General features: G+C 49.6%; 2 protein-coding genes across 2 annotated transcripts in view; both read right to left on the reverse strand.

Moving 5' to 3' along the window:
* Window positions 1-7,996, reverse strand: part of PTGER2 (prostaglandin E receptor 2) — a 12,300-nt gene extending 4,304 nt beyond the window's left edge. The window contains exon 1 of the mRNA XM_048852176.2: window positions 6,706-7,996. Within this exon, the coding sequence (XP_048708133.1) occupies window positions 6,706-7,521 (816 nt within the window). The 5' untranslated portion in view covers window positions 7,522-7,996. The remainder of the gene's footprint in view (window positions 1-6,705) is intronic.
* Window positions 7,997-34,681: 26,685 nt separating this feature from the next.
* Window positions 34,682-46,043, reverse strand: LOC125637564 (prostaglandin D2 receptor). Its single transcript, XM_048852177.2, has 2 exons — window positions 44,764-46,043; window positions 34,682-36,246 (listed from the first exon to the last, which is right to left on the reverse strand). Exons 1-2 carry the CDS (start codon window positions 45,592-45,594, stop codon window positions 36,049-36,051), a joined length of 1,029 nt encoding a protein of 342 aa, XP_048708134.1. The 5' UTR covers window positions 45,595-46,043; the 3' UTR covers window positions 34,682-36,048.
* Window positions 46,044-60,948: the final 14,905 nt, after the last annotated feature.

Genomic DNA, 60,948 nt, shown 5'->3' on the forward strand with positions numbered 1-60,948 from the left:
AAATGCTTGAGCACGCAGACACTTTGCACATGTGTGGGAGCTGCAAGGATCCAAATGGCAGGGTGGCCTGATCAGGTGCTACAGCCCGCTCTGTCACACAACTTCCAGATGGAGAAAAAAGTCTAAAGAGAAACCTGTTTCCCCATTTCTATGCATTTACATGGAAAGAACTCACATACACGTCAATGAATCCTCTTCAGACTAACTCCACCAAGCAGGAAATTAAATGAAGAGGGAATAAACACCCCCCCGATTTTAGATACCATTAACATTGTACGTGGCACATGCAGAGTCCCTTCTGCAAAAGTCCTTGTTTTAGTAACGAAACTTTGCAACTAGGTATCGCTTTCACCCCAAGGTTTCAAAGGGTTTTACAAAGCTCGGTAGCTGTTATCCTGATTGCGCTTTGCCTCCCCAGCTGTACAGAGAGAGGATGAAATTTGCTCTGGGTCACAGAGTGACTCAGCGGACCACAGAACCCCAGCTGTCCTGACACACAGGCTTCTACTCGAGAGCCCATGGCTTCTTTTTCTGTTGATCTCTGATACATATGGCATAAAAGGGTTATTTAAAGACATAACTTCAGACCTTCATCTTTGCGTGTCTCCATTTTGATGGTCTTAATGTCTTTTGGCTTTAGGTCCATTCACGGGAGATTTCAGCTTGGGTTAAGGGGAGTTCGAACAGTTCAGTCATGTTTCACTTGTGGGTTTTGAAATGCATATTTCTTGGGCGACCGCTCACACTAGGTGCAGTGTTCCGAACGACAACATGAACAATGTGATGTTAAATCTGGGATTACACGCTCCAGGAGAGGCCGCCAGTCTGTCCCACGACAGTGACGTCTAATCCCTCACAGCGGTGCTAAATTTTCCAGCGGGCTACTTTCTCACCACAACCCAGTAGCGAGAGTTTAGGCCAAAATGGGATAGTCCCCACAGCTTATTCCCCCCCAGAATGTCAAGTCGCTAAAAGAAAAATGAGGAAGGGATGCCAAAGGGAGGCCCAAAGAAGAGGCTTGGCTTGCCCCCAAAGTCCCAGAAGCTTTTTCAATACCAGGTTGAGACAAGGGCAATTTACGATTCCCCAGGGAGCCTATTTTCCTCCACACACCCCTAAGGAACCAATCAGCTGGCTTTGGTATTTAAAGAAGCTGTGACAAGTATGACTAGTCCCATCCAAAACATCCCTGCCGCTGCCCCCGCCGCTGCCCCCGCCCCCGGAAGATGTGCGGCATGTGAAACCACAAGAATGAATCCATCACTGAGCGTCGTAGCTAGCCCTGAGCTAAGCATGACAAGAGACTTCATTTATCCAAACCTGCAATGAAGTCAATAGATGCTTAAGGGATCATTTATTAGCGTATCCAGTCTATTGTCAGGTTGCCTATCGTGGCCTTCACCAGCGTGTGTAGGTGCAATCAATGAGCGTGGAAGAAAAACAGCTCTAGCCAGGTTTCTGACCTACTCTATGAATTTATTATGTCTGACAGCCAAAATCAGTTACTTCCTTACATATGCTTGTTTGCTACTTCATGGAAGAGCTGACAATCCCTCCTGGGAAGATGATGCAGCAAATTTGACTCATGTGACACCAGTTGCTCCGTCTCAGGTCCTGGTCCCCATGAACCCAGAGCTGTTTAGCAACCCCGGATGTATCTAACTTCTAAAGCTGTGTATTAAAAAAGGAGATGAAGAGTTTGAGACAGACAATTAATGCCTTAGCCATTCACATCAAGCGACCTGGGTTCAAATTGTGTGCATGCTGCAGCTGAAAGCGAGTTGAATCATCTCATACTAGTTACTAAAAGCACCAGATGTTCTGACGACTCATGTCATGACTCGGGACTTAGTTAGTTTGGGGGAAAGTTTGCCCTACAACTGCTTATGCAGGGTCGGCTTTACAATTGATGCTACTGGTATATCACCTTCATGGGCACTAAATTCAACCATCATCCACGTGTGTCTAATTAAAAAAAGATTAGCCATGGCAAGGAATATGAGTAGTGTCTACAATTATATTACCTAGATAGATTTAGGACTTTCAGTCCTCATGCTTCAGGGCAGAAAGAGGTAGGAGCAGGAAGAAATCCCCAGTGGTATGCTACTGTACAACTGGGTACCTCTATAAGGGTTTATATGCTTTCCTCTGAAGGATTCACCACTGGCCACCTACCTGTTCTGCTACCTGTGACGACAGCTAGTTGGTCTGTTGTTCTATGGCAATATCTATGTTCTTCTATGGAAAGAGTAGACCAGAAAGAGAATCTCCTAAAGCTAAAAGGAAAGTAACTGATTGCGAGTCAGTTCTCAAAGCCATAAGAACTAGGTCCAATGTCCCCTTTCTCCATACTCATGATGCTTGTTTCACCTGATAATATAAGAATTTTTAATTTCTCCTTTGCGGCGCACAGTGGGATTTCTAGATATCTGATCGAATGAAATGATTCTACGTACAAATACTAGGCTGGTAGAAAATACACTTCTACCATCCAGGACTTTTAACTAGCTAGTCACTTTCTGCTGCTCACCAGACTGCAAAAAACCTTCCTCTCCAAAACAGACCCACTGCAAATGTATACGTACTTCCAAGGATGCCTGTCACGAGCACACCAGCAGTTACATCTCATGTCTGCACATGACTCAGCCAGATGCGGGAAAGTACCATTAGGAGCAGAGCTAAAGACCCCTAAATGAATTTAAGGCCCATCAGTTGGTGGTGGAGCAGCTCTTATGATTTCAAGTCCAAAACCACAGGAAACACAAGAGGCTGCTAGAGGTTATTACATTTCCTTGATCACGCTCTTGAAATTCAGAAATAATGGGGCAGCATGTCCAGTGGTTAATTTGTCCATTGGGCCTTTCAGCTCTCCAAGTGCTAATGAAAGATAATGTCATTCTAATGCTGGGAATGTAAAATTAGCTTTGGCCGTGTTCCCAACGTGGGTGGGTTTGGCTTTTCACAGCGAAAAAAGAACTGAAAAACAGAAGGAAAAAAAATCACCCAAACCATCTTCTCTCTCAAAAGTGGGAAGAATCAAACTATCTGACTATCGTCGACTGGTAAAGGGTTGAGTGACATGGCAGCTCTGAAGGGGTCCTATTTAATTTGAACGACAAGAGAAATTACACGGGTCACACGGGTTATATTTTTGAGGGAGGGCATTCTAGCAGTTAGAACGAGGGAGTCAGAAGACTTGGGTCGTATTTCCAAACCTGCTGTTGTCCAAAACACTTAATCTCAGCATGCCTCGGTTTCCCTACCTGTCAACAGGGCCGGCTCCAGTGTTTCTGCCGTCCCAAGCCGCAAAAAAACCCAAAACTTGCCGCCGAACGGGAAGGCGGAATCCTGCCCGCCGAACACGGAGGCGGAGTCATGGTGCGGCCGCCGAAGAAGAGTCGCGTCCCCGCTGCCAAATTGCCGCCGAGCGCAAAACGCGCTGTGACGGAGTGACCGCTGAATTCCCGCCGCCGCCGAGGGCGGATTGCCCCAGAGCCCGACGTCCTGCCGCCCCTTTACATTTGCCGCCCCAGGCACCTGCTTGGTTCGCTGGTGCCTGGAGCTGGCCCTGCCTGCCGAATAGGGAAAATACATGCCTTTATCAAGCATTTTAACGCCTTCAGTTCAAAAGGAATGTCTATGCTCAAAGTTCTTATGAATTGTAAGTGTGTGGAGCATATTCTCCGATCCCATATCTTTGTTTATGGACACAATCTTCAGCTTCAGGGACACCAGCTTTTTCACACAGAAATGAACATTTGTGTACCGGTGAGGGTTTGTGTGTGCACAGTGGCTGTTGGCTGTCTGTATCTGCTAAGGCATCCTTTCCCCTCACAGCTGAAAACTTGGCTCAGCGGGCAGAACTGTATCCTCGTTTCCACTTGTACAACCACGTGGATGCATACACGCTGACTGACAGCACAGCCAGCCCCGTGATTTTGTGCATCCCTGCACTCACCTAACTGCATTTATCTACGCAACCTCCGTTCCACCTTGGCAATTTAACTGACCTGTGTTACGTCACTTACAGCCATGGAGCCCGCTGATTTGTGTACCCGCACGATGACACATGCAAACACACTGAGCTGTGTCAGCTCAGCTCCTTCCCTGCAACTGCACCAGCCCCTTCAACCTTGCTGCCGCCCTCAAAATGGCACAGCTCAGTCCCACTGCATGTAAGCTCAGCGACATGGGCCTACACTTGATCCATGCAACCTCGGTCAAGCACCTGCCACTCTAGGGCCCTGTGAAGGCCTCTTGAGCCCTGTCACCATCGTCTCTCAACTCCCAGAAAGTGGATTTCTCCTCATGAGTCCCCGGGGAGCTAGAAAAGTGCTATCTCCATTAACAGATGAGGAAACAGAAGCACAGAGCCACTACTGCGATAAAAAGCCCATGGCACCGTCTCAGAGCCCGGATCAGGAGCTGGAGCCCGGGCTCCGAGACCCTTTCCCCTCGTGGGGTTTCAGAGTGTGGGCTCCAGTGTGAGCCTGAAGGACCACACAACGATTGTATAGTCCCATAGCCCTGAGCCAGGCCAACCACAGGTCTTTTATTGCAGTGTGGAGGTAGCCTAAGGGATTTGGTCAGGGAAGCTGTGGCAGAGTCAGGAACAAAGAAAGGATCTTTGTGCTTCAATCTAGTCCAGTGCCTTAATCCCAGAACTCAGTGGGGCTGCCTGGTGCCCTCATCTGTATGGGGTTCTTTGTAATGCAGGGACTAAAAATAAGCGGGAGAAGGCCAGGCGCCGGAGGTCCCCAAGGGCAGGGATTAACAACGGAACCAGTGGGAGAAGGCCAGGCGCCAGAGGTCCCCAAAGGCAGGGATTAACAAGGAGACCAGTGGTTGAAGGCCAAGTGCCGGAGGCCCCCAAGGGCAGGGATTAACAAGGGGACCAGCGGGAGAAGGCCAGGCGCCGGAGGCCCCCAAGGACAGGGATTAACAAGGGGACCAGCGGGAGAAGGCCAGGCGCCGGAGGCCCCCAAGGACAGGGATTAACAAGGGGACCAGCAGGAGAAGGCCAGGTGCCGGAGGCCCCCGAGGACAGGGATTAACAAGGGGACCAGCGGGAGAAGGCCAGGTGCCGGAGGCCTCCGAGGACAGGGATTAACAAGGGGACCAGCGGGAGAAGGCCAGGTGCCGGAGGCCCCCGAGGACAGGGATTAACAAGGGGACCAGCGGGAGAAGGCCAGGTGCCGGAGGCCCCCGAGGACAGGGATTAACAAGGGGACCAGCGGGAGAAGGCCGGGTGCCGGAATCCCCCGAGGACAGGGATTAACAAGGGGACCAGCAGGAGAAGGCCAGGTGCCGGAGGCCCCCGAGGACAGGGATTAACAAGGGGACCAGCGGGAGAAGGCCAGGTGCCGGAGGCCTCCGAGGACAGGGATTAACAAGGGGACCAGCAGGAGAAGGCCAGGTGCCGGAGGCCCCCGAGGACAGGGATTAACAAGGGGACCAGCGGGAGAAGGCCAGGTGCCGGAGGCCCCCAAGGACAGGGATTAACAAGGGGACCAGCGGGAGAAGGCCAGGTGCCGGAGGCCCCCGAGGACAGGGATTAACAAGGGGACCAGCAGGAGAAGGCCAGGTGCCGGAGGCCCCCGAGGACAGGGATTAACAAGGGGACCAGCGGGAGAAGGCCAGGTGCCGGAGGCCCCCAAGGACAGGGATTAACAAGGGGACCAGCGGGAGAAGGCCGGGTGCCGGAATCCCCCGAGGACAGGGATTAACAAGGGGACCAGCGGGAGAAGGCCGGGTGCCGGAATCCCCCGAGGACAGGGATTAACAAGGGGACCAGCAGGAGAAGGCCAGGTGCCGGAGGCCCCCGAGGACAGGGATTAACAAGGGGACCAGCGGGAGAAGGCCAGGCGCCGGAGGCCCCCAAGGACAGGGATTAACAAGGGGACCAGCGGGAGAAGGCCAGGTGCCGGAGGCCTCCGAGGACAGGGATTAACAAGGGGACCAGCGGGAGAAGGCCAGGTGCCGGAGGCCCCCAAGGACAGGGATTAACAAGGGGACCAGCGGGAGAAGGCCGGGTGCCGGAATCCCCTGAGGACAGGGATTAACAAGGGGACCAGCAGGAGAAGGCCAGGTGCCGGAGGCCCCCGAGGACAGGGATTAACAAGGGGACCAGCGGGAGAAGGCCAGGTGCCGGAGGCCTCCGAGGACAGGGATTAACAAGGGGACCAGCGGGAGAAGGCCAGGCGCCGGAGGCCCCCGAGGACAGGGATTAACAAGGGGACCAGCGGGAGAAGGCCGGGTGCCGGAATCCCCTGAGGACAGGGATTAACAAGGGGACCAGCAGGAGAAGGCCAGGTGCCGGAGGCCCCCGAGGACAGGGATTAACAAGGGGACCAGCGGGAGAAGGCCAGGTGCCGGAGGCCTCCGAGGACAGGGATTAACAAGGGGACCAGCGGGAGAAGGCCAGGCGCCGGAGGCCCCCGAGGACAGGGATTAACAAGGGGACCAGCGGGAGAAGGCCAGGTGCCGGAGGCCCCCAAGGACAGGGATTAACAAGGGGACCAGCGGGAGAAGGCCAGGCGCCGGAGGCCCCCGAGGACAGGGATTAACAAAGGGACCAGCGAGAGAAGGCCAGGCGCCGGAGGCCCCCGAGGACAGGGATTAACAAGGGGACCAGCGGGAGAAGGCCAGGCGCCGGAGGCCCCCGAGGGCAGGGATTAACGAGGGGGCCCGGGCCCCTGCACTCACCGTGAAAGGCAGGGAGCAGACGATGAAGGTGATGGTCATGATGGCCAGGAGGATGAGGTGATCCACCTCCTCGGACATGGAGAGCCTGCGGCGGCCGGCGGGCTGCTCCAGCGAGGCCAGGCGGCGGGAGGTCTGCCCGCGGCGGTGCATGCCCAGCAGGTTGCGGATGACGCTCAGGTTGCAGAGCAGCACGGCCAGGATGAGCAGCAGCAGCAGCGAGGCGTAGAGCAGCGAGTAGGCGGCGCCAGCCTCGGCGGGCTCCAGGCTCATGTGGATGAAGCACCAGGTGCCCGGGCAGTACTGCACGTAGCGGCCGAAGCCCAGCAGCGGCAGGGCGCAGAAGGCGGCGGCGAAGGCGCAGAGGGCCGGCAGGGCCAGCAGCAGCGCCGAGCGGCGGCGGACGAAGCGCTCGTAGAGGTAGGGCTGGCCCAGGGCCAGGCAGCGCTCCAGCGCCATGGCGAAGAGCACCAGCATGGTGGCCAGGCCGAAGAAGCTCATGGCGAAGGCGAAGTAGGGGCAGAGCTGCCCGCCCTCGGCCAGCGCCTCCAGCGAGCGGTTGCGGCCGTAGGAGGCCAGCACCACGGGGCTGACCAGGCAGGTGCCCAGCAGGTCGGTGAGCACCAGGACGGTCACCAGCACGTGGAAGAGGGAGAGCGGCCGGCCGCGCCCCCCCAGCCGGCGCCGGGCCAGCAGCGCCAGCGCCGTCAGGTTGCCCAGCAGCCCGGCCGAGAACATGACGGCGCTGATGGCCGGGCTCTCCTCGGTCTCCAGCAGCTGCTCGCTCCGGCAGTGCGTGATCGAGACGGCCTCGTTCATGGTGCCGCCGCCGCCGGGCCCGGGGCACAACCGCGGCGGGAGGCGAGCGCGGCAGCAGGCGGGAGGCGCGCCGAGCCGGCCCCTCGCCGGGCTCCCCGGGCGCGCCCCGAGCTCCTCCCTCGCCAACAGCTGGAGCTCGGGCCCGCCTCCCCGGGCGCAGCTGCCCGCCGCTCAGGGTCCCTCCCGCGCCAGCCGGGGCAGCGCGGGGCGGGGGGCTCCGTCCTGCTTTCCCAACCGCTGGAGCCCCGGGGCCCCGCCTTGCGCACCCCCCCCGCCCCAGCCGGGGAGCCCGGGCACCGCCCGCTGCGCGCTCCTCCCTGCCCAGCACCTCTGGGCAGCGGGTGGAGATCAGTCACTGCCCGCGGGGTCCCCCTGCGCGCGGGGAGAGGCTCCGTCCTTCCTCCCAAACAGCCGGAGCCCCCCGCGCCCCTGCCCCTTCCCCGAGAGCACGGGAGTGCGGCCCCGGCCCCCGGCGCCGCTGGAGCTGTGCCCCGGCTCCCTCCCTGGTGGGCTGGGTCTCTGAGCTGGGCGCCGGGAAGGGATCCAGAACCTCCCACCCGCAGCCCCTGGCTCGCCCCACTGCCACCGTGCCCAGCAGCCTGGCTCCAGGCGGAGCCCCAGCCGGAGGGGAAGCTCACCACAGCGCTGCATCCCCCACCGCTAGACACACTGGGGACGGGAGTCCCCACAGGACAGTTGTTACCCTCACGTCGGAGCCCTAGGGATGCTCCAGCGTTTCTTCAAGGCACTTTTCTAAGTGGCCTGGAAAGGGCAGAGGGAGAGAATGAGAGAGGGAGCAAACCCCGAGGGCAACCCCCCCCCCTCCCAATACACCTCCCAGGGCAACAGACTGTGGACCTACAGGCGGACAGAAGCACCAACACACAAATGCACATGGAGGAACGCTGCCCCCCCAGGCAGCAGACACCAGGCTGACAGGCAGGACTCATGGGGAGAGGCACTGAGAACAGCCTCATCTTGGTGCCTGCCACAGCTCCTGATCGAGACACTTTGTCTTTCCAAGCCCCATTCACGTTCCCTGAAAGAGATCTGCGCCCATCTGCACCCGCGCATGAGCCATTCAATCCCAGTCCAGCTCTCCCGGTTGCTGATCACCAGCAGCTACCTGGGTTCCCTTCCCAGTGAGTACAGGGCTACAAGGCCACACTCATCCCAGCTATAGCTCACCTGCTTTCACTGCTGACAGCACCCACAAGGCACCTGACAGCCTGAACAAAGAGTTACTGAAACACCCCTGCCCAGTTGCAACTGCTACCCCAGTTTGCAGTAACACCTGCAAACTCTCTAGGCTGGCCATACCAGACATTGGGACCTCTGGATCTGCATAAATGTAGATCCACAGCCCCTCATCTGTCCCCTACCTAGATCACATCCAGCCCACCCCAAAGTAACCTTCTGCACCTGCCCCACCTCGCCTTCAGCAGGAAGCAAACTGTGGGCAAGAAACATGGACTAGACAAGAGATTTAGTTGGTTCAAAAAGCAATTCAAATTCAGTCAGATGCTGATCTTTTCCATTTATAAGTACATTCTTGAGTGGAAACAGATCAACATTCTCACAGAAAACAGATTCACCGTTGTGGCGGGTTCAGTCACAGAGACCCCCTTGGGACTGTCACCTGCTGACACTACCTCTGAGCCCATCTTCTTTGTCAGCTTGGGACTTCAGAACCCTTTCTTGTCGAGCCAGACACGCCAGCCGGCTGCAAACACGGACCCAGGGTCTGACCCACGCCCCCAAAGCTGCAGACTTAACTGAAAACAGCTCAGCAAATACTCCTGTCTCCAGCACCCAGACACCCAGCTCCCAATGGGATCCAAACCCCAAATAAATACATTTTACTCTGTATAAAGCTTAAACTCATAAATTGGCCAACCTCCATAACACTGATGAAGAGAGATGCACAGCTGTTTGCTCCCCCAGGTATTAATCACTTACTCTGGGATAATTAATAAACAAAAGTGAGTTTATTAAGTATAAAAGGTAGGATTTAAGTGGTTGCAAGTAATAACAGACAGAACAAAGTAAGTTACGAAGCAAAATAAAGCAAAATACTCAAGTCTAAGCCTAATACATTAAGAAACTGAACACAGGTAAATCTCACCCTCAGAGATGTTCCAATAAGCTTCTTTCACAGACTAGACTCCTTCCTAGTGTGGGCCCAGTCCTTTCCCCTGGTACAAACCTTGTTAGTTCCAGCTCAGGTGGTAACTAGGGGATTTCTCATGACTGGCAGCCCCCTTTGTTCTGTTCCACCCCTTTTTATATCTTTGGCACAAGGCGGGAATCCTTTGTCTCTCTCTGGGTTCCCACCCCTCCTTCTAAGTGGAAAAGCACCAGGTTTAAGATGGATTCCAGCATCCTGTGACATGTTCACATGTCACTGTAAGACTTTATTACCCACTCGCTGGCACACACATATACAGGAAGGCTTTCAAGTAAACAGAGCCATTTACAACCAGTTGTCCTAGTGAATGGGAGCCATCAAGATTCCAAACCACCATTAATGGCCCGCACTTTGCATAATTACAATAGGCCCTCAGAGTTATATTTCATATTCCTAGTTTCAGTTCCAAGAATGATACATTCATACAAATAGGATGACCACACTCAGTAAATTATAAGCTTTGTAATGATACCTTACAAGAAGAGCCCTTTTGCACAAAGCATATTCCAGTTACATCATATCCACACTTATAAACATATTTTTATAAAGCATATGGAGTGCAGTGTCACAACTGTCTTACTGCTCTGTGTAAGCACAACAAAACTAAACAGGCAAACTGGATGCTTAGCATAAATAATTATAAAAAAGCTTTCTATTTTCTAGGAAGAAAACAAGAAATAAAGAAACTAGAGCTGATACGTCTGTCAGACATACAGGGCCTGGTTCTGATCTCTTATGGGTATAGATCACGTCACTGAGGTCAGTACAGTTACCCCAGTATGAGTAAATCAGAATGGGAGCCGTAGTTTTTATTGGTGACTGACAGTTTCATTGACCCGTACATGTGCTGTTTCACACATCGAAGCATCTGTGGAGCCTGGTTTTGGTCTCCCTGACCCCAGTTATTCCTTTAACTTCCAATGTGATATATGCCATCATGTGCCAGCAATGCCCCTCTGCCGTGTACATTGGTCAAACTGGACAGTCTCTATGTAAAAGAATAAATGGACACAAATCAGATGTCAAGAATAATAACATTCATAAACCAGTCGGAGAACACTTCAATCTCTCTGGTCACGCGATTACAGACATGAAAGTTGCGATATTACAACAAAAAAACTTCAAAACCAGACTCCAGCGAGAGACTGTTGAATTGGAATTCATTTGCAAATTGGATACAATTAACTGAGGCTTGAATAGAGACTGGGAGTGGCTAAGTCATTATGCAAGGTAACCTATTTCCCCTTGTTTTTTCCTACCCGCCCCCCCCCAGACGTTCTTGTTTAACCCTGGATTTGTGCTGGAAATGGCCCACCTTGATTATCATACACATTGTAAGGAGAGTGATTACTTTAGATAAGCTATTACCAACAGGAGAGTGGTTTGTGTGGGGGGCGGTGGGGGGGAAACCCTGGATTTGTGCTGGAAATGGCCCAACTTGATTATCATACACATTGTAAGGAGAGTGATCACTTTAGATAAGCTATTACCAGCAGGAGAGTGGGGTGGGGGGAGAGAAAACCTTTTGTAGTGGTAAACACCCATTTTTTCATGGTTTGTGTGTATAAAAAGATCTTCTGTACTTTCCACAGTATGCATCCGATGAAGTGAGCTGTAGCTCACGAAAGCTTATGCTCAAATAAATTGGTTAGTCTCTAAGGTGCCACATGGCTGTTACTCTGAAACCTTCCATGGAGTGGTTTCTGATTTACAGTGGAGGAAGAGATAGCTGTGTCAGGTCGTGGGATTGTGAGAATATTCACACTGTTGCCCTCTTGGGGGGGAAAAGTAAGACCCTCCATGGCTGTGGTTTTCAGACTAAGTTCAGGAATGTTGAATAACAAACGGGCAGCCTTTGAATTTCAAGGGGCTTCACGTGCCGAAGTTTTGCTAAGTGAATGTTTGGCACGTACAGGTCATCAACACCACTTTCCTCAAGCAGCTGGAAGCATGCCTCCATGGTGATTAAAACACTATCAACTCACATGGCATCTCCACTGGAGCGTGTTAAAAAACGGACCACTTTGGAACTCTTCAGCTCCCAGTGTGATATTTGGTTAAAAGTCCCTCAAAGATTTACTGGCTGAGATCCACCTATAAACCCCAGGCCATTTATATTCCCAAGTACAAATCTTAACGCTCTTCTACATGGGCTCTTAGATGACAAATATGTATGTGGTTACTTCTTTGTATGGAAGGGTCTTCAAAAAACATTCAGCAAACAGCATATAAAAGGTACCGGGAGCTTGTCTACACTTGAAACCCTGCAGGAGTGCAGCTGTAGTGTGGGTGTAGGTAATCCACCTCCCCAGGAGGCGGTATCTGTTGATGGGAGAATTCCTAGAGCTGCCTACAGCAGGGGTTAGGTTGGTGTCACTGCGGCACTCAGGCATCTGGATTTTTCACACTCCTTGCGACGTAGTTAAACCGACCTAATTTCCTAGTGTAGACTAGACCTGAGTGCTTCTACTGCAGTTCAAAGGGAGAAACAGCCCAATTCTGATCTCACTTGACACTGGAGTAAGTCAAGAATAACTCAGATGAAGAGAGGGATATGCTGTGTAAGGACTGTCCCAGACTGGGAACTTACATCGGCATAGTTTTGTCTCTCGGGGGTGTGGATTTCACACCCCTGAGAGTCTAACCCCCAGTGCAGACAGCACTAGCTTATCAGAAGAATTCTTCCATCAACCTAGCAACCGCCTCTTGGGTCAAGAAAGTGAAAAGCCTTAGGTCTGGGGGATCATCTCAAATCAGACAATTATCCAGGGGCTGAGAATGCCATGGCATGTGAAGATATTCAAAGATTAATACATTGGAGCTCAATCTTTCGGAGTCTCAGAGCTCTGCGTGGTGCACCCAATGGAAAGAAGGCGATGGGATGCCACCTTTCCGCCATACCCCCTAGTCCTGATCCTGGGAACTGCTCCAGTGCTTTAAGTGTTTATCCAGGGGCGGGGGTGGAGTTGTCAGGCGTAACAGACCTGGCCTAAGCCTAATCAAGACCAGACCTGGCCTAATCAAGCCAGGTCATGGAGGGGCAGCTTACTGTCAGAGGGGTTAAGCACTGGAATAAATTGCCTAGGGAGGTTGTAGAATCTCCATCTTTGGGGATTTTTAAGAGCAGGTTAGACAAACACCTGTCAGGGATGGTCTAGATAATACTTAGTCCGGCCTTGAGTGCAGGGGACTGGACTAGACCTCTCAAGGTCCCTTCCAGTCCTACGATTCTATGAAATACCCCTTGAGACTTTGCAATGACAGTGTGCAACGTACACAGCCTGCAGCAGTTCTAGTCCTCTCCTCCGGTGGGGGGTGGGAGCCAGCAGTTTAAATCCAATGAGCTGGCAAAGTCCCTGGAACCCAATGCTTTCAGCAGACCATTCTGGTCTTTGCACTATTCCACTGCTAAATTCTTCTGTCTGACTCCCACCCCTCCTTTTTATAAACTCCTCCCCCTTCTCTTGAGTTCCCAGTGACTGGATGTGTCCTGCCTGGCTGCTTGCCCACAATGGAAATCAGTTAGTTGTCTGGCAAGTCTGCAAGCGCAGAGTACCCCAAAACAAAACCAAGAACTGTGTGTCCTCTCCACTGTTCACTTATTTACACCACTAACTTCTGCAAAGTAAGCATGTGGGTTACACGTGTTCCCCAGTAACTGCCTTCATTGGAGACCAATTAGGAGGTTCAATTTTGGATCCCCTATTCCTTAGCATTGTTAGCATGTCTGGTCTAATAATTACGTTTGAGGCAGTGTCCGCTATTCCTGTGCATTTCACAGATCCTAGTATACACTCAATAGCCAAGTGGCCATTATTGTTGTTTAATTGTTGGGTTAAGTTTAGAGGCGAGAGCAACAAGGGTGATGTTGTGGTGGGCTTGTGCTGTAGACCACCGGATCAGAAGGATGAGGTAGACGAGGCTTTCTTCAGACAACTAACTGAAGTTTCCAGATCACAGGCCCTGGTTCTCATGGGGGACTTCAGTCACCCTGACATCTGCTGGGAGAGCAATACAGCAATGCACAGACAATCTGGGAAGTTTTTGGAGAGTGTTGGGGACAACTTCCTGGTGCAAGTGCTGGAGGAACCAACTAGGGGCTGTGCTCCTCTTGACCTGCTGCTTACAAACAGGGAAGAATTGGTAGGGGAAGTAAAAGTGGGTGACAACCTAGGCAGCAGTGACCATGAGATGGCTGAGTTCAGGATCCTGACAAAAGGAAGAAAGGAGAGTAGCAAAATACAGATCCTGGACTTCAGAAAAGCAGACTAAGACACCCTTAGGGAACTGATGGGCAGGATCCCCGGGAGGCTAATATGAGGGGGAAAGGAGTCCAGGAGAGCTGGCTGTATTTTAAAGAAGCCTTATTGAGGGCGCAGGAAAAACCATCCCAAAGTGCAGAAAGAATAGCAAATATGGCAGGCGACCAGCTTGGCTTAACAGTGAAATCTTTGATGAATTTAAACTCAGAAAGGAAGCTTGCAAGAAGTGGAAATTTGGACAGATGACTAGGGAGGAGTATAAAAATATTGCTAGAGCGTGCAGGGGTGTCATTAGGAAGGCCAAGGCACAATTGGAGATGCAGCTAGCAAGGGATGTGAAGGGTAACAAGAAGGGTTTCTACAGGTATGTTAGGAACAAGAAGAAGGTCAGGGAAAGTGTGGGACCCTTACTGAATGGGGGAGGCAACATAGTGACAGATGATGTGGAAAAAGCTGAAGTACTCAATGCTTTTTTTGCCTTGGTCCTCATAGACAAGGTCAGCTCCCAGACTGCTGCACGGGGCAACACAGTATGGGGAGGAGGTGAACAGCCCTCAGTGGGGAAAGAACAGGTTAAGGACTATTTAGAAAAATTGAACATGCAGGAGTCCATGGGTCCAGATCTAATGCATCCAAGGGTGCTGAGGGAGTTGGCTGATGTGATTGCAGAACCATTGGCCATTATCTCTGAAAATTCGTGGAGATCGGGGGAGGTCCCGGACGATTGGAAAAAGGCAAATATAGTGCCCATATTTTAAAAAGGGAACAAAGAGAACCCAGGGAGCTACAGACTGGTCAGCCTCACTTCAGTCCCCGGCAAAATCATGGAGCAGGTTCTCAAGGAATCCATTTTGAAGCACTTGGAGGAGAGGAAAGTGATCAGGAACAGTCAATATGGATTCACCAAGGGCAAGTCATGCCTGACCAACCTGATTGCCATCTATGATGAGATAACTGGCTCTGTGGATATGGGGAAAGCGGTGGATGTGATATATTTTGACTTTAGCAAAGCTTTTGATACAGTCTCCCTCAGTAATCTTGACAGAAGTTAAAGAAGTATGGATTGGATGAATGGACTATAAGGTGGATAGAAAGCTGGCTAGATCGTCAGGCTCAACGGGTAGTGATCAAAGGCTCCATGTCTAGTTGGCAGCCAGTATCAGGCGGAGTGTACCAGGGGTCGGTCCTGGGGCCGGTTTTGTTCAACATCTTCATTAATGATCTGGACGATGGGATGAATTGCACCCACAGCAAGTTTGCAGATGACACTAAGCTGGGGGGAGAGGTAGATACGCTGGAGGGTAGGGATAGGGTCCAGAGTGACCTAGACAAATTGGAGGATTGGGCCAAAAGAAATCTGATGAGGTTCAACAAGGACAAGTGCAGAGTCCTGCACTTAGGACGGAAGGATCCCATGCACCGCTGCAGGCTGGGGACCGACTGGCTAAGTGGCAGATCTGCAGAGAAGGACCTAGGGATTACAGTGGACGAGAAGCTGGATATGAGTCAGCAGTGTGCCCTTGTTGCCAAGAAGGCCAACGGCATATTGGGCTGCATTAGTAGGAGCATTGCCAGCAGATGGAGGGAAGTGATTATTCCCCTCTATTCGGCACTGGTGAGGCCACACCTGGAGTACTGCATCCAGTTTTCGTCCCACCACAACAGAAAGGAGGTGGACAAATTGGAGAGAGTCCAGCGGAGGGCAATGAAAATGATCATGGGGCTGGGGCACATGACTTACGAGGAGAGGGTGAGTGAACTGGGGTTATTTAGTCTGCAGAAGAGAAGAGTGAGGGGGGATTTGATAGCAACCTTCAACTACCTGAAAACTACCTACGAAGCTCCTCTGCCATGGAACCTTCAGCAGAGGATGGCCAAGTACCTCCAGGAAACTTTCTTGGAGATCTCTCTGGAGGATTCCCATGAGATCTCGGCGTGCATCAAAAACCCTGTTCTGCCATACTGATTAGCTACATAGGGAAATGTCCAGCTCAAAGGAACACCACCAGCCTCCCACATTTCTATGCCCTGAACCCACCTACGCACTACACAAGCCACAGCCACTTACGAGGAGTCTCATCTCCTGCTTCTTGCTCGCTGGGAGAGCAACTGCTGAGACGGGCTAGACACCTCTGGAGTGTAGAACCATTCCTGGCTGCCTGCCCCACTGGGCGACCCCACAGGGAGCCGCACATCCTCATCTAACTCCACCTCTTCATCAATAAACTTCGTCCTCCGGGTTAGGTCCTCTTTCCGCCACCTCCAAGCTTCCATGCGGCTCTTGGCGATGGAGATGGGATCGCCATTGAGGATAGCATCCAGCTCCTTTATAGAACCAGCAGGTCTTAGGTGAAGCACCTGAGTGACGGTTTGCCTCCCTCGCCTTATGGTATGCCAGCCTCAGCTTCTTTATCTTCGCTCTGCACTGCAGCGTGTCCCGATCATAGCGCTTTTCGCACAAGCCTCCAGAAATCTGCCCATAAGTATCCCAATTCCTACGGCTCAAGCGCAGCCTCCTCTCCCCATATACTGATCGGATCCAGCAGCTCTGCACTGGTCCAAGCGGGAGAGCGTTTGGTGTGATAACCCGCCATGGTCACCTAGGAAGATGCGACGAGACCTCTCCATGCTGAGCAAACAGGAAATGGAATTTCAAAAATCCCTGGGAATTCTAAGGGGCGGGGGGGATGGTTGTTTACCTGGCTGCAGGGCAGAGGAGTTCAAACTGCTGACCAGAGCGATCAGGATGGGCATTGTGGGACACCTCCTGGAGGCCAATTAAAGCCGATGAAATGAAGTGTGGTGTTTAGACTTGCACTTTTTTGGCAAAAATGTAGAGGAAAAAGACGTAAATCTCTTGTGAGGGTGGATGTATTTTGTCACCAAACGTGGGCATTTTCCCCCACAAAATTGCCTCACACGTACTGTTTGAGTCAACAAACGGCAGTTTTGGTGACAAAACGTGGTAGTGTAGACAAGGCCTTACACAGTACCAGCATTTAACTGAACTGCTTCCCTTAATTTTTGCATAATTGCCAATTCCCCTCATGCCATAACCCAAATGTACCTGTTTTTCTAATTGTTCAAAACTGTCAGGACCCAGATTAGAACCCCCTTTTCCATCATTCATGTTAGACCCAGAGCTGTACTTACAGGGCTCATGGTGGTTGGCTTCCATCTTCCTCACTAGCAGCTGCTTCCTCTTCTGGGGCTCGGCTGCAAAGAAAGTTTCAAGCTCAGTGGCAAATTCCAAAGCCTCTCTGCATGTCTTTGGCCTCCTCTTGCTGCTCTTGATCTGCAAGTCCCAGTCCAGCTGTGAGTCTAAGAACTGCTCCACTGCTAATTTATCCTGAAGCCCTCAGTGGTATCAGGGTCTTAGGAACACAAGTATCAATAGATCCTCTACCAGGTCAGGTGGGGTTTCTTCTTCCCTCTCCTTCTAGCTCTTAGCTGATCCCTGGCCAGCTCAGTTTGACAGCTAGCTCTAAACCACGTCAAGAGTTCGTCCCAGATCTGGATAACCCAGTCTCTTCTCTGGGGATAAATTCTATGCCACCCATAGGCACTGATTCCATGAGTGCTCCAGGGCTGCACCCACTGGCAGCTCCCCACCCCAGCTCACCTTCGCCTGCTCCCCTGAGCGCGCCGCGTTCCCACTTCTCCTCCCAGCGCTTGCCGCCACGAAACAGCTGTTTTGCGGCATAACAAACTGTGGGAGGGAGGCGGGAGGAGTGGGAACGCTGCGTGTTCAGGGGGGAGGCGGGGCCAGGATTTGGGGAAGGGGTCCAATGGGGGGGGGGTGTCGAGCACACACCGACGCCAGGAGAAGTTGGTGCCTACGATGCCACCATCAGAGCTGGTCCAACCAAGTTGGCTGCTCAAAATCCCCCTTTCTGTCCATCTTCATAGTCATTCATCTGGGGGCTATGTCGTTGAACTGAGTCAAATAAGCTTCCTAGGAAAAATTTCCCTCAAAGATAGTGAGCCTTTTGCAATATTTGCAGTCCAACCTCTCGCCTCTGGGTGTCTGTGGTTTAAAATAGGGTAGAAAAATGTTGTGAAAGTCCTGTCTGGCCCAAATTGTCTGGCTAGCTCTGTTTCTCATGCAGGAGACTGAATTCCATGGTAGTCTGCACCCCTTTGATTTCCTTCTGCAGCTGATCTTTTCAGTCCTTGCTGCTGCTTATGTGTTAGCAAGCTCCAAGTTGGCCAGAGCTTTCCTGGTCTCCCCTATTCCCTGGAAGGTCTTCTGGTCCATGCCACTCAGGTTGCTGGTCACCTCACTGACCGTCTTGCCAATCCAGACTGGGAGTTTTGGAGGTGGGGTTTCCCAGTTTGCCCAAACGCTTTGTAGTTGCTGCCCCAACAAAGATTTTATCTGTGACTGCAAGTTAGCACTCAGTGCTTTCTGAGAGCTTCCGCAGGTTGCTTTAATTCCTTTTGTGAAGACTCCAGCTCCTGTGTTAGCTCTTGTGTAAATTCCTTTTGACTCTCTTTGATTTCTGCGAGCGCTGTCCTCATTTCTCCCACCCTGGGTCACCAGGAATACCAGCTTACAATTTCTCTCCCACTCCTCCACCTGTGTTTGCCCCTTTTGACCCGAGCAGTCCAAAAATTCAGGGTCCTGGGGATCGTTTCAGTTGGGCGGAGAAATTGATGATCCTCGGGTGTGCCTCTGAGGCAATCCTGTTTATTTATAAGCAACGTATAAAGTTCTGTTTGCTTGAACACAGCAGGCAGCGAACCACAAGAGACGGTATCTTTGCTCACAACACCCTGTCAGCTTTCCAGCCAGCACTGAGCCCAAAGGCTCTCTCCCTGGGCTTTTCTCAGGGTCATCCTCTCCCGGGGCTTGTTCAGGCACCGCCTGGTGCTTCCAGGCTGCGGTACTGCCTTTTCTCTCAGCTTCTCCGGTGTTTCTCCTGCTTGCTTTCACAGGCACAGGAACCTTCACAAAACAAGCCAGTGAAACCCCTCTGCCCACCCTCGCATGTGCCTGTGTTTTGGGCGGAGACATTTGCCTGTTGTTTGAGGTGGAGTCTGCTATTGTTTCAACTACCTGGTTCCATAAAGGAGCTTAATGGTGTCTCACAACTTTCTAAAATGAAGGGTGGTCACACCCATCCCATCCCATTCTGTGCAATGGACTGTCCCCTGGGCCTGATCCTGAACTCCTTACTTCGGCAAGTTGAGATCAACTGGAATTTTGCCTGAGTGAGGACTGTGGGATTGGGCCTCAAATCATTGTATTTTACTCTACTTATATTTCTAGCTAGTGCAGTAATGAACACACAGACATTTCCCATCGTGTGTATACTGCAGAGTACATGGCTGGTGATGGATGTGATTTTTAACATACTCAGTTACCTTCATTACTTGCAGCAAATAGAAAAGATAATTCTGCGCAAAGAGTTTGAATTGTTTACTGCCATAAACCATGATTAAAACACATCCCTTTATTTACTGTCCAAGTGAGACAACACCTAGCTGCACTCGGACAAATGCATTACAACAAAACTTTCCTGTTGTGTGCTTTGACTTGTCTTTAAAGATTCACTTTTATAGAAGCTTTACACAGGAAACAAGGTACAGGGTGAGCTCCAGGACTGGGACTGAGCATGGCACCCCTGTTCCTAGTTTCTCGCCGTGGTTCCATTATATTTAAAAATTTTTGTTTGCACATTTAAAATAGCTGTGTGGATTAACCCACTGCTGTGCTGAAGAGGGGGGACCAGCCAACTCTGCACCCCCATTCTCTACCCTTCCCCCAGTTCAGACCCAGTGGAGCTCTGTCCACTGGTCCAGGCTTCCACACATGGGAAGGAGGGGGCTGGAGGTGAAGCCAGAGGGAGACTCAGCTTCATGCCCCCCTTTGTGCGATTTGCATAAAGTCATGTAAATCGGCATGAAATTAACCAGGCTTTCTCCCGAGTGGGGATTTGCACCCATCACAGCTGTCCGTGTCTCATAGACTCATAGATATTAAGGTCAGAAGGGACCATTATGATCATCTAGTTGTACCCATGCAACTCTTCGTGTGGACAAACTGCGATTTTCAGGGCCGCTGCGTGGGTGGCCCCGGGTGCTCACTGCCCTGTTGCCAACTCTCGAGATTTTTTTTCATGAGTCTCGGGGTATTTGGTGCTTTTTCTTAAAGCCCCAGCTCCTGTAGTCATGGGATTAGGTGAGAATCTCAGCTTGTTTTTTTTTTTTAAAGTGTCCAGTCCTGAGTGGCGTGGAGAAGAGCTCGAAAACGTGACCTGAGTGCACCCTACAGATTCAGTAACCAAGAGCCCACTGCTGATGACTTTAAAATCTCATGATTTGTGAACAAATCTCACAATTTTGGGGGGCCCAAGTCATGATTTCTGGACACGTTGCATTGACCGCACTGCTCTGATACCCCGGGAGCTGCAGGGCTTGAGGGCAGCTCCTGTTGCTGTGGGGGGAATGATTGAGGGGAAACTCCACAGTGCAGGGAAGGAGGGATCCTCATGGAGCTTTCCTCCCCCAGGGCTCCCTCCTGCGGGCTTCCCTGTGAGAGGGGTGCTGTGGCCCATAACTCTATGCAGGACTACCAAGTGCCCAGCCCCTGGGGTGACACCTGTCCCTTGCTTGCCAGCAGCTAGCTGGTCTCACTGCCTTCCCGGCACTTGCAGCTCTCCCTACTGGGTCCCAGGGGAGAAGGAGCCACCCGGATGAGGTAGCAGCAAGCAGAGGCTAGTGGACTGATGGCGGGGCCTAGTACAGACTCCAGGCCAAAACACCCAGCTACCCGCAAGCTCCAACCACCCCGCTAAACCAGACCCAGCTGCAGCTCGCAAGCCCCAACCCCGCCCACGGCTCTCACATATGAGGCTCACAAAACTTGGCTGCTCTATCTAAATCAGGGGTCGGCAACGGTTGAGAAGTGGCGTGCCAAGTCTTCATTCATTTAAGGTTTCGAGTGCCAGTAATAAATTTTACATTTAGAGGGGCCCCCTGATGGAAGCCCAGACTGGCAGCGGGCTGAGGGGGGCCGGCAGCTGGGACCCCAGCTGGCAGCAGAGTGCAGCTAAAAATCAGCTCGCTGCCAGCCTGGATGGATCAGGCGTCTAAACACACTGCTTGTGACTGTTATGCTCCTAAAACAGGACAGGGCTTAATATTCTGGCTCTGATCCTGCCGGCACTTACTGTGGGTTTACCCCGGGGTAAATCCACTGACCTCAGTGCGGTCACCCTCACTTTACACCAGCATCGGAACAGAATCGGGCCCTTTGCTTGGATGTCACTGACAGGGCTGGCTCTAGGTTTTTTGCCCCTCCAAGCTCCGAGAGCGCAACTGCCCAAGCAAAAAAAAACAAACGGGGTGGCCGGAACGCCGCCCTTGGAGTTGTGCCGCCCCAGGCACGTGCCTGCTTTGCTGGTGCCAAGAGCCGGTCCTGGTTACTGATTAAAGACGAGGATGGCCCCATTGCTCAAAGCTCTGGGTGATGCCCCAGGAGCAGCCCGGTTTGCAGGTCCTTCCCTGGCTGCAGCCCCTGACCGGTGCCGCCTGCTCCCCCGCCTTGCGCTGGCTCAGCTCTGCTGGCTGGCACATGGGGGAGGTGAAGCCAGGGTGGTGCGCGATCCCCACTTCTCTCTGACCCCCCCCCCCCCATTATGTGCTTGCCAGGGAGACTAGCGGCTCGAAGAGCCTGGTGTTTTCTTTGTGCCCGGACTCCTGTCTGGGCAGGCCAGGCGGGGGGCTGGGGATACACTAGAGTGACCAGATGTCCCGATTTTATAGGGACAGTCCCTATATTTGGGGCTTTGTCTTATATAAGCACCTATTACCCCCCACCCCCTGTCCCGATTTTTCACGCTTGCTGTCTGGTCACCCTGGGATACACCCCTCTCCTGCCCCGTGTGCCTCCACAGAGATAAGTCACAAATGAGACTGCGCTAGGCTGGAACGTTGGTTTGTGACCCGACGCTCACTGGGCTTGATCGCTGGTCATCAGCAAGGAGGTTGACTTCGTCAGTAACTTCAGTTCCAAATACCTCGCAGCTCCTGCACGCAGTGAGACGTGCTTCTCCGCAGGTGAGCTCCCAGGAGGCCGCCTGGAGCAAGGCGGACGAATGTGATGTAAATGTGCCAGAGATTTATTTCCATGTAATGGAGTGAATTGGTTTATTTCAGCACTGAGCTTTTCAGCTGGAGGTCGGCTTAATTGTGCATAGCATGTTATGCTTTTCACCGTCAGTGATAGTGATAAAAACAAACAGGGGTTTCTTTGTCTTCAACAACTGTGAAACTCTGATTTACCCTCCCCCCCCCATATATAATGATCTATTTTATGCGTATATAACCAATATCTCTTTCCGCTTTAGCAACACTGCAACCCTTATCATTATGGCCCCGATCCAGCAAAGCAGTTAAGCAAGTGCATAAATAGTCCCATTGGTTTATGGTTTTGCTGAACGGGGTGTGTATATTACTAGCAAGAGACCAAATTCTTCCCTTAGTCGTGTCCAAGCCAAAGTGGCGCTGAGGTCAGAATCTGGTCCAATATGTCTGGACAACTTAATAATAAAGAGTCTTCCATAAAGACAGCACTCTGAAGACCTGTTAAAAGTGCATTTTGCAGAGTGGTTATGATGTGATTTTCAGCTCCCTTCCCCCCTTTGCTGCTCTGTAATATTTACATCCTTGATCGCTGTCACAGTAGACTGCGTGGTTTGTTGTTTGCTTAGTTTGGTTTTGTTGTTTTCTTGGCATGAGTGAAGATTATTTTCCTGGAAGCTAATGTAGCTCTAAATACCCACGCGAGGCTTCAAAATTTTCAGCTGATAGTCGCCATTGAGTATCTGTTTCTCCAGTAAAGGGAAAGTTGTTGGTTTCTGCCTGGACTTGAAGACAGGAAAATACCAGCTGGCATGATTTGTTCATTTCGTATTTAGTATTTCTTTCTCTCCTGCCAGTTCCTTGTTTACCTCCCGCTGTCTTGTCTCTCTAACGAATACCAAATGTTCTTTTAAAAGAAGAGAAGATTCCAAAGCATTGTGCCACTTCCAGTGATAATCTGAGGTGTTGTCTGCACAGGACACTTGCATCAATTTAACCTAAAATGTTAATTTAAACCATTTTACTTACACTGGGGGAAACCCTTTTGTGGACCCTCATTTCCATTTATGAGTGACTTAATTTTGGTTTTGCTTTTGAAATCAAAGCAAGCCAGAAATAAGAGTGCCCACAAGGGGTTTGCATTGGTTTAACTAAACTGGTGCAAGTCTGTGTGTAGACAAGGCTCCAGTTTACATCCCTAAGAAAATCAGGAGATATACTGGGTTAAATTCAGTGGTGCAAAGTCTTAGGTTTGTGTCCAGGCCAAATTCCACAGTGACACACACGGGAACATAAGTTACACGTTGGGTGTAGAGTGGTTAGAAAATGGGTGTACATGGTAAAGTGGTGTAAGTGGCATGCCTGCTGAATGCCAAATGGGTACAAAACAAGCATGGCTTACATGCCTGGGGGCACAAGCGGAAAGAGGGGGAACATGGCTGGTAAGGAGGCACCTCTGATGTTAGCTGCCATGGATCCACCCAAACTCTTCAGTGCAGCACCCGACGGGGTGGGCAGAGGGGGCATTATACCAGGTGCAGGCAGCTGAGCACTGATGCAGCTCCCAGTGCAAGGTAGAGTCCATGGATGCTCTAAGTTCCACAGACTGGTTACAGCCCCACTGGGCCTGTTACACCAGCCCTAGATCAAGGGAGTGCAAGGCGCTCTGGCTATGGTCCCGAATGCTCTCAGCACACCCCAATGCAGGAGATGGTGTGAAGCCAGACATCTGGCCCTCTGTGTTTGTCATGACCCTGCAGATCTTGAACCTGGGTCCACAGGGTTTCCAGCCCACCGGCACCGCCCTGCTGTCAGCCAGTGGCTCGCTACCACTGACAGAGCGGAGACACCATGAAACCTCAAGCTATATCAGAGAGGCCTCCCCTGGGCCCTGATTGGAGGATCACCAGGACCTCTGATTGGTCAGGGCTTCCTATTTAAACCAAAGAGAGGCACAGGAAGTTGTCTGCACAACTGGGCTTAACCTAACTGCTGCTTTGCCCCCTCGCCAAGCCCTACAGATGTGGGCCTATTTTCTGACCCGCTCTGGATTAGTTTGACTGGCTCCTGTCTGATTTCCAGTGCCTGGACATGATATTTCTGAACAGGTTGCGGACCACTAGACCTGACAGCCTACGTCCCAACCCTGATGGTGTTTAAGTTATACCTACCATGGAATTTACCTCCAACATTTCTACCCCTGCTGACACTGGCCTATTAATCTTTTCTATAAAGTGAACAATCCAGTGTGATTGGTCAATATTTCCTCTCATGTTGTCAAAGTTCCTTCCCCACTCTGAACTCTAGGGTACGGATGTGGGGACCTCCATGAAAGACCCTCTAAGCTTTTTCTTACCAGCTTAGGTTAAAAGCTTCCCCAAGGTACAAACTTTGCCTTGTCCTTGGACCCTATGCTGCCACCACCAAGCGTGTTAAACAAAGAACAGGGAAAGAGCCCACTTGGAGACGTCTTCCCCCCCAAAATATCCCCCCAAGTCCTACACCCCCTTTCCTGGGGAAGGCTTGATAAAAATCCTCACCAATTTGTACATTTATGACACGCCCCCCCAAATCACAGATAGGGTGAAACACTGGCTGTGATTTCTTCCTGGAGCTCTAGGAGAAAACAGAGTTAATAAGACACATGCACCTCTAAATTAACTACCAGTGTATAAAGACTAACAATATTTTCCCCATCTCAAGGATGATTTTAACCAGTTGATTCTGGGAAGCTTTCATGGGAGAGTGCATCAGCCACTTTGTTAGAAGCTCCTGAGATGTGTTGGATGTCGAAATCAAAATCTTGGAGAGCTAAACTCCACCGAATAAGTTTTTTGTTATTTCCCGTGGCGGTATGAAGCCACTGTAGCGCAGCGTGGTCGGTTTGCAGGTGGAAATGCCGTCCCCAAACATATGGGTGTAGCTTTTCCAGAGCGTAGACAATGGCATAACTTTCTTTTTCACTGACTGACCAGTGGCTTTCCCTCTCAGACAGCTTCTTGCTGAGAAACACGACAGGATGGAACTCTTGATTCGGTCCTTCCTGCATTAAGCCTGCTCCCACACCACGCTCGGACGCATCTGTCATTACTAGGAACGGTTTGTCAAAGTCTGGAGCCCTTAGCACAGGGTCAGACATGAATGTCACTTTAAGCTCGTTAAAGGCCTTCTGACGCTCTTCAGTCCACTGAACGGCATTTGGCTGTTTCTTTTTGGTTAGGTCTGTCAGTGGGGCGGTGATTTGGCAGTATTGCAGTACAAATCGCCTGTAATATCTGGCCAAGCCTAAGAAGGATTGGACCTGTTTCTTTGACTTTGGGACAGGCCACTTTTGGATGGCATCCACTTTGGCCTATAGGGGGTTGATAGTTCCTTGACCCACCTGGTGTCCAAGGTAAGTCACTCTGTGTAGGCCTATCTGACACTTCTTAGCCTTAACAGTTAGTCCAGCCTCCTTTATGCGCTCGAAGACTTTTTGTAGATGTTTCAGGTGTTCTGCCCAGGAATCCGAAAATATGGCCACATCATCAAGGTAGGCGACTGCATATTCTCCAAATCCTGCTAGGAGACCATCTACAAGTCTTTGGAAGGTGACGGGTGCATTCCACAGCCTGAAAGGGAGCACATTAAATTCATACAGCCCGACATGTGTGGTGAAGGCTGACCTTTCCTTGTCGGATTCATCTAGCGATACCTACCAGTACCCCTTGGTTAAGTCCAAGGTAGAGATGAACTAGGCCCATCCCAGTTTCTCCAATAGTTCATCTGTGCGTGGCACTGGATAGTTGTCTGGGCAAGTTACAGAATTTAGCTGACAGTTGTCCACGCAAAAACGTATCTCCCCATCTGGTTTGGGAACTAGAACCACTGGAGATGCCCATGCACTTTCAGAGGGGCGGATTACACCCATCTGTAGCATACCCTGGATCTCCCGTTCTATAGCAGTTTTAGCTTGAGGAGACACCTGGTAAGGTTGGACTTTAATTGGGTGAGCATAACCTGTGTCAATGGAGTGGTACGCCCGTTCAGTCAGTCCTGGGGTGGCTGAGAACGTTGGCGCGTAGCTAGTGCACAGCTCCTTGATCTGCTGTCGCTGCATACGCCCAAGGGTCATGGAGAGGTTCACCTCTTCCACGCCACCCGCACTTTTCCCTTCGTAGTAGACACCTTCAGGCCACTCAGCGTCATCTCCTCCCTGGGCTGTAAACTGACAAACCTTTAATTCTCTGGAATAAAAGGGCTTTATAGAATTAATATGGTACACCTTAGGCTTTCGGTTGGAGGTGGGGAAGACTATGAGATAATTAACAGCTCCCAGGCGCTCTTGGACTGTGAATGGCCCTTCCCATGACACTTCCATTTTATGGGCCTGGAGCACCTCTAAGACCATGACCTGGTCTCCTACTTTGAAGGAACGCTCTCTGGCATGTTTATCATACCAGGCTTTTTGCTCTTTTTGAGCATCCTGTAGGTTTTCTTTAGCAATGGCTAAAGAGGTTCGGAGGGTGTTTTGTAGGTTGGTTACAAAGTCCAGAATGTTAGTTCCTGGAGAAGGTGTAAATCCCTCCCATTGCTGCTTCACCAACTGCAATGGCCCCTTAACCTCGTGGCCATTTACGAGTTCAAATGGGATGTAGTACAGCTCTGTAGGCAAAGAGCAACTGCTGCAACACTAGGTCCCAGTCATTGGAGTGCTCATTTACGAATTTACGTATCATGGCCCCCAAAGTTCCATTAAATTTCTCCACCAGGCCATTTGTTTGATGATGGTAAGGGGTGGCAACCAAGTGATTCACCCCATGAGCTTCCCAATGGCTTTCCATAGTTCCTGCCAGGAAATTAGTTCCTGCATCTGTGAGGATGTCGGAGGGCCAACCTACCCTGCCAAAAATGTCTGTTAGTGCCTGGCACACACTTTCAGCCTGGTGTTGCTTAGAGCTACTGCTTCCGGCCATTGGGTGGCAAAATCCATGAAAGTCAGTATGTATTGTTTTCCTCTGGGTATCTTTTTTGGAAAAGGACCCAGAATATCCACAGCTACTCACTGAAATGGAACCTCAATGATGGGAAGTGGCTGTAGAGGGGCTTTGACCTGATCTTGGGGTTTTTCCACTCTTTGGCACACCTCACAAGACTGGACATAGGTAGAAACATCCTTGCCCATTCCCTCCCAGTGGAATGACTTTCCCAAATGGTCTTTGGTTCTGTTCACCCCAGCATGGCCACGAAGATGATCGTGGGCTAAGCTTAATAGCTTTACCCGGTACTTAGTTGGAATACCAACTGTCTCTGAGGATGCCAGTCTTCCTGGTGTCCACCAGAAAGAGTTTCCATGTATAAAAGTCCTCTTTCTACAACAAATCTGGATCGATTAGAAGAGCTGAGAGGCGGTGGGTTGCTCCGTGCCACCGTCCAAGCTCTCTGGAGGCTTTCATCTGCTGCTTCCTGTTCGGTCTGGAACTGTTCCATTGATGCTGGAGACATCAGTTCCTCATTGGATTGTGGACCTAGGCTTGGTTCCCCTGGAAGCGATGCAGGTGATGGGGCTGTTTCCGTTGACTGTGAACCGCTCTCTGCTGGGGCACTATGTTGGGGTTCAGGCTCCGGCTGAGCCTCTTGTGTAGGGTTATCGGCTGCTGCTGGTGTAGGTTCAGTGGGGCCCTCTGGTGTTGGGGTTTCAAGCACTGGATTTGTTCTGGTGCTGGTTGTTCCGCCAGTTCCAGTTCTGGGACTGGTTCCGTCTGGGTCTCTGGGACTGGATCCACTACTGCTGCTGCTGACGTTGGCATGTGGTCCGGTTCCATCACCTCTGACCGGGTCCTGGTAGAAGTTTCCAGAATAGAGCTAGTTGTGACATCTTGTTTAGCCTGGCTGCGGGTGACCATTCCCACCCTCTTGGCTAGCTTCACATGATTGGCCAAGTCTTCCCCCAACAGCATGGGAATGGGATAATCATCATAGACTGAAAAAGTCCACGTTCCTGACCAGCCCTTGTACAGGACCGGCAACTTGGCTGTAGGCAAGTCAAAAGAGTTTGATTTGAAGGGTTGAATTGTCACTTGGATCCCTGGGTCAATCAAACTGGGGTCCACTAAGGAAGCATGGATAGCCGACACTTGTGCTCCAGTGTCCCTCCACGTGCTGACCTGCTTCCCGCCCACACTCACAGTTTCCCTCCGCTCTGAGGGTATCTGGGAGGTATCTGGGCCTGAGGACCTTTGGCATGATTCCGGTGCAATGAACTGTAATCTGTTGGGGTTCATGGGGCAGTTGGCCTTTACATGCCCTGGCTCGTTACATTTAAAACATCGTCCAGCTGACGGGTCACTGGGGCGAGGTGGGTTGCGGGAGAACGGTGTAGGCGGAACGATAAGGTGTCTGGAGTGTTCCTTGGGGTGTAGTTGGGGCCTTGGGCTGCCCCCCGATAGTAGGGTGTGGTCTGAGGTTGTATCTTCTGGTATCCGCTCCAACTGCGACCAGTTTTTTTCTTTTCTGCCACCTCCACCCATTTGGCTCCAATCTCCTCCGCCTCAATTACAGTTTTGGACTTCCCATCTAGGATGTATCTTTCTATTTCCTCAGGAACACCCTTTAAGAACAGCTCCATTTGAATTAGGAAGGGCAAATCTTCTGGAGATTTAACACTTGCTCCTAATATCCAGGCATCCCATTGTTTCACAATGTGGTAGGCATGTTGGGAAAATGACACATCTGGTTTCCACCTTAGGGCTCTGAACCGCCGACGGGAATGCTCAGGTGTTAGTCCCATTCTGACTCTCACCTTGGTTTTAAACAGTTCATATTTGTTCATGTGTTCCTTAGGCATTTCAGCCACCACCTTGGCTAAGGGTCCACTGAGCTGCGGCCTCAGCTCTACCATGTATTGGTCTGTAGAGATGCTGTACCCAAGGCAGACCCTTTCTAAGTTTTCTTAGAAGGCCTCGGTATCATCGCCTGCCTTGTAGGTGGGGAACTTCCTGGGATGGGAAGTGGTACCTGGAGAAGGATTGCTAGGGTTTGTTGGTATATTCTGTTGAGCTTTTGCCTTCTCCATCTCCAGTGCATGCTTCCTCTCTTTTTCCTTCTCCTCCAGTTCTTTTTCCCTTGCCTCCATAGCTCTCCTGTGGGCAGCCTCTAGGGTTTTTTCTGCGTCTTTCGCTGCCTCCATTCTGGTTAACTCCAGTGTGTGTTGTGCCTTGGTTTCTGTCATCGTAGCCTCTCTGTTTTTAACTAACTTTACACCCGAGAGTTAGAAAGAAAACCACAAAACAAACAAAGAAACAAAAAAAAAACCTGGCTTGTAAAATTTTGCTGTGCTGTAACCTGACACCTATGTTCTCTGATAGCTATTCTCAGCCTACAGAAAAAGTCTTTTAAAAAACCACCTCTGTCTCCAGGCAAATAGACAGAAAAAGCCTCTAGATGCTCTTAGCTAAAAAAACCCACCTCTTCAGATCTGTGAAAAACTTGTGAATTTCCCTACAAGAGGTTAACTACCCTGCCTTTAGGTAGAGAAAACTCCAGCTCAGAAAAGAAAGATCCCTTTGTTATGCCTGCTGCTCCGTCCCCCCAGGCAGAGACACAGAATTTACAGCTGCAATCCTCTTTTAAAATCCTGCTGTGCTTCTGGTTCAAAATGATCCCACCCCTCTGCCACCATGACAAGGTTCTTCCCCACTCTGAACTCTAGGGTACAGATGTGGGGACCTCCATGAAAGACCCCCTACGCTTTTTCTTACCAGCTTAGGTTAAAAACTTCCCCAAGGTACAAATTTTGCCTTGTCCTTGGACCCTATGCTGCCACCACCAAGCGTATCAAACAAAGAACAGGGAAAGAGCCCACTTGGAGACGTCTTCCCCCCAAAATATCCCCCCAAGTCCTACACCCCCTTTCCTGGGGAAGGCTTGATAAAAATCCTCACCAATTTGTACAGGTGAACACAGACCCAAACCCTTGGCTCTTAAGAACAATGAAAAATCAATCAGGATCTTAAAAGAAGAATTTTAATTAAAGAAAAGGTAAAAGAATCACCTCTGTAAAATCAGGATGGTAACTACTTACAGGGTAATCAGATTCAAAACATAGAGAACCCCTCTAGGCAAAACTTTAAGTTACAAAAAGACACAAAAACAGGAATATCCATTCCATCCAGCACAGCCTATTTTACCAGCCATTGAACAAAAGAAAATCTAACTCATTTCTAGCTAGATTACTTACTAACTTTTTACAGGAGTTCTGAGCTGCATTCCTGATCTGTTCCCGGCAAAAGCATCACACACACAGCCAGACCCTTTGCCCCCCCCCCCCAGCTTTGAAAGTATCTTGTCTCCTCATTGGTCATTTTGGTCAGGTGCCAGCGAGGTTATCCTAGCTTCTTAACCCTTTACAGGTGGAAGGGTTTTGCCTCTGGCCAGGAGGGATTTCATAGCCCTGTGGACAGGAAGGTGGTTACCCTTCCCTTGATATGCATGACACATCTCCACTCCAACCCTGAAACTGAAACAACTGGATGCTCACTGGTACTGTTACTTCACAGCTGCATGCGGAGTACAGAAACAGACACAGGGATTGCTCTTGACGGGTCTGACTGTTTCTGTTCTCAAAGAGGGCCTGATCCAAAGCCCACTGAAATCTCACTTACTTCAGCAAGCTTCAGTTCAGACCCTGTATGTACTGACGGCCTCTGTTTGGCCCTTGAATCTTCTTGCACTGGTACTAAAATACAGCCAGGGCATGCAGGGTTTAATAGACCCATGGGGAACACCCAGGCAGGCCTTACACTACAAGTGTGCAGGCACCTAGTTCATCGTTTACCATCTGTGCCATTTAATAATTGCCACCCTGATTTTTCCCAAGTTTTGGGTAGTAAAAAGGTGCCCTGACCTGAAACTCTGTGCCCCAGAATTCAAGCTAGACTGGAGTTTTATGGCTGATAACTAAGGCTGCAATTCTGTCACGGAGGTCACGGATTCCGTTGACTTTCCACAACCACTACTGGAGTGGCCCCAGGGCCAGCTGCACCGGCCACTGCTGGTCCTGGGGAGCACCCCAACAGTAGCTGGTGCGGCTGGCCCTGGGGACCACCCGAGCAGCAGCAATCCTGGGTGCAGCCAGAGCAGCGGCCCCATGGGACGCCCTGGAGGCCATCAGGAGAATGGTCTCCAGGGGCCTCGGAGCAGCAGGCCACCGGGGGCAGTCAGCTCCCTCTGCTGGAGTAGGGCCCCCCCCCAGAGCACTAGGGCCCAGGAGCAGAGATTTAGTAATGGGTTTTTATAGTAAAAGTGATGGACAGGTCATGGGCAATAAACAAAAATTCACAGCCAATGACCCGTCCGTGATTTTTACTATAAGTACCCATGACTAGAACTTAGCCTTGCGGATACCCTCTGGTAGTAAAAAGAAAAGGAGGACTTGTGACACCTTAGAGACTAACCAATTTATTTGAGCATAAGCTTTCGTGAGCTACAGCTCACTTCATCGGATGCACCCGATTAAGTGAGCTGTAGCTCATGAAAGCTTATGCTCAAATAAATATGTTAGTCTCTAAGATGCCACAAGTACTCCTTTTCCTTTTGCGAATACAGACTAACACGGCTGCTACTCTGAAACCTCTGGTAGTAGGCATTTATAAATAAAGGGCTGACCTAGCTAGGACAGGATTTCGTTCACATCAATAGAATCTACATTTTTAGAGCATCTTGTAGCAGGAAAGACTGCACCCCCGTGTGCCTTACAAACCCTTCCTACTGATCACAATATTTATTGCTGTACAGAGGCCCACGGATTTCAATGAAACTATAAACACTATACTTGAGGGGGTTGCAGGATCCACTCCTATTTCACCAATTGGTTAAATGCTGCCACCTCTAGGACAGAATGCGAGACAACATTCAGAAAGACGAGTGATTTTAGGAATGAGTTACAACAGAACAGAGATGAGGAGTCATATGTCCAATTAAAATGCCCCTCAAGCTTCAATGCACACAAAAAAACCTCACTGACTTCAGTAGGAGTTTTGTCTGTGGCAGGATGGCAGTTTCTGGCCCACTTAAGTATCCTTGGAGCTTTTACAATAAAACAAACTCATCGTGAATAACCGCAAGCATGTATCTGAACAAATGATTAACAGTTTCAATATAGGGATAAAACCACAAGCAAGAGAAGCATGCAGTTCCAAAGCCATTCAGCAATCGCAAGGGGTTTTAGGCTTGCTTGAAAACGAACTATTTTAAGGAAGCCAAAATTGGAAATTGTTCCAAATTCTCTGACGGGGTGCCTGAAGAGCTGCCTCAGAGCACCTCAATTGGATCAGCCCCTCCAGGCAAGATAGGCAGGGGGGATGCCTCGTTTGTGAATCCCGACAGGCCTAGCCATGACTTGTATATCAGCACTTAGGCAGCTGGGTGCGTGCCCACCCGTAGAATTTTAGGGGACTTTGTCGACAGGAACATAGGGGGTTAGGCCACAGCTGAGCTGGGGGATTTGATGATCGAAATTTTGGACTTAGGCAGCTAAAGTAGCAGGTAGGTGCCTAAATCCCTTTGTAGACCTAGCCCTCATTCCCTTTGTGCCTCAGTTCCCCATCTGTAAAATGGGCATCTTAGCACTGGCCTACCTCACAAGGGTGAATACATTACACTGTAAAGCACTCAGAGCCTAGGGTGATGGGGCCATCTAAACACCTGAGATAGACAGAGGCCCCTAACTCCATACTTCTGCACCTAAATAAAGAGCCAGGTTTTCAAATGGGCTCAGCATCTCCAGGTCCCAGTGAAGTCAGTTAGGTGGTGGGTGCCCAGCACCTCTGAAAACCAGCCGGTTTATTTCGGTGTCTAAATCTGGATGTAGGGACCAAGCCTTACCTTAGCACCCCAAGTTTGAAAATGCTGGCCTAAGTTTACACGCCTGCTTTTAAAGACGTCCCACAGGTAGGGCCCTACCAATTGCATGGCCGTGAAAGACATGTCACGGACCATAAACTAAGCCCTTTCCCAGGAAATTTGATGTCCCCTGTGCTGCTGGGAGCACTCCAGCTGGGGGCTCCTATCTGCAATTCCCGGCTGAGCTGGGGAGGGACAGGACGTGTCCTTCCCCTGCACGGCCACTCTTGGGGAGAGATCCGATCCACTTCTGGGTGCCTTTTGGATTGGGACCCCCCAGGGTTACAACACTGTGACATTTCAGATGTAAGCATCTGAAAACCTGAAACTGACCAATTAAAAAACTCTCTGGCCATGACATTGATCAAAATGGACCGTGAATTTGGTAGGGCCCTACTCATAGGTCTTTGAGTACCTCTGGTTTGTGTCTAACACCACACAAGCACAGGAAGGAAAATGCCAGGTCACTGAGTGACCCATCTACTCCAGTATCATGATTCTGGCAATGGCTTTTATCAGACACATCAGAGGAAAATACAAAACCCCGCAGTGTACAATTAACAGATAATTAGTCCATTGGAGAAGCTTGTTCCTAATTCCAGGCAGTTTAGTAGTTGGCAGATCCCGCGAAGCAAAATGGTTTATATCCCTTATCTAATGTAACTGTGGATGTATTTCCTTTAATCATTTCTAATTCCGCTAGGGCTCCCCATCTCTATTCTGGGGCCCTGGTTCAGCATTTACTCAGAGGGAAAAGTACCACCTGAAGAGGGCTTGTCTACAACAGTGTTTCCTGACCCGCCAGTGTGGTGCGGGTATGTTCTAGATGGGTCACCACGAGGGCTGGATTATCCCATCACTGGGCCCTAGACAAACATAGACTTTCTTCCGGCCCGGGGTGGAGGGGAGGCCCCGGAAGTCTCCTACTGAAAGGCAAGCCAAGAGCAATCTTTCATAGACTGTGGGAATGTGACAAGTCTTCCCCAGCTTGATGTAAAACAGCAACATCAAGTTTCTTCCCTTAAGGTACAAAGTTTCACAATAAATATTTGCACAGGTTTCTTCCTTGTAAAAACTCTCACTCCAGCCCAGATACAGCAGAATAAATATCACGTGATACCACAATAAACCTGACTAGCCAAGTAAACACGGATCGAAACACACCTTTCACCAGACAGGTACCACGATAATACTTGCATGGTCTCATATTCTACATATTCCTGTAAGGTGGTTTCTGTCTTTGATACATGTATGTAACTTGAATCAGCATTAATGGCAGTTATACATGTAGCGTGGGAGGAAACTAAACCCCAGTTTAAATGACCATTTTGTTCCCATAGCTGCTCCCATTTTGGGCATTTTCTCAGAAACTTGCTGCTTCTTTTAAGCACACAAGAAAGGCCAGACTGGGTCAGACCAAAGGTTGATCTACCTCAGTATCCTGTCTTCCGACAGCAGCCAATGCCCGGTGCTTCAGAGGGAATGAACAGAACAGGGAATCATCAAGTGATTTTGCCATACAGATAGTATTCAAATAATTGCAGCGAGCCAACTAGCTATTGGACTGACATGACCCTAACTTGTCAACGTTGTACAATACCTTGGGGAGGGCCCCTCTAAAATGCATCAGATAAGAACAATAATTCCCAGACTGGTCGCATAAACTTCCATTGTTAAAGCAAAAGATCAGTGATGTTTGCTTACCAAACAACGGAAATCATGAACAAGGTATAAATCTCAGTGCTGGCTAAAGAATAATTTATTGAACAAACCATACAATGCAACAGGATGTTGCTTTCTAAGATACATTTTTTAGCCCTTGTTTGTCCCCAATGAATAGTTAAAGCACTTGAATGGTTGTAGCATATAAATGTAAATGCATTACTCCACTGCAAGCCTGTTTACTGTCTTAAGACCCAACCTGACAAAGATTTACCCCCCTGCATAACTTTATTCACGGACTACTCAGAAGAGTAAAGTTACACCCGTGGGTAGATCTCTGCAGGTTCCCTTCGGGCCGTGTCCTGCAGTAGTTCTGCACACAGAACCCCCCTTGTCTCTAACACCAGAAAGAGTTCTCTGTGCAAATCTAGGGCAGGGCTTGTCTTCACTGCAGAGCGTTACCTACCAGCCCCAGCGAGAGCCGTCACGCTGCAGAACAACGAGGAGTGTGGCATCACTCCAGCACCACCGAGCCTTTGTATTAGCAGCACAAAATAGCTTAATCCCCACTGCATTACTAGCTTGAATGGGAGCAGCAGTGGAGGGTCAGGCCACCCAGCCCTGCCTAGCCAGCTAGCTCGTGTTTGAGCACTCAGGCTAGAGGTTTCTGTGTGCGCGTGGAGTTGAGTTCAGGGCTGCCCTCGAGTTATACCTGGAGCTGACTCTACAATGAAGACAAGCCCACTGAATCATTGCTGCTGGGTCTGATGCTGTAAGTACTGTGCATTTGATACCATCTGGCTACTGGATGACAAGATAGATTTATTGGGGTGGGGAGGCAGCTACATGACACTGTGCACTGCTTTGATTTATTTGCAAAAGGAAGAGTTTTATTTTCCCTTATCAGACTTTGGTGACTCCTGATTTAGGCTTTGATCCTCTCAGCAGATCCCTGTGAGTAGATGCGTCTGTCCGCCGGCAGCCTGCTGAAATCAATGGGAAACCCCCAAAGGCAACAGGGCCCACCCACGCAGTGTGGCTTGCTGGATCGGGGCCATACTCAGAGAGCAGCACTTGATACCACAAACTTGATTTTTACCAAGTTCTCTGGGAAGCAGAGCGCTGTCACTTCATGAGATTCACTGTTACTCACATGGCCACAAACTTTCAGTTCCAGTCTGTAACAGGAAAGGCAAAAATGCAATAACGGAGGAATGCCTCTTCTCTGTACATGTCCACAGCAGAACGGCTAAGGCCCTTGACCTTCCCCGGAATACATTTCTGTATTTTCTTACCGTGTTTATAGCAGATCCACCGATCCACAACATTTGGCATCATTAGTGAGATCGGTTTGATTTGGTAAACAATTCCTGGAACAATATTCCTTCGAGTCGAGTTACCAAAGATAGCAGAATGCTCTTCACCGCGGCAGCTTCGGTGTCGAGGTCATAGAAGCCGAGGCGTTGTGGCTTTTTTAGAGTTCAGTCTTCTGCAAACCCTATGAAGGAACTTGCGAAAAACTGATGTCCTGAAAATGATGAACACCCAGGGGTCCACAATGGAATTCACAGATAGAAACCTCAGGGCCGTAAGGTCTGCCTTTTCATTAAAGTCAGCGGCAAAGGCTCCGACATAAGCCCGGACCTGTTTTAAATAAAAAGATCTAATTATAAAACCTAACAGCTGAGCTCTGGCAATAAAGTACAGCACTTCGTAAATGACTTCAGTAAGCTCCCTACATTCAGTCATCATACTCGATGGCTTTTCTGCACTGAATCAGCACACGGCTCATTCTGAGATTGCGCTCTGCTTAGATCGACATCAAGCTTAACTAAAACCAACTGAGCAGGCAGATGGATCAGTCAGTAAACAATCTGGGATCAGGCAACAAAACAGTAGTTTCTGTGCACATAATTACACTTCATGGGACAGATCCTCAGCTGGTGATGGGGCGATGCCCATTGGTGCCAATTGAAGATCTGGTCCTATACGTTTTAATTGTTTAACAACTTACAAGCTCAGCAAGTGGTATGCAGGTGAGCACAGTAGTGCTCAACGGAATATAGTGAAGGCATGCAGGGCTAGCTTTGAAGGCTAACACAGACGGGTTTTGATAAACTGAATGTCTCATGAGGAAAACGGCCTCATTTTGATCTCCGTTGCACATGACTGGTGCCACTGAACTCAATGGCATTGCACTGGCATGAGATAAGAAGGGGGCCCGTATTTCTGGCTGTGCGTTGGCTACTAATCAATGCCCCCATTCAATCTCGATTCCAGGCCCTCGAGTTGCAGGGCTTGGATGTCATTAGCAGACGTGCAGATCTGAGAGGATGGTTTTGCCATTCCGACATGAATGCATTTTTGTGCCAAATAAAGGACATGTAAAGCCTTCTTCCTAAGATGGAAATAAACTGGTTTCTCCAAACTATCTGTGCCTCAGTGTCCCCGGGCTAGATCCTCAGCTGGGCTGAGCTGGGGAGGGCAAGGTGGATATAAACAACCTTTGCATTCCTCTGATCCTGGCACCGCCAGGAAACAAAATAGTCCCCGGCATAACTAAAGCAACTTTAAGGAAGGCTCCGGGTAACAGCCGCTGGGAGCAGTCCCCTAAGGAGAGCTCCTCTGCCCAAGGATCAGGCAGCGTGCTGTGTGCTCTGACACCTGCCCCACGTGGGTGAGGGGAGTGGGTGACGTGCAGTCAGCTACACTCGCTTTATACCACCCTGGGATTTCCCGGTATCAGGGATCCCCAGCAGTGCAGTGCAAAGAAGCTGGGACAGAGTGTCTGGAAACAGGGCTGCTGCAGAGCCAGTCTCTGGGCAACCTAACGAGTGCAGCTGGCCTCCAGCCCGGGGCCTCATTGGCCACCATGATTGTGGGAAGAGTCAGCTGACCAGCTCTTAAGCCCGGCAGCAGCTGCATCTCACCAGCTACTCAAAGCATTTGATTTGCCCATGGCTTTGACAGCGCCTGTCCCTGCCTTGGTTCATTCCAGGTAACCTGGTTCTGATCCCTGCTTTAGGCACTGACCACCCGGGCTCGGCCTGACTCCTGCTCTGTCTCCTAGGTACAATCAGGGCTTAATTTGTGCCAGGGCACGTGAAGGCTAATCCCCTGCACCTCTAGTCTTGGCAGATCATAGCCCCGGCACCTCTGGGCTTGCTGCATCAGTTAGGAATCTCTAACAGCTGGACATGACTGCCACATCCCAGTCCTGTGACACAGGGGCTGAGGATGTGAACTAGACTTCATCTGTCTCAAACACAGGGGATAATAGCGCCCAAATCTGTGAAGACGTAAATGCTGGAATGAAAGGCATGATGGCCCTGATTCTCCTTTCACTTTACACTCACGTAACTCTCTTAACGTCAGTCAAGTTAATTGTGATTTAGTTTCCCCCTGGTGGGCAAGAAGGACCAGGCCCGCTCTCTGTGAAACGTTAACTACTGGGGAAGCGAATGTGTAAGGAACAATTGAGCGTTTGCAAACACGGCAGATCATAGGGACACATTGCAGCTGGGAAGGAAACAGCCTCCTTTCTAATGCAGCACAAAGCGAAGTCTACGTAGGGGCAAAACCTGAGCTCAGGAATTAGGTCACTGGAATTAGGACTGGAGAATCCTCTGACAAATGGAATTGCTCATGGATCAGGAAATCCCATCACTGGTTGCATTAAACAGCAAGGTGAGGTCCCAATCCTGCAAACCCTTAGGCAAGGGAAATAAGGAGGAAGAGCTAGCAGGTGAATCATAGAATCTCAGGGTTGGAAGGGACCTCAGGAGGTCATCTAGTCCCACCCCCTGCTCACATCAGGACCAATCCCCAATTTTTACCCCAGATCCCTAAATGGCCCCCTCAAGGATTGAACTCACAACCCTGGGTTTTTAGCAGGCCAGTGCTCAAACCACTGAGCTATCCCTCCCCCCAAGAAAATCATAGAATCCAAGGGTTGGAAGGGACCTCAGGAGGTCATCTAGTCCAACCCCCTGCTCTGCAGACAACTACTGGTCTGTGGGTGAACCACCTGAGAACGTTTTTGAGGGAAGAGAGAAAAACCTTGGAAAGGGGGCGTTAAACTTTGCTTGTGGGCCCGGCTTAGCATTAATCCTTTCTAGGCTACATGACAGTGCTTGTAAAACTGCTTTGTGCAAGAGTTCAATGAACTCTTTCCGCACCTCCATCATTAAGGTACATTTACCGTATCAATAAACCAATCCAGTGATGTGTACGTGTTGAAAGAATTCATAACTATGCTTCTTGGGTCAGAGTTAAGGCTGGATTCATTTCTTCCCCCCCGATGTATAAAATGTTATGTCATCTTTGGTCTGCTTCTGTGGCATGCAACAGCCTTCTGGGCAGGTAGCAGCTAAAATAGCTTTTTGAATTTTGATCGGTGCAAAATACCTGGTGCAAGACAGTGGAAGAATGGAGACGGCAAAAAGCCCAAATGTTGTACTGCCTCCAATCTAGGGATTGGAAAAAACGTTAGGGCAAAAATCTCAGAGAGATGACGGGCAGTCGGTGAGACTTTTTAATTCCTACATAAATGAACATGTTGGACCTGATTCTCCTCTCATTGACATGGGTGTAAATCAGGAGTAACTCCACTGAAAACAATGGAACAACACTGGTGGAAAACTGGTGTGAAAGAAAAATGAGGCCTATTATTTTGAGACTTTCCTTTAATGCACCTATTCCATAACCGTAAAAGTGCTTGTTTTTACACGCAGTGGTGTCGTAGCCATGTTGGTCCCAGGATATTCGAGAGACAAGGGGGATGGGGGGACATCTTTGACTGGACCAACTTCTGCTGGCAAGAGAGAGATGCTTTCGAGCTGACACACCACTCTTTTTCAGGTGTGTGTAGCTGGAAAGCTTGTCTTTCTCACCGACAGAAGTTGGTCCAACAACAGATATCACCTCACCCACCTTGCCTCTGGTTTTTTTTACAGTAACTAAAGATTTGCAACCTTGAATGATTTGAAACTTAAATGTTGCTTTAAAAAAAACACACACCATTTTAACTATGAAGTCATCATCTCCATAAAATACCGGTTTTCGCACAATATTTAGTATGATGATAATTCTTGTGTGGTAAGAGTGCCCCCTGGTGGACACAGTAATGTATCACCTTTGAGTTCCATTATGGTCTTAGGGCTTGTCTACAAAGTAGAATTGTGCTGGACTAGCTATTCCTAAATTGCTCCATGTGTATGTAGACCAACCCTCAGTCACCTCAGAATAAATCCTGGATAACTCTATTGACTTTGTTGGAGTTATGCAGAGTTTTCTGTGGCATAAATGTGATCAGAATCGGGTAGAATTGGATTGGAGGCTAGCAACTTAGTCTAAGGACAGATTTTTAAAGGCATTTGGATGCAGAGAAGCACCTAGTAAGATTTTTCAAAGGTGCCTAGCTCCCACTGAGAGTTAGGTGCCTAATGGTAGAGAGGGGGCCTAAATATCTTTAAAGTCTGGTGTCATTTTGTTTTACTTTGCAGAGGGTAGTGTAGAAGGGATACACAGAAGGGGATTCGATTCTAAAAAAGCCTTCTAACCCTGTGGTTCTATGATTCGAAGTACTTAGACTGGAAATTCTTTGGGCGGAGACTGTCTTTTTATTCTGTGTTTGTGCACCTAGCACATTTGTGGACCCCGGCCCATGACTAGAGCTCCTAGGAACGACCACAAAACAAAGAAATAATAATAATGGAAAGGGGGTGAAAAAAACTGAAACACGTGTAAACACATGAGCCTACGCGCTCCCAAAAGTGCTTCTTTGGCTTAGTTTTGGTACGTGGCGTTGACTTTCCCTTGTAAATTTAAGAATCACTATTTATGTGAAATTTATTATTCTCATTTATGAGAATGCCCACTTTTTACTTTCACTAGATTCAGGTTTATGCTCTATTTCTTTAGTCACCGTCCATATTGAAGGAGAGATTATGTGCAGCTCAGGGGCTTTATCTTCTTTGCCCAGAGACTGCTAAACCTTCTCTGACAACTTTAACTTGGATCCAGGGGTCATAACAATACTTTGGAAAAGAATGTTTCTTCCCCTTTGCAATGCACAGGTATTTTAAAAACAAAACTCCTGAATTCTCTTACAAGATCCTTATCCCACCTGTATTATTCAGCTGGAACATTACCAGTAGGTCTCTGTGCAACATCACATTGTATATTTGTCTCCTTTTCTAAAAAAGGGTAGGAAAGTCCATATACAAATACAGCACTTAACCAATGTTTATTGTCTTGGAGAACCACTACAAATTTACCTATTAAAAACTCCACTGAAAGGGTTTCCCATTAGCGGGCTAACACAAGACCACAAAAGCAGTGACATTTACAATTAGGGTCTAACAACACACAGACACACTGATAAGGAGATAGGGCATTCTGCATCGGCTTTGGAAGATCCTCAACTGTGCGTTTTCTTCCTTTTGTGGTTTTAGCAGACCTTTAACGGTCTTTGTTTTGTGTTGAGTCCATTTCAATTTTATAGGTTAAAAACATTTGGTGCATACAATGAATCTGAAAAGAGAACTGAGGAATGTGATACCCAGGCTATGAAATATTTGTCCTATTTACTGTATCCACCGTGTACTGGAGGTGCAGGTTATTCACTTCTGAATGTGAAATATAAAAGCTGGTCTCGGCTAATTAACAGCTTTGTCAATGGGGTATATGCTTTTGGATGCCTCTTTATGTTGCCCCAGCTGTTTGTGAATTATAAGATGACATCAGTTGTGATACTCGGTCTCAACTTGCACAGGAGTATATGGCCAAAAAAAAACTTTTTGGCTGATTAAAAAAATGATTATGCATGATAGTGACAACCCATTCTCCCAAGCACAATGTTCCTGTTGTTTTTAAAATAATGGTTCCCTTCAAAACCTGTAGTGCGGAACAAAAGGGCTAATGCTTACCTGCAAAATCATACTTTAAAAAACCCAAACCATTAAACCTCTCTGAGCTAAAGAGGGGTGATGGGGTGGGAGGTGGGTTCTGAAGCCTACTAAAGGTATAAAATCTACCAGATTGTATTTCCAACCACATAAAACCTTCTCAAATTGTGCATGTGGTTTGTTTCTTTGGTGTCTTTTCCTCCAAATTCAGCCCCTAAGTCTCTCCTTGTGGTTAAAATCTCACATTTGATTAGTTTTGATTTTGTAGCTGTAAATCACTGACAAAGGAATTCTGAATATTGAGATGTCCTTAACGGCACTAATGGGCACCACTAAAGTAATTGCATTTTGATTTAATGGCTTTTTTCCCTCCAAACCATACTTTCATATATACAACAGCGTTAAGATATGTGCCGGATCTGGATGAGATAGGTAACTGAATTAAGCCAGTTTTCAGAGTATTTTCACATTTACACAAGTGAAGCTGTGGAAAGAAAATAAGGGCTTGATCATTTAAATCCATATGATCCTGAGTAGTAACCCTACTCATATGAATAACACCAGAAGAAAAGCCATACTGGGTCAGACCAATGGTCCATCTAGCCAGGGCTGCCCAGAGGATTCAGGCGGCCTGGGGTCTTCGGCGGCAGGGGTCCTTCCACTCCGGGTCTTCGGGGCACTTCACCGAAGACATGGAGCGGAAGGACCCCCGCCTCCGAATTGCCGCCGAAGACCCGGAGGGGAAGAAGCCGCAGCGGGTCCTTCACTCCGGGTGTGTTCGGCGGCACTGAAGGACCCTCCCCGCCACCAAAAACTCTCGTGGGAGCCCCTGAAAACTCTCATGGGGGCAGGGGCCTGGGGCAAATTGCCCCACTTGCCCCCCCTCTGGGCGGCCCTGATCTAGCACAGTATGCTGTCTTCCAACAGTGGCCTGTGCCAGATGCTTCAGAAGGAATGAACAGAACAGGGCAACTTCTTGAGTGATCCATCCCCTGTCATCTAGCCCCAGCTTCTGGCAGTCAGAGGTTTAGGAACACCCAGAACATGAACACCCCATTGCAGTATATGGGAGTACTCACACAAGTAACCTAATGCATAACTATTTGCAGGAATAGTTCTTAAATTAGCACAGCCCACTTTCTTCTGTGAAATGCTCTATGTTAATATGAAATTCAGACTGTTATCCAGTGCTGGAGACATGTCTCAATGAATAATGTTTTAGAGAGAAAAGGACATGAAAACCTCCCTCGCATAAGAAATCGGGGCATGTGAGGAGAACATGGGTAAGATTTGAGTGATCTGTGGAAGGTGAATGATGCTTCATTGAAGGTTTAAAATTTTTCACAATGTTAATACATTGGACACGTGCCTGAACGGACTTGGGTCTCCTTTAAACTGTGGGTACGGGTGGAAAAGTGACTCTGAAATACACAAACATTGGTGTTTCTTGTTGGCTGATGGCCAGGAACTTTGTAGTAAACGTCTCAGTGTACTCATCAAAGTAGGATCTTTCTGGGGTTTAGCACAAAACCTCACTGATCGTAAGTCAAGTTGCCTTGTTTGTACTTCATACGCCATCCACAACAGTGTGACTCTGGAATCAAAAGCTTTTGCTGTCAGCTTTGTTGACAGCGCCTGAGAAAAAAATGCAGCTTGCAAGAGTTGCTGTCATGGATCTGTAACACTGTAAACATGTGGTTATTTTTAATAACTGTCTCAGTAGAGAAAGCAAGACTGACTTACAGTCTGCGGTTGTAATAACCATGACACAGTGTAATTTGCAAGGGGTTCACCTCCTTACTTGTCCCTTGGTTTATGAGTAAACGGAGGGCTTCTTAGTCGATTCAAGCAGGCGAGACATGGAGCTTACAGAGTAAATGGAGCAAGGAGGTGTCATTTTTAAGGTCACTGTGAGAGCATACCCACAGTTTAAGAGGAGACTCTACTTGGGCACCTTGGGGTGCCCATGTCACTTTTTTTTCCCTTTCTTTGTTTGCTCTTAAAAAGTTTTTAGTGTCAGTGGAAAGGTGCTGGATTGCTCCCCCAGAAAAGGCTCAGCATGGACTGCAGAGCTGAGAGGGTGGGTCAGTGTTCCTGTCCACTCAGTCCTTGGTATCTCCGCAGAGGCTGTCAGCAGGAGTGCCAAAGGACAGACTCGGTCCACCCACCCATTTCAGGTTGCAGGGAGCTACCCAATTAACCCCTCCTCCGTCACTGCTGCCCTGGTCAGCTTTCAACAGCATCCAGAGCCTTCCGCTGTTTTATCAGCCCATGTGCCTCTGTCCATCCTCCACACCCAAGAACAGTACCCTGGAAGTTATCAGTTCCAGAAGTCTGGTAGTGACAGAAAGTTACCCACATCCTTTTAGTTAGAGCTACTGGGCCTTTATCTGCACTCACGCCATTGCCTTCATTCACTGCAGCAAACATATGTACAGGGGGTTCACCCCACTCATCCTGAGCACCCCTAACACTGGGACAGTGGTGCTAAGTTTTCGGCCTCATTTTGCCCTCCTGAAGATGTAAAGGGGGCAGAGGAATCAGGATGGGAAATCCCAGCCATTAACATCAGCGGGGAGAGGATTTCACTCGCTAGCTTTGATCCCCTTTGTATGGGTGTGGGGGGCAAACCGCTTACCCACCAGCATAGTTCCTTTGACTTCACTGGGCTTGCATAGGCTAATAAAGTGGCCCAGTGTTGGCAGGATTGGTGTGTCCAAAAACCCGGTCTGCCTGGCTGCACCTGAAAGCCGACGCTCCAAAGGCCCCCTGGAAATAGGGCCGCTTCACAACTGATTTGCCAGGGTCGATGTGATTTTAAACCCACGTATTCCCCAGCGATTTTAAACCCTGGGTACAGAATACACCCTCTGAGCGGACACCCTCCCCGTGGGGGGAGAGTCAGGAGTGCAGTGGACCCCCTGAATGGGGCACAGCGCCCCAGCCCTCCAGTTTGCCTGGCGCCCCTAGAAGCACCAACCCGGCTGCCCAGTGCTTCCAGGCGAGGGCCAGGGGTGAAGCCGCCCAGGGGACAAGCCAGCTTCTAGCAAGGAGGGTGTGAGGGTGTAAGGCTATACTGGGGAGAGGGGGATGTTACTCCGGCCAGACCCAAAGCCCGCCGATTGAAGTCAGGGGGAAGACGGCCCTCGGGATCAGGGCGGCCCCAGTTACGGTGGGGCGCTTGGGCCCCCCTGCAGGATCGGGACCTTGCACAAGCATCGCCCCAGCGCCCTCTCCCCCCGCTGCTACTCACGATGAGGGGCAGGGAGCAGACGCTGAAGAGGACGGTCATGAGGGCCAGCAGGACGAGGTGATCCAGCTCCTCCATGCGCGGCGCGGCGGGGGCCCGGCCGGCGGGCGGGCCGCTGCGGCGGTGGGGCCGGCGGGCCATGCGGTAGAGGCTGCGCATGCTGGCCAGGTTGCAGAGCCCGATGGCCAGCCCCAGCGCGCCCAGCAGGCTGGCGTAGAGCACGGAGTAGCCCCGCGCCGGGGCGGCGCCGCCGGCCATGCGGATGAAGCACCAGGTGCCCGGGCAGTACTGCACGGTGGCGCCGAAGCCCAGCAGCGGCAGGGCGCAGAAGAGGGCGCACAGGGCGGCGGCGGCGGCGGCGGCCGGGGCCAGCAGGGCGGCGGCCCGGCGGCGCGGCAGGTGGCGCCGGTAGAAGTAGGGGTGGGCCAGCGAGAGCCAGCACTCCAGGGCCATGGTCAGCAGCAGCAGCGTGGGCGCCAGCCCGAAGAAGGCCATGAGGAAGGCGAAGAGCTGGCAGAGGCGGCCCGGCGGCCCCCCGGCGGCGGCCCCCGCCGGCCACAGCTCGCTCAGGCTCCGGTTGCGGGCGTAGGCCACCAGCACCATGGGGCTGAGCAGGCATTTGCCCAGCAGGTCGGTGACCGCCAGCCCGCTCACCAGCAGGTAGAAGGCGGAGGCCGGCGGGGGCCGCCCGCGCCGCAGCCGCCGCTGGCCCAGCAGGAAGAGGGCGAGCAGGTTCCCCAGCAGCCCGGCGCCGAAGAGCAGCGAGCTGGGCAGCGCCGACTCGCCGCCCTCGAGGGCGCGGCTGCTCCGGCAGCGGTAGCCGTCGGCTTCCATGGGGAGCGAGAGAAGAGCCCGGCGGGGCGGCGGCGGGACAAGAGCCCAGCCGGCCGGGGCGCTGGCCCCCCGGGGATTAGCGGGGAGGAGGGTCCGGGAGCTCAGCCCGCTGGGGAGGGGAAAGGGAGAGCCCGGCCCTGCGGGCGGGGGAGGGAGGTGCCGGCTGGCCGGGTGTGTGGGGAGCGGGGCTGCCCGCCGTCTGGGGGCGGGTGGGGGCCAGACACGCTGCCGGCGCGGGAGGGTGTCCGGGAACCCGACGGGACGGCCAGGGGCAGCCTCGGAGGGAGCCCCGGGCAGCGGCCGGGCTCCTTTGCGGGGCTCAGACCCGCCCGGGAGGCTGCTGCGGGCGAGCAACGGGGCCCGGTCTCTGTGGGTCGCTCTGCCCCGGCTCGTTTGTCTCCTCGAGCGACGGGACCCGCCCGGCGGGGCCAGCCCCGGCGACAGCAGCCTGCTGCCCCTGCCGACACAAGGCGAGGTCCGGCGGGAAACCCCAGCGAAAACTCCGGGAGGTCCATGGGAGGCTTAACCAGCCCTCGCTGCTATGGCCCGATGCAGCCTCCCCGCCTGAGCCGCTTTGCCTGCGCTTGCCCGGTGCCCGGCTTTACCCGGCTGTCTGCGATGTCTCCCGAGCAGCTCGGAGGACCGGGGCTGTGCGGTGGGGTTACGCTAGGCAGAGAATCAATCCTCCATCCGAGCAGCCTGCGTGCACGGCTGTCACCTCCGGGAAGGTTTCGCTCTCTTGACACTCGCTTGCCTGTGACTTCAGCTTCCTCTTCTCCCAGGTCGCTGCTCGAGCCTGTACGGTTTGCAAATGTTTCGGTCTCGTTTTGAAGAGCGCACAGCATCGTCCCGAAGCGCTGGAGGAAGCCACTCGCCCCCAGGGAGGAAAGTTCCCGACTGGCAAGTTAAGAGGGTGCGGGGGCCAGCCTGTGGGTTTCTGTTTCACTCCACCTTTCCCAGGCTTGGGATGCAATTGACGTTTTGGCCCTTGAGGTCGCAGAGAGAAACTCCTGAATGGGAACTGATGCACTGATAAAAAGAACAGGAGGACTTGTGGCACCTTAGAGACTAACAATTTTATGGGAGCATAAGCTTTCCTGGGCTACAGCCCACTTCATCGGATGCATGCACTGATGTCTCCCAGAGTCTGCAGAAAGACAGCTCCTGTGCCTCCCCTGCTGCGCAGAGCTTTGCCAAGGAGGAGCTGTGTGAAATTCGTAGAATCATAGAAGATTAGGGGTGGAAGAGACCTCAGGAGATCAAGGAGGCCAACCCCCTGCTCAAAGCAGGACCAATCCGCAACTAAATCATCCCAGCCAAGGCTTTGTCAAGCCGGGCCTTAAAAACCTCTAAGGAAGGAGATTCCACCACCTCCCTAGGTAACGCATTCCAGTGCTTCACCACCCTCCTAGTGAAAAAGTTTTTCCTAATATCCAACCTAGACCTCCCCCACTGCAACTTGAGACCATTGCTCCTCGATCTGTCATCTGCCACCACTGAGAACAGCCGAGCTCCATCTTCTTTGGAACCCCCCTTCACGTAGTTGAAGGCAGCTATCAAATCCCCCCTCACTCTTCTCTTCTGCAGACTAAATAACCCCAATTCCCTCAGCCTCTCCTCGTAAATCGTGTGCCCCAGCCCCCTAATCATTGTGCCCTCTGCTGGACTCTCAAATTTGTCCACATCCTTTCCTGTAGTGGGGGGCCCAAAAATGGACGCAATACTTCAGATGTGGCCTCACCGGTGCCGAACAGAGGTGAATAATCACTTCCCTCGATCTTCTGGCATTGCTCCTACTAATGCAGTCCAATATGCCGTTAGCCTTCTTGGCAACAAGGGCACACTGTTGACTCATATCTGACTTCTCATCCACTGTAATCCCTAGGTCCTTCTCTGCAGATCTGCTTAGCCAGTCAGTCCCCAGTCTGTAGCAGTGCATGGGATTCTTCCGTCCTAAGTGCAGAACTCTGCACTTGTCCTTGTTGAACCTCATCAGATTTCTTTTGGCCCAATCCTCCAATTTGTCTAGGTCACTCTGGACCCTATCCCTACCCTCCAGTATATCTACCTCTCCCCCCACCTTAGTGTCATCTGAAAACTTGCTGAGGGTGCAATCCACACCATCCTCCAGATAATTAATAAAGATTTTGAACAAAACTGGCCCCAGGACCGACTCCTGGGGCACTCTGCTTGATACTGGCTGCCAACCAGACATGGAGCCGTTGATCACAACCCCCACTGAGGCCGACGATCTAGCCAACTTTCTATCCACCTTATAGTCCATTCATCCAATCCATACTTTTTTAACTCGGCTTCTCAGTTTCACAGCAGCAGTTGAGCACCTGTAGGTGACCGAGCAAGGGGCAAGATTAATTTACGTTTCCATGCTGGAATGGAGGCAACAAGGAAGCTACCCTCGAGAGAGGACCCAAAAGCATCAGGAGGCTGGAAGAGCCCCCTCCCCACCTTTGCAGCAAATAGATCAATGGAAGGGCTAGAGAAGACATCCCCTCCTCCAGCAGCCAACAGGGGTCTGGTTTGGGCTGGGACGAGAGAGAAAACTTCTTTCAGCTAATGGTGGACAAAGATCTCAAATTTATCATTGAGCTACAAGGCAAAGGCTGATGAGATAGTTAGTGCTCTCAAACAGGATTCTTCTCCTTTGTCTTCCACCTCCTCTTGCTGTTGACTACCCTCCTCCAATCTTTTCTACTGGCTAGTAAGTTTCTGGTATATTTTTTTCATGTCCGCTCTTTGGGATCCCCGAAATTCAGTAGTATTCAAGAAGCTGGATATGAGTCAACAGTGTGCCCTTGTTGCCTAGAAGGCCAATGGCATTTTGGGATGTATACGTAGGGGCATTGCCAGCAGATCGAGGGACGTAATCATTCCCCTCTATTCAACATTGGTGAGGCCTCATCTGGAGTACTGTGTCCAGTTTTGGGCCCCACACTACAAGAAGGATGTGGAAAAATTGGAAAACATCCAGCAGAGGGCAACAAAAATGATTAGGGGACTAGAACGCATGACTTATGAGGAGAGGCTGAGGGAACTGGGATTGTTTAGTCTGCGGAAGAGAAGAATGAGGGGGGATTTGATAGCTGCTTTCAACTACCTGAAAGGGGGTTCCAAAGAGGGTAGATCTAGACTGTTCTCAGTGGGAGCTGATGACAGAACAAGGAGTAATGGTCTCAAGTTGCAGTGGGGGGGGGGGGGGGGGTTAGGTTGGATATTAGGAAAAACTTTTTCACTAGGAGGGTGGTGAAACACTAGAATGCGTTACTTAGGGAGGTGGTGGAATCTCCTTCCTTAGATATTTTTAAGGTCAGGCTTGACAAAGCCCTGCCTGGGATGATTTAGTTGGGGACTGGTCCTGCTTTGAGCAGGGGGTTGGACTCGATGACCTCCTGAGGTCCCTTCCAACCCTGATATTCTATGATTCATAACCCCCACCACCAATCCTCACTCCTCCAAAAGTCACACACCTTTGTGTCAGAGAAGTCCCATCAGCCATTTCTTAGCACTGATTTTACTTTTTCAGTGTTTTCACGTGTCAGTCCCAGACACACCCAGGTGCGGTCACTATAGTTTGCAGGTTGTTCACTAATGTTTTTTGAATTGAACAAGTATGAAGAAATGATTTCTGCTCTGTCACTTTTTTTGCACATCTAAATAAATGCACCAAAAAAAAAAAAAGGTACCAAGGTGACAGATGCCTTAGAAATATATAAGACTAAAAACTTATACTAAAAAGTCAGGTGTCAATTTTAGTAAATTTTAGAGTGTATGAATATAATGGGTTTGCCCTACATTTCAAATGTTGCAGGAAAATAACGACTAATTGTCAAGTCATCTATAAAATATACCAGTAGATTACATGTAAGGTACTATTCCAGCACTGGTGAGGCCTCAGCTGCAGGACCGTGTCCAGTCTGGAGCACTATACTTTCAGAAAGATGTGAACAAATTGGAGAAAGTCCAGATTAGAGCAGCAGCAACAACAAAAGTTTGGAAAGCAAGAGAAATGTTGAAATAATTGGGGTGTGTGGAATTTAGAGAAGAAGATGGGTGGGGAAGGGAGGACCTGATAACTCTACAAATACGTAAAAGGTTGTTATAAAGATGGTGATCAGTTGCTTTCCATGTTCACTGGAGGTAGGACAAATAATTGACTTAGTCTGTATCAAGGGAGAGTCAGGTTTGATTTTAGGAAAACTTTTAACAATAAGGGTAGTTAACCACTGGAACAGTTTACATTGGGAGGTTGTGGAATCCCTGTCCTTGGAGGATTTTAAGAACAGGTTAGACAAACAGATCAGGGATGGTCTAGGTATACTTGGTCCTGCCTCATTATGGGGGATGTTGAGGTCCCTTTCTGCCTTGTATTTCTATGATAGATACGAGATAAGGCCGCAGTTCAGGAAAGTCTCTCTTAATGCTTATCTTTAAGTACTGTCCTGAAGAGAAATGAATGCAAGCATATACTTACATGCTTTCCTGAATCTGGGCCTAAAGGAGGGGGGGAAAAAACAATTCTCATTGGGAAAATAATGAAAATGAAATCTTCCAAACGAGAACATAGTATCAAACTCTTATAAAGGAAACATGCTACATTCTTTTGCGCAGCCAAGCAAGCTGGACTGTGAGACAATATCTCAGCATCTTTTAGATGAAGAACAGAAAATGCTTTTCTTGAGAACACATTTTTCACTTCTCTGCTTGTTCATATCCTGACTAGATGATGTATTTTATGCTTGTGAAGATAGGCTATAATAAATATTTTGCATATTTGGGGCCTGATCTTGCATTCCTTGCACACGGAGAGCTCAGCAACTTCCAGCTGTATAAAGAATGCAGGATTGGGCCCCTCCTAAAATCAGTTGTTTGGGGATTCGGTTTAGGTTGAAAAAGAAAATGGTTTGGAAAACAAAGTGAATTTATGACCCTTCTTTGCACTTTTGCGGTGTAACATGGTTCACGACCCACCCCTCTTCCTGGGGCCTGCTTGCTCTTCTTCAGGTTGTGGAACATCCGTGCCTTTATTTACCTAATAAAATGTCCCCCCCCGCCCCCCCCCCAGGGTCCATCTATATACAAGCTTTACAGGCAGAGTCAGCCTTCAGCTAGGAGGCCTCCAGCTCCCTCCCTGGCTGACTTCTCCCTTGCTGCTGTCTGCCTCCCTCCCAGCCTTTATAGCCCTTGGCTTGTCAGGCTAGTAGATGTTGCCAATCCTCAGGTCGTCATCAAGCCTTTTCCATCAGCCCCAATCTGCTTCCCTTGATTGGAGCTGACCAGGCAGGGGCTAATTAGGTGCTTTTGCACCAGCACCCTGCTGCAGGCGGTAATGCCTGGAGACAGGGCAGATCCACAGCTTATTTATCTCTGCTGAGGATTTACATGAACAATTGACTCCAGCCAAGAATCTGCCCCAGCCTCTGCAGGGCCTGATTGGCTATTCCAGCAGCGTGGAGGAGAGAGACAAAAACGTTCTGTTGTTTCTCTTTTTCGTTGGCTCAAATGCAAACTGTTACGAAGAGCTGAAGAACCATAGCCCTCGGGAAACAGAGAGGGAAACTGAGAACCCATTTGTCCCAGACCCTGGGTCACTTGCCATTGGTGTTACCGCAGCAGTGCAGACCCCTGCCGGCATAATGCTGTAGCATTGATGCAGCCTACTCTGATTGAAGAGGTTTTCCTGCTAGGTAGGAATGCCGCCTCCTTGAGCCATGGCAGCTAGATTGATAGAAGCAGTCTTCCATCGACCTAGCTGTGTCTTCTCCAGGGAGAGGCTGACAGAGCGGTGACACTCAGAGGTATGGATTTTTCATACCCGTGAACAGCTTGGCTACATGTTAAGTGTAGACCAGGCCAAAGACTGGAAGATATGCATTAGTCAAACCAAGTTATTGAGTTCAATACATGGCTGATTGGATGACATTTTCTGGCCTGCATTGTACAGAGGGTCAAACTGGATGATCTAGTGGTCCCATCTGGGGACCTAAAATCTATGAATCTGTGTTCAGAGTGGCCTGATCCTACAGTGGTGAGTGCACTATAAATAGGGCCCTACCAAATTCATGGTCCATTTTGGTCAATTTCATGGCCATAGGATTTTAAAAATCAGAAATGTCATGATTTCAGCTATTTAAATCTGAAATTTCATGGTGTTGTAATTGTAGGGGTCCTGATCCAAAAAGGAGTTGGGGGGGGGGGGGGAAATCGCAAGGTTATCGTAGTGGGGGTTGCAGTACTTGCTACCCTTACTTCTGCACTGCTGCTGGCGACGGCCCTGCCTTCAGAGCTAAGCAGCTGGAGAGCGGTGGCTCCTGGCCAGAAGTCCAGCTCTGAAGGCAGAGCCGCTGCCAGCAGCAGCGCAGAAGTAAGGATGGCACAGTGTGGAATTGTCACCCTTACTGCTGCCCTGCTACCTGCAGAGCTGGGCCCTCAGTCAGCAGCCGCCTTTGTCTGGCCACCCAGCTCTGAAGGTCAGCAGCGCAGAAATATGGGTGGCATGGTATGTATTGCCACCCTTACTTCTGCAAAGCTGTTGGCAGGGTGCTGCCTTCAGAGCTGGGCACCTGGTCAGCAGCTGCTGCTCTCCAGCTGCCCAACTCTGAAGGTAGGGCAGAATTATGGGTGGCTATACCATGACACCCCCCACCCCTAAAATAACCTTGTGACCCCCATGCAACTCCCTTTTGGGTCAGGACTCCCAGTTTGAGAAACACGGGTCTCCCCCATGAAATCTGGTCTTTTGTGTGCTTTTACCCTATATTATACAGATTTCATGGTCCGTGATGCTTTTTTCATGGGCGTGAATTTGGTAGGGCCCTAACTATAAATAACTGGGTAAATAAATGGTTGAGGGACCATTATTTGCCTTCTGGTGCCCCCCGTTGTATAGGTGTATCATAGCCAATACCAAGGGACCCTGATCCTGTGCTAACAAAATCCCATGGGAGTTTTGCCATTTACTTCAATGAGCATAGGATCAAGCCCCTGCAGAACATACCAGGCAGAACAAATGTTCTTGGAAGCACTCAGTTCTGTTCTAAAGGCTATGAGAGGCACAAGAGAACAAAAGTTGTTGCTTTTTATTACTCCCCCTTGTTAAATGTGTATTTTGTGCTGTCCCTAAAAATAAAAGATGATCGAAAGAATGTTAACAATTTAAGGTGACCTAGCATTTAAACCAAAATAAAATGGATTGAGTCAATTAGCCATGTTACTTTTCATTATGCAGCTCTAAACAAGCAGATGGTCTTTTTTAAGGTATCATGTTATCCATTAATCAAGAACCACGGGCCCTCAGAAGTACACTTTCTGACTGTGTTATGATACTGAGTGTTCCAAATTACTTTGGAGACGCAAGCAGCTTCACATTAAACATTTACGGTAATGGAAAAGTTGTCCAGAATATATTTCATCTAAATATTTTTGGAGACATGAGATATTTCTTCTCACCATGAGCCTGCTCCTGCATTCCTGCTGTGTCTAATGTTCCATTTGTCTTCAGTGGGAATTTTGGATACAGAAGGAGTGGACGACTGGGAGCCAAAGTGCCTGGACCTTTTTTTTTTTTTTTTTTAAGAATCTCTTATTCATAATTTTCTGTTACAGTCACCAGTAAAATGTTAGTTCCTGTTCCTGCATGCTGCTTTACCCCCGATTGATTTCGATGAGGCGTTGCATGGTTGTTGGGGGTCTGTCCACATGGAACAGCTTGCAGGATTGGGACCTCGTCGATGAGTGGCAAATAGTAAGGACAAAATTAAATAGGAATCAATACTTCTGAGGGGGGGAACTCACAACCTGTCACATATGAGTCCTCAAGTCCCTTGGGATACTATATTAGAAAAATACACAGCTACCAAGCATTCCTAACTGTAGTAAAAAATACATTTGTGTAGGTGGTGGGTCTCGGGGGTGCTCATGTTACTGTACAACGAAATGCCACTATATGTCAAAATATTTGGCTGAAAGTCAGAAATGACAGATGGCCGCCAGCTTGTCCTCTGAGCTCGCTAGACCCACCCTGTTCTGGCTGCCCTTTATGCACATTATTTAGATGTGACCTAAAAAACTCTATTCCCTAGTTAAAAGTAAGAGAAGCCGCATGGGCTAGGGGTTAGATCACCGGCCTGGGCACCTGGGTTGTGTTCCTGCCTCTAGTGGCCGGCTATGCAACCATGGATGAGTCATTTTGTCTCTGTTCCCCTGCCCGTTCTTCAACTATCTTGTCTATTTAGACTAAGATCTTTGGGCAGAGATGATCTCTGCCTCTCTGTATGTATAGTGACCAGCACAAGCGTGGCTAGGGCACTACAGTAACACAACTAATAACCCTAACAAAGACAAGCTTCCCATCCTCTGTCCATCTAAACTTTGCAGGAAGAGGACGCAGCATTGTCGTCTCACTGTTTTCTTGTATTCTCCTACCAGGAGCTCTCTCTTGTTTTATACTTAGACTGTAAACTCTTTGGTGCAGGGACGGTCTTTTTGTTTGGTGTTTGTACAATACCTAGCCTGTTGGCCCGTGACTGGGGCTCCGAGGCGTTATGTATTTTTACAGGACTGATTCAGAAATCCAAGTTAGGATCAGCAATTCTTTCTGGGCATCTGTGAAGCTATAGCTCTGTCAGGAGAAAATATAAAGTTTTGTTACTGAAATTTGGTCAGTTTCCCATATTTCGCCTTTCTTCAGACATGATCCTATCTTTGTCCGTTACGGAAGGATAAGGAATTATCCCTGCTCAGCACAAAGAGGCAGAAAATGTAAATGGAATATGGAAAGCTTTAGTCATCCTCAAAGAGTCTCACATACTCTTCCGCAAAATTATTTCAAACAATGAGAGTTATCAGAGATCTGGACCATCACAATGCTTAGAGCCCCAATACCCTGACATTACATGATTTAATATCATTGTCACTAACCTCATATTTTCTGTAAAGACTTGCCTCGTTCTTAATCTAAATGTTTGCAATGGTGTTACATTTGCTGTCTGTCTGCACCTTGTCAATTGCAGGATTAGAGCCCCTATTTTGTAACTCACTTCTCCAGATGTCTAACATTTGCTTTTAAAGAGGGCGGATCAGTCCATTGCATTGAAAGGTGACTGGTACAACTTTTGTCTGCAGTTCAAGCCTTACAAATGATTGTATTGGAAGAGGAGGGAATAGACCAGACAAGGAACAATGTATTGGTAGCTCACATTTTCTCCTATATTTACATGGTTGGCTTTTTGTGGGCAGGATCATCTTTCCTACAGTCCCTAGCACCATGGCACCCTGATCGGACCCCGTAATACATTAAGTTGGAACAGCATCCAACATTGTTGTGGCTGAAAAGGGAGTGTGATGGTGGTGACACACCTATCTCCTTCATTATTGTACAGCAGAAAGTCTGCAGGGCTCCAATTCCCCCCCGCGGCCTGCACCTGTTAATGAGTTCTTCTTTGAGGGCATTGAGCTAGAATCTAAAGAGAAATGGGGGTGGGGGATCTCTTCTAGGATCCTTTAAGCAATACAGGGCTACGCAAGATAAAAATCAGATAATATCAGATAAAATACTGCCATTCAGTTCACTTGCCATTGAGTTCTACAATAGCTGAAGAAAGACTAGAAATACCATAACTCAAAAGGAAAGAAAAAAAACCAAACAATATGAGCCTTATACAAACTCACAGCCAGTTTCTTGGACTGTATCCTGGCTGCTTTGCATTGCTCAAACAGCACAAAGGAGTTGGAAACCTGCCCTCGAATGACAGTGGGGAATTCCCCTAATGTAAGTGATGTAAAGCAAATGCTGGGTGATGTCAAGCCAGTGGAGCCAGCTGTATGCTGCAGGTGCACGTCAGGGTGGGCTGGTGCTGGGAAGGGGCTGGCATTGGTGACTGGGTGGGATCAGAACGTCCTGCACTCCACGCAGTCCTCACTGGAATAATTCTACCGCTGCGGCTTGGGACCTCAGTTTGGAAAAGTTAAAGCCCAGTTAGAAACCTTCAGGTAGAAGGTGGCCTACTAATGGGCAGAGGTAGCATCTTCCATTCCCCACGTAGGTGTGTGGGGCAGGGCAGTGAGTGGTCCAACGGCAGCCAACACATGGTGGCAGTTCAGCAGTGATAATAAATGACTTTCATGCAACTGGGCTGCTGTGAAAACAGTCTAGATCAGAGCAGGAAAGCAGCTGACTTCGGTGGGAGCAGGGTTGCGCCATTCGTGAGTCAACAGGCAGACATTATTTCATATGCTTAGGAATAGGAAAGGCATCTGAATGCCACAATAAGACAGGCCGGGTGATTCCCTTAGCACTTTAGGCAAACCTTGCTTGGGCACTGCTTTGCAAGCAACTGCTCTCTTGAGTCATTCGTAACTTTTGTCCGATCACATCACATTGGTTTCCAGAAACACACAAAATAAATAAAAAGGCCCCGACTGCATGGTTTAAACAAAATGTATTCGCTGCTGGAGTAGATGTCCGGAAAAGCCAGTGTTTGGTAGCCAGAAGGTAGGAAAAGACACCGTTCCTTGCTCCACTTTAACTGTTCTCTTCAGTGTCATTGATGAGGTCATTGTTTTGCCACTGGTCAGAACCAGGTGCTGGAAATCACCCATGCCTTAGTCACACTGTTATGGTGCAGTCAGTGGCTGGTGGTGGAGTCAACCTGCCCTTGGGGTCGCTCCGGGATGAATTATGCTTCAGGGGCAGGTGCACTGTAAGGTCTGAGGCCTTCTTCCGCAGGAAGCAGCAGCAGCCTCCGTAGAACAGCAGCAGCCCAAGCTAAAAGCAGCAGAGAGTCACATCCTCACCTGCCATCTAAATTGCTTCAAAACAGTGTAATATCAGGCTGTTAAGAAGGCGCTCCTGTCCTAATAGGACTTACCATCACCAGATAAAGAAACAGATCTTAAGATGTTTAAGGACAACAAAAATGATTAGGGGTATGGAACGGCTGCCATATGAGGAGAGATTGATAAGACTGGGACTTTTCAGCCTGGAAAAGAGACAACTAAGGTGGGTTATGATAGAGGTCTATAAAATCTTGACTGGTGAGGAGAAAGTAGATAAGGAAGTGTTATTTACTTCTTCTCATAATGCAAGAACTATGGGCCACCTGATGAAATTAATAGGCAGCAGGTTTAAAACAAACAAAAGGAAGTATTTTTTCCCACACAATGCACAGTCAACCTGTGGAACTCCTTGCCAGAGGATGTTGTGAAGGCCTAGACTATAACAGGGTTCAAAAAAGAACTAGATACATTCATGGAGGATAGGTCCATCAATGGCTATTAGCCAGGATGGGCAGGAATGGTGTCCCTAGCCTCTGTTTGGCAGAAGCTGGGAATGGGTGACAGGGGATGGATGATTCCCTGTTCTGTTCATTCCCTCTGGGGCACCTGGCATTGGCCACTGTCAGAAGACGGGATACTGGGCTAGATGGACCTTTGGTCTGATGCAGTATGGCCGTTCTCATGTTCTTAACTTTGTTAGATAGCATTCTGTCTGGCAAGGAATCACTTCTCAACAGTTTTCAGAGGAACAGCCGTGTTAGTCTGTATTCGCAAAAAGAAAAGGAGTACTTGTGGCACCTTAGAGACTAACCAATTTATTTGAGCATGAGCTTTCGTGAGCTACAGCTCACTTCATCAGGTGAAGTGAAGTGAGCTGTAGCTCACGAAAGCTCATGCTCAAATAAATTGGTTAGTCTCTAAGGTGCCACAAGTACTCCTTTTCTTTTCTCAACAGTTGCGATTGTGAAATCTCTACTTCTTTATTGTTTTGTCTTTATGGTCCCTACTTCTCTATTGTTTATCTGGATGGTCTCTATCTGATTCGTTGTTTGTTTTGTCTGTTACATAACTCATTTTGCAAGATTTAAATCACGAAGGTGGTGGGGTATGGTTGGTTAAAGAATTGTTTTTAATGGGTGAGGATTGGTGAAAAATACTGTTTTGTGGTACTTTAGTTTACAATGATTGGGTAGGGTCCTACTTCGCTGGACCCAAGTTTTAACTATATGAACTGGGGTCCAAAAGGAAGTTCTTCGGAGCCTAACTCAAGGACACAGCTCAAGATCAGAGCTGCCAGAGCTCAACCCACTGCCAACCACACTGTGCAGGAAGCTGGAGCTCCGGACTTTCTATTCTTGACTGGCTACCAAGAAAAGTTCGACTGCCTTATTGGGAGTGGCGAGCATTGTATGCTTAGCGTGTGCATTCTGTTTTGGTGACTGTTAATAAATAGAGGTTAAGGATATTACCATGTAAATCTCTTTCACTAATAAAAGGCCCCATAAACCCACAGAAGATTACACCAGAGCCCTAGGAACTGAGTAAGGGTTGGTACTTATATTAACCAGGTTATGTCCAGAGCCTTAGGAACTGGGGAAGGGTGGGTGCCTAAATTAACCGGGTTACACCTTGAGCCCACAGAAGGGTAAAGATGGGGTGCCCTAGAGTGTGTGGGTAACACCTCTTGGAACTCCGCAGGGCACAACACAGAACAACTCGAAGCCAGTTAGAGCGATGGATGCCTGAGCCATGACAGTGCACTATAGAAAGTGAACGAATATACGGTTGAATCCTCCCAGGCATGGGAGAATTCCCCCTAGGGGGTTAAATGCCTTCTCCTGAAGTTGGAACTGTATCAGGCCGGTGATGTCAGTTAAGTTAAGAATCTGGTTGTCACAGCACGGTCATCGGCCAGACCTAGCAGTCTAAGCCTGAGGCCATAGGCACGAGACAGGAGTGGGGATACTGGGAGATCAGAGGCAGGAGACAAACTGGAGATCAGAACCACGAGTCAGATGCCAGGAAATCAAGCTGAGGGAGTAGGAAGCACAAGGCCCGCAGGGCAGCACCCAGTTGGTCAAACATCTTCCTGTTTCTGCTGTTGGGTTAAGGAGGGCCAGCCAGCTGTTTTGGGACTCCACCAATCAGACCTGGGGAGCGTGGGGGGGAGGCGGGGGGCAGAGCCTCACATTGGGCCTGAGCTTCATGCGTCCCAGGTCAGCTATTGCCAGCAGGCTGCCAGGTGGAGGGTTGGAGCATGGCTGCTCCTGTAATGCGGTCCAGGGTTTCAGAGCAGTGGGTCATGACACTAGGTTTGAGAGGTGGGGTTGTCTCTCCCACTTTCCTTCTCTCCACCCCAGCGGGGCAGGATTTGGCTCCTTAAGCCTTGTCTCCTGCGGATCTTTCAAGACCCTTTGGCCGCCGCGCTGCTTCCCGGCCTCGTTGGCCGAGCAGTTTCTTTCCTAGCAGCCATTCGTCCTGTTCTAAGCTGAGTGAGGAGAGAATATCACTGGAGCAAACAAACACTTTGTCTCCTTGTAGCAAAGCACTTACTCCTCGGAACGGCACCTCCTCTTGGTCGTCCTTGGAACTAGCTCTTCCAGCCTGGAGAGCCCTCTGCAGGCTGGTGTCCCTCCTGGACCCCAATGCCCCTTACCCTGGGGTTCTGCCCACAGCAGGGGAACCCCCAACCCTCTAAACCCACCTTGCCTCAGTGGCTACTGCCAGTCATCATCTAGCCCCCGCTCACTGGGGCAGCCTGCAGTGTAATGGCCACTCATCACTGGCAAGGAGGTTGGACCAGCTGCCTCTGCCTATCCTCAGGCTGCCCCTCTGCAGCCCCAGTATCTTTTGAGCGTTTACCAGGCTGGAGCTCCCCAGCTCCCTTTGCCCTTCCCCAGCACTGCTCCGCTTAAGGTACCTTACTCTCAGGTAGCTAGCCCTTCCCACTCCCAGGCTAGAGTGAGACTCCTCAGCTTCTGGCCCACAGCCCTCTTATAGGGCCAGCTGTGGCCTGATTGAGCCTGCCACAGTTGTGGTCAGCTACATAGTCAGCTTCCCCCAGTTGTTCTTAATCTCTTTCCCTGCTGCAGCCCTCTCCAGGGCTGCTTTAACCCCTTCAGGGCTGGAGCGGGGGGACCGCCCTGCTACACTCCTCTTGTACAATCCTCACCTGTATAGGCTTTCGGGGAAACAGTTATATAACCAGTCGTTGCAATTATTTTTTTTTTAATTGTGGGCTCCACCCCTGGAATTGACGCCTTACAAAAATATGTTTCCAATCTGGTCTCCTTTCCCCCAGTCCTTCTGCCCCAAGCTTGTGATTCAGGAAAGCACTTACGGATGTTCTTAATCTTAAGAACCTACCTGAATCCCATTGATATCACTGGGCCTTAAGCAAATACTTAAGTGAAGTCAGTGCTGAAGTGCTTTCCTGAAGAGGGGTGATTCCCTGAAAAGGGGCCTAATTAAGGCTAATGTTTCCCAATCTAGGTATCTAAAGTGAGCATGTAAATCCTTATGTAGGCACCCAACTAACGGGTCTGGTCTTCAGAAGTGCTGAGCACCTGTAGATAACACAGAAGTTAGGGTTTGACTGTGTTTCATTAAAGTGAAACCAGACAGAGAGTCAGGACTTAAAACACTCTCAGCCTCTTAAGTTCTAATCCTAGTACCTTCAACCATTTAAAGGCCCACATCTCTCCAGGTGTAAGTCAGCCGGAGCTCTGTGAAAGGAGAGATTGCACTATTGGATCCTAACTGCACAAACAAGTTCACAGTTCTAAATTTAAGCCTTTTCTGACTAATCAAATAACCATTAAAAAAGCCCTTGTAATTCTCTCCAGCTGTAGAATTCCAAAACAGCTTGCCCTGAGCCAGCTGCACCGCAAAGAAAATGTCCGTGACCTGCCACAGTATGTGAGAGCTGGGCAAAGCAATATCCCCAAACTAGTCAAGCCTGGAGCCAAACCCTTGGTATAGGCATTGACCAAACGGATGGGCAAATGACATTGACGTGCATAGTATCTGTATGCCACAGACATGTTCCATTGTCACACTTTACCACAGACTCTATTACTTACCTTTTGTAGCAAATACAGTGTGGCCCAACACCACTTCTTCATATCCCAATGCCATGTGCCAAAAGCGGAAAAGCAGCAGCGTGCATCAGCCCTACTATGTCCCTTGAGGACTATGAATGCAAGGGATAGCTGGAAATACTGGAACATTTCCCTAATTGCACAAAAATTGGAAACCCGTGGCAAATTTTGGACACCCTGATGCAATGACCAGAGAAAGTAAAGTGAGCCTTCCAGGGCTGCTGTCAGTTTTGGAACTGGGGATGAGCTCAGGCCCTAGTATAAACTAACACAAGCCACATGGCATATCCCCTACACTTTTTGTGAAATCCTGGAACTTCAGACGGTTACCAAAGGAATAACAGGCCAGATCCTCAGCTGTTGTACATGCCTGTAGCTCCATTGACTTCAGTGGAAGGATGCCAATTCATGCCAGCTGAGGATCTCAGCCATTGTATTTCGAAATGTATGTGTTGAGAAATGG

Source organism: Caretta caretta, chromosome 6 (assembly GCF_965140235.1).
Source record: "Caretta caretta isolate rCarCar2 chromosome 6, rCarCar1.hap1, whole genome shotgun sequence".
Lineage (NCBI taxonomy): Eukaryota > Metazoa > Chordata > Testudines > Cheloniidae > Caretta > Caretta caretta.

Coding starts and splice junctions, on each gene's coding strand:
- LOC125637564 (XM_048852177.2), bottom strand. CDS start 45,594: ATGGAAGCCGACGGCTACCGCTGCCGGAGCAGCCGCGCCCTCGAGGGC. Junction 36,247..44,763: donor TCTGCTCCCTGCCCCTCATC/GTGAGTAGCAGC, acceptor TATTTAAAACAG/GTCCGGGCTTATGTCGGAGC.